Below are 57,231 nucleotides of genomic sequence, written 5' to 3' on the forward strand. Positions count from 1 at the left end.
AATGTAAGTCCCAACCATTAAAAATGTATATTTATCTACATGTGTATGTATATATATATCAATATTTTCACGAACATAATATAATTCAATTAAATTTTGATATGATTTGGAGAATTTCTTTAAAGTTAAAAATATGGCTTATACTCTTAGTCATATACTGTATAGTTTACTCACATAGATGTTGCTTTTTTTGTTGTCTTTTCTTTTTTTACCAGAGGCTATTTACAAACAAAAAGTGTTGTTAATGATTCATCAGATCACAAAGACCTGGAGGTCTTGGTAACCTGGCGTAAGATCTATCTTTGAGTCGAGGCACTCGGTCGATGAAGATGTTACAGAAAAGAAGCTTCTGGTTTCACCTGTCACCTCAACAACGGTGCCTCACCCTAGACGTGAAGAATGTAACAACTACATTGACCCGACAGATCAACTCAAAGACGAATCCTACGACACGCTGCCCAGATCCAGACATAGAATCGTGATTGGAGGAAGGGTGGAGTTGGGGGGGGGGGGGTTAGACGGTTGGAATCACGTTACAGCAAGAGGTGAACAATGTCGACACGGCTACTTCTTGTTGAACATGTCGACCAGAGAGCCGGGGAGGAACTTCATGACCGTGTCCACTATGCTCTCCTCTTCCTCCTCCTCGTCCCCACAGCCGGCAGGGACGGCTTTCTTGGCGCGCGTGAGGCTTCCCTCCGACGCCTGCTCCATTGCTGCCTGGGCCTCCGCCTCTTTCTCCTCCTTCTTCTTGATGCCATACTGCAACACAGAGACACCAGCTCAGACAGGACACACCAGTACTGCAACACAGAGACACTAGCTCAGACAGGACACACCAGTACTGCAACACAGAGACACTAGCTCAGACAGGACACACCAGTACTGCAACACAGAGACACTAGCTCAGACAGGACACACCACTGCAACACAACCTTTGGGGGAGGTTGTGTAAGGTGTGTGGAGTGTGTGTATGGTCTTTGCCACTGATTATTCTGTAAATATACAAGGGTGTGAAGGTTTAACTGCCCTGAAATGGATGCAATTTGGCCAGCCAAGATACTTGATGTAACAATAGCCTGGCACACAGCCTGCTGGCTCTCTTGGAAAAGCCAGGCGTTGGCCAAGTACAACACAAACCTTGTGGCCTCATTTCTTCATGAATAAAACTCTCAAGTTTCAAAAGCAAGATGACCGGCAGGAACAATTCAACGTCTCAGGGATCAAATAGATTCAAACAAAAACATGTAACGTGTGAAGTAAAATGAAGTACTGTACTCTACAGTGTGACATTAACCAGGTCGTTTCCCCATTTAGTGAGAAGGACTGAGCAGCCATTTTTGACCTGTCTGTTTAGTCTGGGGATGAGTCAGACTCTCCCTTTACTTCTTTGCTGCTCTCCTAAGTATAAATGACATGATTATGGACCAATAAATATCTTTAAGGACGGCAGTACTTGGCACTTTCAGCGAGTAAGGATATGCTACAGGATGTGATTTGAGTTTAATTTGTGTGTGTGTGTCTGTGTTCAGTGGTAGGAGTCAGACATGTTGCTGGTATCCACTACAGGGTTTCTTGCAGAAAATTAGTTAGTTAAGGTGGTAGGGTGGGGTTTGCCAGCGGGGGGGGGGGGGGTTCCTCCAATGCGTTCTGCAGAGAAGGGAGACTAGTGTTGGTCGCGGTTTGGAATGGAAGGGAGAAAACAGGCAGCCGCTTGATTTGAAAGATCAAAATAAGAAAACGTAGTTAAGGCGGCAGGCGTGTGTTGCTTAGGCGGCCGCCTTAACTGAGTGCTGCCGGAAACCCTACACTATAATGACGAGCGACAAACGCTACTGATACAAAATCGTCTTCCATTAAAACATCTAATAGCTGACTATCAGTATTAAACTTCACAGCCAAATCAACCTTGAGTTACTTTTTTATATTTTAGAAGATGGTCCTCTAAGGAAATATGAGAATCTCTTTGAGGCTTGAGCAACGAGGGGATCCATTTCTCGTTGTTTCTTTTGAGCATCACAGACTGCTATTCACGAAAACCCAACAGAGACTGTTTCAGTTCACCACAGTCAGGATCACAGCTCGCACAGTAACAGGTCAACAGGGAAGCAGTCAAGTTTTGTATAAATTCTGCAGCGAAAGAGCCTCACGGCAGCTTCCTCTCCACCGGAGAGACGATCCTTCTTCCTCTCCCAGCTCACATCATGATCTCTTTGCATAGTGGGTGATTTCCCTCAAACGAGGAAGTTGAGGTTGAGTTCCATCTCATTATGGGTCAATTTTGCGCTGCTTCACACACTAGTAACACCAGATCGTCAGTAGTACAGACCTATTGATGTACATCTAGCTTCGTTAACTCTTGTTGGAAAACATAAACATCAATAGTGGGGGAGGGGAATAGCTCATTGGTAGGGAATTTGTCTGGACATCAAGAGGTCAAAGTTGTATACCTGTATGGCACTTTGACTAAGGGCATCTGTAAATATAATTAGATTGTCAAATATGAATGTGATATTGGTAGCTTTCATATGAGGCAATCTGGTGGAGTTGCATAGCTGTTCAATACATGCAAAACCAGGTCGGTTTTTTGTGTGGAGGATGACCACTGATTTTATCCCACAAACGATATTGACGAGCTTGATTTGTTCAATCGGATGTGTTGGACCGGGGGCTCTAAAACCATGGATCCACCATCCAGAGGTCCTCCTGATGATGATACTAAAGTCCTTGTCTGAACAACCGCGGCCCTTCAGTGTTTTTATCTTCTCTCTCGCCCTCCTCCTCCTCTCTCCGGGTTGTGCCAACATAAGCTGGCGTCGGCTGAAGGGAAGACAGCTAAGCCCAGACAGTATCTGGCCTCTCCGCTGTCTCCTGTTTCTATCAGAAAGTGCTCCCCACAGCTTTGCTGTCATTCCTGTATTCTGCCCCCCAAAACAAGTATCCTCAAGGAGGCTTCAACCTCACGTCCCCAAAAACATGACTTTTTGCAGTGGGGGTAAACAAGTCAAACCATGAAAATTAAAACTCAACGCTTAAAGAAACTGCAAGTTTTCTCAAAAAAGGGTCCCTCATGGGCTAAAGAGTACATAGAGTCGACCATCCGGTAGGAAAACAGGATGTATCCAACTGCTGCACTGCCTTAAATATACCTTCAAACTAACATGAAAGTAAAAATACTCCCTAAAGTAGAATACTCACATGTGCTGCATAGTTGTTTAACTGGCACACAGGCAAACTCCGAGTTTGTGTCACGATGAGTCACGTCGGTGCCAAACGGCCAAGCGGATAGCGGGTATAAACAGCACATCAGATTCATCATCCACATGATGGTAAGTTTACCTTGTCCCTGATCCCCTGTCTGACATTTTCTCTCTCCGCTTCCATTTTTGCATATTTCGCCTTCCTCTCTTCCTCCTGTTGTCTCAACGCTTCCTGTCTCTCCTCCTCTTTCTTCTCCGCGTCTGGGTCTTTGTCCTCCTTCTCCTCTCCACCCAGCATTTTACCCATGTCTTTGGTGGCCCCTGTTGAGACAAGCGACAAAAACAAGAACATAAGTCAAGATTCAGACATTTGCAGACTCTTTTGTGGGGGAAATGATCGGACGGAATTCAATCAGCCTGGGATGATGGATACACATTCACAGAAGTGTTTCATTTGTGTTGTGCCTCTTCATCCGCGGCGCTACGCAAATAATAACACGTCTGAAGTCACAGAACACAAAGCAACAGAGTTAACCCGAGCCCGAGGATCACACGATGGCTGAGAAGCAGAGGTGAACGACACAGATACAGCCCTGTATCACAGAGCCTGCTGGAAAAGCATCATTAAATCCCCCTAATGGGTGGCTTGTATTAGCGTGCTAGGCCCCTTGCTAACTTGGACAGAAGCTTTCATGACGTGCTCAACAACGTTCTAACTGGCCAGTGGGATCAAGACGTGAGAACAAAGGGCTTTGTTGTGGTTTAGAGTTCTATAGCGCATGCAGGATTTGTAGATGGTTGATAATAAACTTATTAGATCGTTCGTGCTGCCGTTGATCTCTTAGCCTGGCTGAGCTTAACTTAACATGCCAGAGACGGAGCAGGCAGACTATAGCAGTAGGCACGTCTTAGTCAGCAGCACATCCATTGGACTGGGAAATATATGGACTGGCTTCTGGGGTGTTGGGAGTATTGGAACTGTGATGGAGGGGCATTATGGGTAAGGTGGGGGCTTGAGGGGGGGGGGTGTATGATGGGGCAGTATTCTGCAAAGCAATCTAATACTGTATCTAGGCATTTCCTCTGATGGAGATAAATATTCTCATTTGACATTCGAGACATTTCCATGCAGTGGACTGAAATAGATTTACGAGGCAGGAAGGAATAATGGAGGAGTTTGCAACCGTCGTGTCACACAGATGGTTGTTTAAGTCTGAAGGACTGGTGATCTTAACGGGGTATTATAATGCCAAGGTTCAGTTCTGACACCTGCTTTTTCACCCGCAGTTACTGAACTTTCTAACTTTTTCCCCCGTAATTATGATGAAAGGCTTTGCTCAGCTTGCAAAAACATTCCATGAGACCAGCTGCTACGGAGCATACTGAGAGAAAATCACATTAAGTACAGTTCCAATTTGAATATTACTCAGTTAATTGGGTTGCTCCGGTGGTTCAGTGGATAAGTGCATGTAGCACATGGGTTGAGGCCTTATTACAGTTGCCTGGGTTCAAATCCATCCTTGGCACTTTTCTGCCTGTCGTCCATTGGCTTTCCAGTATCTCCATACCCAAATTTTACAAGCAGAAACGCTTTTGATTAATTATTACACTTTTTTCCCAAATTATTCGATTGGTTTCTTTTGAATGTAGCACTACCCAATAAAGGAAAATTCCACGCAATGAAATTCAAACATTTAGAGTAGAGCTTCCAGACAGCTTTCACTACAAAACGGCAAGTACAAAACTTTGCTGGAGAGGATGTATGTTTAAGAAGGTGGCGTCTCCAGAGAGCGTTCACACTACACTGAGGTCTTCCACGAAGCATGTCCGCTGGTAAGACAGAGTAAGAGAAGCGACTTTTCCCTTCAAAAGTTATCCCTCCTTTTCCTTCACGCGCTGGAGTCACGCCAGTGGCCTCGTCCGGTCCAGCGAACCCACACCGCGACTCCGTAACACTCCTCTCTGCCCCAACTCGACGGAAATTGATTTTAATGAGGACTGTGCCTCCCCAACGGCTCACGGTTCACTCAGAACCCGCCCATTCTCTCTCTCTGTGCGACCGCAAGCCTTCCTCTCGCCATTAACGGCTTCCGTCTTTTGCCAATCTGAGCACGGTTCCAGCAAGTCAGACTGCGACACTCTCCAGAGGAGAAACCCAAAGACACGGCCATCTGCCTCCGACCAGGAGCTGATAGAAGCCTGCCATGACCTTGGGGCAGCTGGTTGATCCCCGACTTCCTGTTTTGGGGAGGAGTATGAATAGGGGGGGTTAGCTCATCGTGAACTGGGCTCGGTTAATTAATAAACACAGCTCGTGTGCTTTGTTATGTTGGCAGCTCACAGTGTTGGACTCTGAGGTTTCCTGTGTCTGCCTTGTCAGCACTGCTCAGTGTCAGTATATTGATGCGATATTCAGCATCGATGGGCTTTACCCTTTTGGCAGTGCATAGCCCATAAGGCTTTGGAGTGGATGAAAAAAGTGGACAAATCGATGGAATGTCCACTTTAACCTGTTCAGATTTAAATCTACATGTATGTGACCAGTGTGATTGCTGTCTTTAACTATAGATAAGATGATGACTTTACAGTAAATCTTGTGTCAAAATATGTCAATGTAACAAGGGAACCATTCATTCATGTCTGCATTTATTTTAAAAAAATTCTCACGAGAATAAAGTATTTTCCTGTCTAAATAATTCCACAAGCTGTCTTTACAGAGTAGTTGGCACTGTCAGTCTTTTCCCTGCAGCAAATCTTGAACCAGTGGACAGTTTCTATCCATGGTTGCTAAAGGCCCGGGGATAATTTTTGCAGAGACACACATTCATTTTATTTTTACAGAATAAGAGCAGACATTTTTCGGAACAGGAATTCCACTGCAAACCCACAGAGAAGTCTTGTCAAACACTATTATGTTGCAATTAATACAAATGAAATGTTAAGAAAACGCTGGAGGTCTGCACTGCATGCAAAAGAAAACAATTTAGACAGAAACTTGCTAGTTAGATGCTTGTTTTCAATAGGCTATTGCATTGATTACATCTAAACACCTGCCCTCCATATAGTATGGGTAAAATGATATGAAATTTATTTCTGAATCACTTTAAGTCTAGCGCACATTCTGTTGCTAATCTCCGCTCTCGAGGCTAATTAGCTCGTCTGATTGTGACAAAGTTGGTGCTTAGCAGGCAGCATGACACACCAACTCCCTGAAGTCTTGCGTTACTGATCGCTGCCAGCTGTGTCGTTTGAATGCTAAAGGAACCGCTCCAGTGGTTTTGCTGAGACCCCAGAGTCTTGGTGCTAGGACGTTGCTAACAGCGTGAACAGAACGAAATATTCAAAGTCAGTTCCGGCCCGAGGGTTAATTTTAGACGAGATGGGCGCAAGGGGATGAATATGAGGACAGAAAGAATCGTGAAGACTGGATCTCATACTGAGATGATGGTTGTCTCGAGTTATACAGATAAAAAATCTCACGCTAAACTTTCGATAAAATGTACAGGCCTGTGTTAAAGTTGTCTAAATGTGAATATAAAATCAGTACATTTTAAGTACATTTACCACTGTGTAGAAACAAATAAATAAAATGAATTTATGTTAAGCTGTAATTGAATACTCTTACATTTAAATAAGGTTGAAGTGTAGCCTAATCTTGTTCTGCTTGGGGTAGCTTGAAGTTTGCAGTGTTACGTAAAAACTTTCAGTGTCAGTGAGTGAAGGAGAGGAGGAACTGGCCTACTTCAGTTTGTTTTAGCGAGCAACTGCATTCTTTTTCTAGAGTAGGTGACAGTGTGTGGGTGTGTGGATGTGGTCTACTGTAGGTGAAAAAGAACAAAATGTACCATTACTGGCAGAATGCTGGTCCTGAATCTCTGTGGATGTCTGTTTGTGTGTGTGTGAGAGAGGGAGGAAGAGAGTGAGAGTGAGAAATAGCAAGGGAGGGGAAGAGAGGAGGAAGAAAGCAACAGAGATTGTGGTCAGAAAGAGAGAGAGATCGAGAGAGAGAGCGATAGAGAGAAGAGAGATCGAAAGAGATAGAGAGATCGAGAGAGAGCAATAGAGATTGAGAGAGCAATACAGAGAGAGAGCAATACAGAGAGAGACCGACAGAGAGAGTGACAGAGGGAGCGACAGAGGGAGCGACAGAGAGAGCGACAGAGGGAGCGACAGAGAGAGCGACAGAGAGAGCGACAGAGAGAGCGACAGAGAGAGAGAAGGCTTGCTGTCCCAAGCTGCAGGACAGTGGGACCGGCGGCTCAGCGGCAGGGAGAGTCACGTTGCCCCAGCCAGAGCGAGCAAGCAGCAGGCCCTGGACTGCCAGCCTCTTCTCCTGAATCTGTCTCAGGCTTGCACCTGTCCCAGGGCTAGATCCAGCCAGCACCACCAGGGCCCCCCTCCACGCCAAGCCCTCCCATCATCATTAACCTCCCCCCTCAGGCCAAGCAGGAGGGCCCAACATGCTTTCGAAAAAAGAGCTTTGAAAGATTGAGCCTTTGTTCATTGTGATGGGAAGACGATTCAGGCTAGATGGAGGAGAGGAGGAGGAGGGGGAGGAGGGGGGTTGTTTTGCTAGTAAGCAAATAAACGGGAAATGGAGTTGTGGAGGAGTACACAAATATGTATAGGAATGACAACTTGAAGTGAGAAATCTGCAGGCGTTATCTGACTTGGTGTCGTCGAAGAGACGGGTTGGAGATTATCAGACAGGTCGACCTGGCTAATATTGCTGGTCGTGGCACGTGTGTGATAATGGTCGTCATGGCACCCATTGGCATGGTTTCTTCCTATGTCCTCCCACACTGGGTTTTGGACCTGGGTCCGCCGTCTCTATGCATACCAACTACACCCTCTGCAAAGGCCGTGTGTAAACCACCTGTGTCACCAAAAAGCAAGCGCTTTGTAGGTGTGGGTGGTCTGTTTTTTTTTTTACTGAGGAGTGAGTTCAACCAATCCAACTCGGTTACACAAGCAGTTTAAGATGATGTCTCGAATGCGAGATCCTGTAATCGAGTCATATCGATCAACCGTCCCTGTAAATGCAACTGTGCTCTATAGGAAGGTGGACTGCTGACTTCAACATCAGCTCAGACTGTATGTGGTTGTGAGTTTAGCAGCTCTGTGGATGAAAAGAGCAGTGGGTGAAGTTGATTTACCATTTAGATTGGAAGAGCCAGATTCATTTCCTATCTTAAATTCCTTAAAGCAATTTCCCGTTCTCTGAGTCTTTCCGGTTCTTTCTCTTCCAGCTGCGATGATGCACTGGGTCTGCCTCCGCACCTTGCAGGGAGTAACTAATGGTCCTATCTGGAATTGTACATCTATCAAGACGGGGAGGGGAATAAATGAGGGAAGAGTGCTCTGATGGCTGAGGATTTTGACTTGCCAACAGGCTGGAAATAAGACCAGGATTTTATTTTAAAATCTTTTACAGACAGGAGACCAGGGCATAGGAGCATGGCCGCGTGATACAGTTAATCTCCTGGAGTAGAAAGAAAAGGGAGGCCGGAAGCACATCAATGTTACGCTTTATCGCTCATCAACCGCCGTTATCACCGATGCACAGACGCAAGGCCTTAGATGACCAGGGCGGAACTGTGGCTATCAACCTCAGTCGCACCAGAACCAACGACGCATCAAACGTTTCTTAGCCGTCAACGCAGGTCACTGACGGCCTATTGTCACCTCATCAATACAACCCAAACTCAGATTAACGTCGCCTCCAAAAAGTCACTGGTACAGTCATGTATTTCTGGCCACAGTCGTCGCACTGGAGGTAATGCTATCTTTCTTTAAGTAGTGTTTCATCTCTCATGTCCCCCCTCCACCTGCTTGAGAGGAGCGTCGCCTTCAGCTGAGCGAACCACGCCAGGGAGGGTTCACTTGGTGGCCTGACAGGGGTCATCGAGGGCCGTTGCCAACCTTCATTATCCATTACACTCGTGTCGCCGGGTAACCAGTCACCCTGGAGACGCAGGGGGTTACACAGCTACAAAACCAACCCCACAGCATAGAGGATGAAGGAGACACTAAAGAGAATGAGATCAAAACGATGGTCGCGCCGGGTCAAATCCAGGATACGTTCTAGAGAGCTTTGAGAGAAGGTCTTTAGTGTGGAGTGTGAACTCTAATATCTGTTTCTGGTATGATCTGACACACCTATTCAAACTACATTTACAATTACATTTAGTCATTTAGCAGACGCTCTTATCCAGAGCGACTTACGATAATACAATAAACACAACAATAAACTACAATATAGCTGGAAGTGGTTCAAAAAGTTTGCAAGTGAAATCAAGCTATTATATTTGCCTATCATGTAACACTCCATCTGCCCTTCTCAATCCCAAACCCAGTTGACAATTATAAAATGCAGCCAATTAGAACTGCTCATGCAAAACAATTCATGCATTAGCTTGTTAAAGCGGGCGTACAGCTATCTTACAAATTGTTCCGCACCTAATAATTTCTGTGTGTTGGGGTTGTGTAAATAAATAGTTGTTCCATCAACAGAAAAATGCAAAGGTTAATGAAAATGTTTTTCCACAAAAACACCGTCCACATCCATTAAGGAAGTAAAGACATAATGAAGAGCCTTTCTTTTCTTTCTTTTCAAATCAGTGTTACAACACCTCAGAAAGAGACACCTCCTGTAGTCAGTGGGCTACCTGTTCAAGTTACCACCTTCAAAAGCTGACAAGTTTAGGCTAGCAATTAACAGTTACATTCGTTATCTCATTTCATACATTTCCCTGAGGTGTGGCATTTGGATGGAATGTAGAAATCATTAAAGGTTCAAAGTCAGGACTACAGAAAACAATCTTACGCAACAATGTAGGCAAGAAATTATCACAAAGACTTATGTTATTTTGATGTTGAGTAGAAGAGAGCAGAGGTCAGATTAAGAACAGAGGATGTAATATGTTGTTGTTTCCCCTCCTTTTGTTTTAGTCAAAATAAGATGGTCGGTAGGCCTATCATTTAGAAAACTATCTTTAGTTTTGTAATGTTTTCTTAGCCTACCTCTATTCGGACTTGTGTGCCGAGTTCAACACCTGGACCTCTGCGTGCGTGCTGCAGTGGCTATTTGGCAAGTTCAGAAGAACGCGCTGACATGGAATTCTGCGTGCATCGGTTTGTGTTTTCGGTTAAACACTTTTACAAGCGTTGATTGGGATACTGCGTTTTTTTCTCTCGGGATTATCAATCTAAATTAATGCACTGACTAATAAGGTAAATTGTTCAAACTCAAATTTTAGATTTTACTGGGGCACAGTAGATTTATACTGGGGCACGTGCCCCGGTAAAAAGGGTCTAACGACGCCCCTGGCCATAGCTTTGGAATGGTTCAGGTGAGAAACATTGTGCCGACTCTCTTCCAGCAGCCTTCTTAGAAACACCCAAAAATACTTTCCTTCTTGACAACGACTTTCAGCAGTCAGAAATGAGAATTTGCATACAAAGCCGAAACGCGTTCAGATGTCGGCCTGTGGACTTTCAAAAGGGATTTTGGCAGCGCGGAGCAGTGGTCCGGAGTCATCCATTTTGGATTGGCATTTGTTGTAATTATATTTTCTGCATGAGTGAGAGGGCTGGTACTAGTCTCATTCCAGTTCAACAGAGAAGGGAGTTATTCCATCACTACTATAGACTTGCCGCTCTCTGCCTGATAGTTGGCTTTTTGACTCTCTTTTCAGTCTTTCCTTAAGGAGTAACTATAAATACCAAAACCTCATTGTTTTTGTTAAGTCTATGGTTAAAACTCATACACAGATGAATTCATCAATCACAATATTGATTTTGACAAATCTGCTTTGCAGTACCCCGATTTCTTTATCAGATGAAGCAGACATGAAAGATAAATAAAACATGTGATAAATTCAGCTGGCAATATATAGGTGTAAATTGCATTCTATTATATTTACGAAAATGTATTCAGCTATTCAAAAATATTTCGTCCTCTTTCCCGCAATAAGATCGCCAAGCTTGCCGTCCCTCTTGAATTCAACCTTCCTGCCTCAGGGGGAAGTATAGGAGCACACCCATCTCCTAGAGCAACAGGCATTATCATAAGTAGCCTATTGAAGAACACCATTCCAAGATCCTCTCAGGGTATGGATTTTTCAATACGATGCACGTTGAATATTAAGCCCCCAGACTCAAGCCCCTTCCTCTCCTCTCAGCGACGGCTCAGCCCCAAGCCCCGGTTTCACCTCCCGCCTCCGCCGAGTCGTCAGGCGCTGTGATTCCCTCCTGGCAGCTAACGGCCGTGCCTCCATTAGCTGTTGGAGAATCATTCCCAGTGAATCTGTGGGCCGGCCCCATGGCTCTGTGTCTGACTAATCACCGTCTCTTTGACAACGCTGCAAATCTCATCGATCGCACAGGGCAATCTGATCTCTCTAAGAAAAAAACAACACCATTATTTAAACATGAGTGGGTTTCTGTCTGTGTGTGTGTGTGTGTGTGTGTGTGTGTGTGGGGGGGGGGGGGGGTGGGGGACAGGCTAAGTGTGTGATATATGAAAATCCAATTTATGCCGATCCTTTTCACAGCATGTGGGAGCACTGAGAGTATCATCTCAGAACCTGAAAGGTTGCTGCATGTCTGTGAGCAAAGTCACCAGAGATCCACAAAATTCTCCACATAAAAATATGTGGATTAACATTATATATCAGTAATCTATCCATGAAGATGTATCGTACTTTCCAGAGTTTAGTTTTTAACCGTATCCGTGGCAGTGGGTCTTACTAACAGAATAGTAGTTTCTCTGTTTTACTCATGACTCATTTCTCCCGAGTCTGAAAGACAGGCTACTTTGCTACCATCCTTAATGTCTCTTTCAGAACCGTGACGCCACACTATAAAAGTGAGATATTGGTGAGATATTATGCAACATAACCTTTTATGTCCTCTGCTTAAAAAGAACATGGCCTAAATAATCCTCTGAAGCATACTACATAGGCCTACTGTTCTTTAAACATCAAAAGCAGGAAGATTAGTTTTAAATGTGAGAAAACATTCATGATTATGTTGCTGTGAAAATGTTAAACATATATTTTGAACAATTACTAACTTGAAGATTGACAGCATATTTTTCTCCCATTTCTACGTTAACCTCAACGATTCTTTACATATATCCCCAAAACGGCTAACAGCTACCATTTGACCTCCCCCCCTTCAGTACATGCCAGTAACGCCACACCAATAATCACTCTGGGTACTTTGAAGTGTTTCTCTGAGAGAGGGAAGCTCTGTATTAAGGTCATCGGGGAGCCGCATTCAGTTCGCCATAGCTGGGAGGACGTCCAGCTCTAAATGTCAAACACAAAATCCCCCAAGTCAGGCCTAGACGGAACTGCGAGTGGCCCCAGAGATGACAGAGACAGAACTCAGAGAAGACGGTGGCTTTAAAGATGCTGACTCGTGTGTGTGTGTGTGTGTGTGTGGCTGACCTTGTCCTGCAGACAAAGAGCTACTGACAGTATCCAGATCTGTGGGCTCTATTTATGTTCCACCTTATCGAAACACCTTCCTGAGTCCTCAAGCAATTAATGCGTATCATGGGAGGCAGTGAAGGCCGGGGCAGCTGGGATACTGGATGTATAAATAGACGCAGAACAAAGAGGTGTTATATCATGGATGGGTCTTTGACTGAGCATGAATTCAAAGAAAGACATGAAAGCAACAGTCAGCAACAAACAGGGAGAATGTTGACATCACAAGTACAGAACAAAAAGTGAAGCATTAAAGTCAGAGGCATCTGAAGAGTCAGGCATCCTCGCGACAAGAGTGCCCTGAAATTGACACTCGATGTGTGTGTTTTTCGAGAGAGAGAGAAAATTCCAAAGACTTTGATGTGAAAGTGGCAGGGCGGTCGCGGCCGTGACAGATTTTGAGCTTGTGGTGCAGCAGGCGTCTCTGTGGAGGCCTGGCTCTCTCCTGAAGTGAGCATCAGGTGTTCCCTCGCCATCCTCACTCCTTCTACTCGTCGTCACGCTCCGCGCCCCGGTCAACTCCTCTCGGAGTCCGTGCCAGCTACGCACACCGCCACTCAGACACTCCGTCCAGCTGGATGTCCGCGCCGCGCTCTGGGCCCGGCAGGCAGCGTCTGTCGCCGGGTGACTCACGACATCGAGAGAAACGCCGCTCGCCGCTCGCAGAGTACATCCAAAAACAATGCCCTCTCTCCGCTTGGCTCTTATGTATCATTACTTTAATGCGTCTGACAGGAGTCGCTCACTCAGAAAATTTACCTCTCATCCTTCCGGGTGGGGTGGGGGGGGGGGGGGTCGCTCTGACCCTGGGAGGTTTTGTGAGTCTGGTGTAACGCAGGCGAGTGAGAAGAGGGAAGGTGTCAGATGTGGAGTTATCTCCTATCAGATGAGTGTGACGGTCGTCTCAGCTGGTGCTAAACGGCAGAGATGAGAACCAGAAGGCCTTGCCTCACCCTGGCCTCACCCTGGCCTCACCCTGGCCTCACCCTGGCCTCACCCTGGCCTCCAGCTACAGGTCCCTGCTCTGGTGCATGTTGCGTACACAGGGACAGTTGCTGCACAGTTACATCTCTAATCCAAATGTGTTTTATATAGACCTTTTTACAAGCAATGTCACAGAGGGCTTCACAAATGCCCACAGACCCATTACCTGTAACCAACCTAAACTCTCAGAGAAGACAAGAAAAAACTCCTGAAAGATTTCAAAGATTGGGCTGAAGTTGGTACGCAGGTAATATTGTATAAGTAGCTGTTCTGTCTGTTCTTTTGTTTTTCTTTTAGGTTTTTTATTTTTTTGCAATGAAAAGTAGCACAGGTGGATGTTGTTGTCACAGTCACTGAGCACACAGGAATTAATCAACACTCCCAGGCAGGTAATCAGTGGTTTAAGATTAACATCACCATCAGCACTGCACTTAAAAGTAAAATAAAATGTTTACCCCAAATCCTGTGAAACAGTTTTTCTCACACTTGTTAGTTACAGTACTGTATGTCTGCAAAAAGCACAATCAAAGACCACTTTACTTTATGTTTAAACCCCAATTCTACCTCAGTGTGAAAAGGCACAATATTTTAAGTAATCAAAATGTCCTGCTATGTATTCCTCATTTTAGGATTCTTCCTTTCCTGTGTGTTTCACCGTTTTAATCAAACCTGACTCATTTTTCTCTGTGGCTGAAAAATATGTCTGGTTCTTAATAACGAACACAGTTTCTTGAGATGTAATTGTATCATTCATCATCTGTAGCATTCCGGAGACTCATTACCACCGAAATGGAAAGCAAATTTAAAAAAATATATATATATCACAAACGACTCTTTAGGTTCAGTGCTTGAGCCAGCACTGTTGTGAATCCTGAATTATTCCCTATGGAACATAACACATAAAAACATCTGACATACTTTATGTAACTTGTTGAATCAGCTCACATGGATGCTAAACCTGGTATAAGTTGAGAGCGAAGTGAGCAGCAATATGTCTCGAGGGAGCCATTTATCTGTGAAGCACAGACGTTCTTCATTTTTGCACCCATTTGGAGTCATTAGGTTGTTATGTCTGCATTAGCAGCAAATGGACAACTGGAATGAAGGCCTGGGAATCATCCTGACTGTGATCCATTGCTTTAGAGAATCCCTGTGAGCTCAAAATTACACGTCTTGAAAATGTAATCTGTAATCTGTGTAGCGTGCCAAGATTGATCCATTGCTTCTTGGTAGCTATTGGTCATGGTATTGGCAATCAATACTGCTTTCTAACTCTGTATGGTCATGTGCTTCTGTGCGGAACTCCTTCATGCATTTATGGATAACCATACTATAAATGTCTTTATTTGAGATGTAAATTTGCCTAATGTAAAATAAAACATTTTGTTCATTTGACATCTGTCGAACGGAAACCTAACCCACAATGTACAATGCAAACATCCTTTTCCCATGCCCAAACCGTTTCACGTCAATTTTAAATGCGCAGATTAAACATCACCCACACAACCCTTTGTTTTGTCATGTCTCCTCCGAGGTGTGGTATAGTGCAGTGCGTGTGAGCTCATCCCCAACATACATCGTATACGTCACCACATTCAACTAAAACACAAAAGGCTTTCATCCAGCTCATTTGGCTACAGGGGAGTGTCTCTTTGTCCTGGTTGCGGATCACGGAGATACAGCTGAGCCATTGTCGTACTGGACTAAAGCCCGGGGCCTGCGTTTCAGCCGAGCGGCTAGCTGCCCTGTCAGTGCTTCCCGACAGTCAGTCACTGTTTACTGGGCACCAAATAACAACGATACCGGCACGCAGTTGCTATCGATTGAGTGATCTGTTGTGGAGTGACAGTTGTCCAGGTCAGTTTTGTCTCAAAAGTTATCCGGTGGCTGGTCCCCCAAGAACAGATGACCTTTCACCTTTGGGAGTCAGGTGGCTAAGCGGGTAGAGCATTGGGCTAGTAATCTGAAGGTTGCCAGTTCGATTCCCAGCCGGTGCACATGACGTTGTGTCCTTGGGCAAGGCACTTCACCCTACTTGCCTCGGGGGGAATGTCCCTGTACTTACTGTAAGTCGCTCTGGATAAGAGCGCCTGCTAAATGACTAAATGTAAATGTAAACCAGGTGCTTGTCTCCCGTCACATCCGCTGAGAGTTGAGGTTCATATTGGAACCTGTTAGATCTTTACAAACTGCTGTCTGGAACCTTCTATGAGTTGTGATGGTTGTTAGTCAAGGCTACATGTCCCTTATTAGGTGGTCAGTTAGACCACTGTGGGCTACTTTCCTTGGCCGGGGTTTCCCAGATTTGTTAAGAAGCTCTTAGCGTTAAGAGCTTTTGAATGAATCTGGGAAACCCTTGTTAGTGTCATTAAAGTTATCTGAACATGAAAAAATGATATGAAAAGTCCAGACTCACGGGGTGTTTTTGCGTTAATTAGACACGATTTTCTTTGTTGCTCACATTCTGAAGGTGTTTCCAAAATAAAGGTTGTTGATATATTTTTTTATCAGTCCACAGAATTTATTCAAAACCATACACAAGCTATCACACCGAAACACACTGTAGAAACTGATCAAATTCTTAGATGGCCGTGGAAAGTGATTCATGGGGGAACAGAATCCCTCAACTGGTTGAGGACTGGAAAGAGAGGCTTAGCGAGAGGAGATCACGCCGTCTACAAAGTTCCTCCAACGAGAGTGCTGTTTTTGATCTGCGCTCGTGACGCAACCAAACAAATCCAAACAACTAAACAACCTCACTCCACCGTGTTCTCCACGCCTTGTTGTCATAGCGGCCACAGGTTTTTGTCTTTAGGTTAGTATAGGTCTAAGGTTAGTATAGATTATTGTGTATTAGACGTTTAGTATACTGTATCGTATATGATTTTGTATATTAAGGATTTTTGCTTATCATAGGTGTCATTTATGTTCTGAGTACTTATATGTTATGTTATGTCATGTTGCTTTGCGTTGTCTTGTCGTAAAAATGTCAGTGCCCAGTCTGACTTTGTGTTGTTCTGTGAATCAGACAATAAAAGACTTGAACTTGAAGTTTGCTCACCCTCTCGTGATTCAAGAGGATGACGCGTGTCTGTCTAAAGGTTAGCCCCGCAATTTTTAATCCATTTGATGTGGTGATCCGATTCACTATTGTTCAGAGAAGGACATCTCCGAACTAGACGAAAACTGTTGGGTTTGTTTGGCCGGCTGTTCGGGATTTGCGAGGGACATAGAGCTAAGTGGCCAATTTCAACCACTTTTCTTCCCAAGCCACTGGCGCAATTAAAAGTCCCCAAATTGTGGCAAGTGTGGCATTTGCCTCCTAATTCACATCTGCAAACTAATTAGAGCTCTATTGTGTCCGCTGGCTGTTCTACATTTACATGTTCAGTGTTTTTGAGAAGTATCTCCCTTTGTAATGGCAGCTCAGACTGTGTTTACCCATTACCAGAAATCAGCTAGCAGGGATTTAGTCAATCTATTTGTTTTTTAATTTATTTCTATTTTACATGAGCCATTTGCACATACGTTAATAATATTATGCTAATAACGTAAGCTTTTTTTCCGCTGCAAAACAATGCAACAAGGACTATATATCAAAAGACTTCAAAGGGACATTTCCCTTCACATTCAGTAGAGATTTGCCAAATTATTCCTGTGAAAACCAGTCGAATCCACCATACCCTGCATGCATTGAAAATAATTTTCAAAAGCAACTAAACCTTGACCCCCTACAGCTGCAGTCATGGCTTGAACTTGTTTTTCCTCCACCTCTGGCAAGGCTTTTAGGCAGAGAGCTTCAGGGAATTCATCAGGCTTTCAGAGGTCAGCACGTTGGGCCTCGACGGCCCACGGCTGTCTTTTCTCCCTCACCCATGTCCCTCCAGTGTGTGGGTTGACAAAGGCACAAGGCACAAACCCAGCTCCAACACAAAATGTGTCTCCGTTATGCAGGTTTAAAGGGCACAGAGTAGTATACTGTAGAGGCAAGGGAACTTGAGTTGAAAATTGGACGATGTTATCGCACACACACAAAAGCAATCAACTTGTCCATACCTACTGTAAATTGGAAAATAACTTTTTCCCCAAAAGATTCTGGGGACTATTTAGGCTTAGACAATATGACTTATCATTTTACTGGTAGACATTCTCTACACAATCTGGCTAGGTAAACACCAAAAACAATCCTATATAAGCCTGCACATGAACGCGTCTGTGATTCCCCGCAAGGCAGGCAGAACCGTCGATGAGTGAAACGATATTTTCTAAATAACATCCTCAGTAAATAACTGCCATTCTCCCTCACCCATACAGCTTATGAATTATGAGAGCAGATTTGTTGAAGGGGCATATTAGACTGGGTGTGGATGAGCCATGGAGAGCAGAAGGACTCATTTTCATATTTTCACATTCAGTAAAAGAACACAGTGGGGATTCTGAATTGTTTATCGCAGCATAATCATATTTGCCCGGAACATAAACAGGCTACAGATGCGGTGGCCAGAAGGGCTGCGATACCACACCATATAACCCACATACCACGACTGGAAGAAACAGGCCTTGTCTGGAATTTTGACTCCCAGCCCGACCCACTTATATCTTTACTCTGAGGGTAGATGAATCACAGGATGACTCAGGGATGGGGGGGGGGGGGGGGGTAGCGTTTAACCTGACAAAACAAAACTTCAGAGCTTTCCTGGACGATACTGCTCTCAACCTTCCGTCTCCTCACCAGCCAGACACGTCTCTCCTTTCTCACTTCTTCCAGCAGTCGCTGCAGCAGAGGACGATCGCAACGCAACAACAACAAAATAGTGTTCATTTTGCAGAAACTTTCAGACACGCCACAAGGGGTGTTTGAACCTGCAACCTCTCGAACCACAGTAAAACCCTTCCACTGCTATGCTAAATTCATCCCCCTATGATACTCGTTCCGTGACGATCCAGACCAGTTTCGACCCCGCCCGATCGGAGGATGCTCTAGGACAGATGGCGCGTGTGACAGTCCTCTTCATCACCAGCAGAGTCCAGGGCATCGCTGTGCCCCCACCAGCACCACCCAGCCAGGCCCACATGTCCCTCGTGTCCCGGTCTGCAAGTCGGTGGAGTGGAGCGGCCAAAGGCCCGCTCGGCAAAGAGACACCCAGCGAGAGGGCTTCGCCCGTGCCTGGCTACGACTGGGAAAAGGAATGATCCACCACGTGGAGTTAAAAAAGGGGGAGGAGGAGGTTTCATTATTAGGCATCGTCTTTTATTAGAAAGAGATGTCCCACCCACGTTTGAAAATAAACTTACCGTTCTGAAAAACATGCAGACTTGCACGTAATCGAATGACGCTTAGAGCTAATACTCTGCTGGATGGATTACTGAGCTAAACGAATAGCAGATGTTTTGACCCTCTTGTGACCCCCTCCAGGGTCCACTCCTACGGCAGTTTTTGATGGCCAGTTACGTGTAGATTAATCAGCCATCCCTGAATGGTGATTTGATGGTTTCTGTTGGGTGAAATATACATGAGCTGTTGCTGAAGCCCTGCCATGTCAACTGGCAGTACCACCAGGTCATGGTGTGAAGATGGTGATTAACACAGGCCCTCCTATAAGGAGAAACTAACGGAGGGTCTATCACTCTACGCCAGGGATCCAAAAGCGCTACACGTTTACCTTGCACTATATTTCACACAAATCCACCCTCTACACACTCAAACACACACACTCCCTCTGTCTCACTGTTACAGATAATCACACACAAGTAAGGCAAGGATGTGTGCACAGCCCACACACACACACAATCCAACCAGACACACGTACACATGATAAACAGCCCAGCTCACCAAACAGAGAGAGATCATTTAGTAGACCTGTAGTTGAGTTGTGAAGGACCTGATTGCCCTCTGTGTTTGTTCTAGGACACAGAGAGAGCAGGTGGAGGTGGGAGGGGAGGTGGGAGGGGAGGTGGGAGGCAGGGGGGAGGGAAGAACCACAGAGAGACAGCCCAGAGAAGCTGTCACCTTAAGGGAGCCGGTCTCATGAACTCCATATCGGTTGGTTTAAACCTGGCTGTGGTAGATAAGGCCTCCTCTGCCAAGATGACACATGAGGGAGGGTGGCCATCTTGGATGCCGGTCAAGGAGACCCAGCATGGTCCTGGACGATGAACCTTTCAACCCTGCCAGAAGGTGACGCACTCCTGTCCCTGGAAGGGCTAGGGTACGGCTGCCTGCCGCGTCGGAAACCCTGAGCGGAAGATTTGTGGTTATCCAAGAGTCAACGTCACGCGTCTATATTTGACATTCACCGTGGTTCCTTTGGAATCACGGCAGAATCTGAGGCGTTTGGAACCATTTTATAGTCCAATGCACAGTGTTCACCTAGTAATTAGTCTTTTTAATCGCACAGTTGACTAGTCTCACCCTGTACCCTAGCCCTCTGTGACATTGCTCGTTAAAAGGTCTACACAAATAACATTTGATTTGATGCACTGATATTATATATTGTGTTCATAGCAACACTACAACATACAGCACCACTCTTACCCAAACCCAACATGGCTGTCGGATCATATGTCTGTCCCAGACTGTAAACGTCAGAACACCTTCTCCTAAGTTAAACTGAACCATTAGATGCTAAATTGCCATGAGTAAGGAAATACGGATGACAAAGCAAGCTTGCATTACTGCAAACAACCAAGCCAACCAAGTGAGTCACTCGCCTGAGGCTCTGTCACTTATGCTTGGGAGTAATGTGTTTGGGGTGTGTCTGTGTGTGTGCGTCTATAATGTGTGTGTCTGTGTGTGTGCGTCTATAATGTGTGTGTCTGTGTGTGTGCGTCTATAATGTGTGTGTTTGAGTGTGTGTATGGCTGGACGGTATGTGTATGTTTGTGTGCATGTCCATGTGCATGAGAGTGCATATGGTGTGTGTGTGTAAGGTGTCTGTGTGCGTATGGTGTGACTGTGTGCATGCACGTATGGTGTGTGTGTATAATGTGTGTGTGCGAGCGTCTGTGGCAGGTGTTCTCTCTCTGCACCAGGGCTCTCAGGATGGCAGCGAGGGGTCTGGAGCTCTCTGGTAATCCCCCCTGGCCGACGCCAGGAAGCCCCGGCTCTGCTGCCTGGTGGGCTGGGCTGAGGACAAGCAGTTGGCCCTGGTGAGGACTCTGGGTCTGGCTGGGCGGGATCTGCCTGGGCCGTGACCTCTGACCCCCCCTGACACATCCTGCCTGTCCTGGGGAGGAGAGCCAGACGGTCAACGCTGCTGCAGGTGCACTGGAGGAGGGACGGCGGCGTTTGTTGTCTGTGTAAATATGCGTTTGTGTGTTTTGTGCGTATTTCTGAGTGTGTGTATGTCTGTGTGTGTGTGTTTCTATGTGTGTGTGTGTGTGTGTGTGCATGCCATTTTATTCGCCTGAGACGCCACAAACTGTGACAAGCAGCAGCTTGTCTAGGGAGCCTGTTCATTGGAGTGTGATGTCCTCTCGCCAAACACATCCTGGTCGACCGTCACCGTTAAAACAACAGTCCGAGGGTGCCCCGGTAGCTCACTTGGTGAGACCCTGTACCATTAGGGCTCATTCCTAACACAAGGTGCCCGGCTACGAATCTGAATGAGTTTCCTGTCGCTCCCCACTAGTCATGTCAATAATAAGAGCTGATAAAAGGAAGAGAAAACACAGTTAAAAACATCTACAGTCCATCTCAGTGTGAGTGATTAGCCATTTGTAGGCTGAAGCATGACTCAGTGAGCGGTAGCGCTTGCGTGCTGTAATACACGCCTGGCTCCCCGCAGCCTCAGGTCGACTGTTTGGATTCCAGGCTCCCCACGAAGCCAGAGAGGAGAAGAGAAGCCACTTGGAAACATAATTAGTCTGACGGAGCCAAAGATGTTTTTTTGTACTTGTGGTAAAAAAAACAACAACCTGAATACAAATAAGAATTAATTTGCTTGCACAGATGACTGGGCGAAAACCCTGTGATGTGGTTTTAGCGTGTGTTTGTCTGTGTGTGTGTGTGTGTGTGTGTGTGTGTGCGTGCATGCGAGTGCTGTTTATTTGTTTATTGTTGATGGTGATGGTGGTTATTATAATGCCATTATGATTGTGCTTTTTACATATTGATTTTAAGACTTCCTCACATCATTCATACGTTAAGCTTATAACCTTAAATTATGCCAGTGTTCCTAAATATTTATTTGATATCAAACTGATTTGAAGATCTAACATGATTTAAAACTAGGATTTCTTTGTGAGGAAGCAAGACTGTGGCACTGGTACAAAACAACACGCAGTGCAGAATGTAATGGACAAACTGGATTGTAACGACGATCCACAGTGAAAAGCTCTAAAAAGGGGAGTCAGTAAAAAGGGAGTCAGGTTGCTGAACGGTGAGGGAATCGGGCTGGTAATCTGAAGGTCGCCAGTTCGATTCTCGGCCAACCCAAAATGACGTGTCCTTGGGCAAGGCACTTCACCCTACTTGCCTCGGGGGGAATGTCCCTGTACTTACTGTAAATCGCTCTGGATAAGAGAAATGTAAATGTAAAACACCCACCATGTTTTACTCCAAGGCTTTCATGGTTTCACAGTTTCCATCACAGGGAACCAGATGAGCCAGGTAGTCTAGCCCCTTTTGGATCCTGTTAAATGTGCCCAAAAACGCCTAAACAGCATACCCAAAGTAAATTGACTGCTGTTCTTGAACCATTTGGAGTACATGCATGTAAATGGACTCTTTTGAAAGCTGACACTCTGAAGTTATGTTCCTTGTTGCCAGGACCCCTGTCAGTCCTACTGGTGTTGAGTCATAGAAGCTTGAACACAAGGAAAGTGAAATTTTCTATTTCCGCCTAGATTTTGTGTTGAAAACAGAGGCCTAAAGAGGCCTAGAGGTGGTAGGTATTAGCTGGAAGACAGCATTGGACCACAGGTTGAAGCCTTACCCAATTCAGATCAAAAGTCAAACATAATACCACAATATATTCATATTTGACACATGTTTTTATAAGAGTACATCCATGCGTTTTCTAAAAGGGCCTTTTGGAGAGTCCAGAAAACCCTTGTAACCAAGGTCAAATTCTTAGGATAAAAAGGTATAATTGTTATCTCTAATGAAAGGTGGTACTTAGAACTATCATAAATAACAGCTAAATCCCTCATTAGTATTACTGAAACACAAAAACTGAAGCATGTACACATTGGAGTGCTTTATCTGATTCCCAGGATTGGCGCACAAAGAACACTGACATATTGCGCAATCGACTTTTATTTTGAAGGCTCCACAAACCCTGGCATATGGGGTATCGCCATTTACAGCTAGCGCTAAGCTACAAGGATACCTAGCTCATTTCAGAGCAATTCAAGGCCAGTTAGAAAAAAATCGTGTAGAGGGGGCGGGGGGGGGGGGGGCTGGGGGGGGGCGGGACGCACAGACCTGGTTGGCTTTAGAGGGCTGTCACCGGGGCATGGAAGCTCCTATTGGTTCAACCAAGATGTCTATCAAGAGGTCAGAGTGTAGCGGCCATTTTAAGACTATTCCCGGGTTTCTAGTCCACTCTCATTAGTTTCTATCACGGATTATTTGAAACACTTCGTCAATTTTTTTTTTTGATTTGTGAGAATGAAGCAACAAGATCGTGGCTATGTGTGGATATAATTCATTGTTTGGACAACTACTCGACATGGTTTGATACTTTGGACCCTTGGGAATGTAAGCAGATGAGGTTTTGATGAGTTGTGTGCATACCTGGAACATTCCTAAGTAATCGTAGGTAAGTACATCTTTTTTCTCTGGCATTGTTGAATGAACGGTCACCGGACAAAGACGTTGATTGTACTTTCTGTTGCGAGTTGAGCTTGAATTGGTTTATTTCAATGGAAGCACAAGAATCGTAGCTTTCCAACGATGTATAACATGTGTACTAGTCGAAAAAAAATATGTTTTTTAATTGAGTGCGTTCTCACTGAGGGAGGGGGCGCAGTGTTTCTGGCTCGCCGGCGAGCCAAGGATTGAGAACAGGCTAAGAGTGTCCACCAGAGGATCTCAACAGTTAGTCACCAACCGCACAGGCCAATCACATCCAAGAACAGCCCCCAGACCCGGCTGGGGCCTCCTCAATTTATCATGATTACACCGTCACACACAGACTCATGCTGGATCTTTCAGGGACGGCTGCAAGGACAGACATCGAGGGATTGATGGACACCCACCGATATATCAATCATGTTCAGACGGCCCTCTCCTCCTCTCACCTCTGGGCCGGTCTAGAGCAGTCTGGTACAGCCGCTCCGCCTTAGCCCCGCCTTAGCCCCACCGTAGATCCGCCTTAGCCCCGCCTTAGCCCCACCGTAGATCCACCTTAGCTCCGCCTTAGCTCCGCCTCAACCCCGCCTCAGCCCCGCCTCATCCTTACTTCTACATCATCACCATCATCTGTTATCACGCACGGAAGACTGCATGCACTTTTCATTTTTGATCATTTAGCAGCAAAACTAAGGTGTTAAGGCAGCAATGTTGTTTTTCTACAGTGAAAATAAGATATTTTATTGCGTCCAAAGTGTAGAACAGGCTGTGGGGGGGGGGGTCGAACCTGCAACCTCTTGATCTGCCGTAAATCTCTCTGCTCCTGAGCTACGCCCATCCATCAGTTCCCGAGTCCTTTAACATCTCAGCATTACAGCAGGGAGACCCACGGGCCTCATATGTCAACACATCCATAATGGATGCTCTGGTCCACACCATGGAAGAGAAACTGCAACACCGCCGTCCTGGACTGGTGCTGGTGTACGACACGTCTCTCTCTCTCTCTCTCTCTCTCTCTCTCTCTCTCTCTCTCTCTCTCTCTCTCTCTCTCTCTCTCTCTCTCTCTCTCTCTCTCTCTCTCTCTCTCGCACTTCTGTTCTGGAGACAGTTTGTCCTTGTCTTTCTCGAGAGTCTGGATTGGTTACAAGAGATGATCTACTGGCATCTGTGAAACCCTCTGGGACATTGCTTGTATAAAAAAAGGGCTATGCAAATAAAATCTGATCTGATTTGGATTCGATTCTGTTCCACGGCAGAGAACAGGAGCTTGTTGATATCAATACTCTGAATCAATCATGTATACTCATGTATAACCCTTTTATTCTTTAAGTCTACATTCTACACATGTCCAGGGAGAGACTGAGTCTAGAGCTGCTGCTTACAGTGCAATATTACGGTTGTTTTGCATGTTGGATGGTCAACTGCCTTTCAGAATTAGCCCTTCTGTTCCTCAACACTTCCCACATTGCACATGAGCAGCATACATGTGTGGATTAAAGTTCTAACCAGAAGTCAAGTTATGATGTGAAAACCAGCAACCCAGTTAATTCCCAGCCATTGATTGAAACCACAGCAACACCTGTTGCTGGACCAAGCCCACTGGGCTACCTAGGCTGGTTCTGTGCCCTCTGCCCTTCATCCTGTCTGAGCAGCGAGAGGAAAGGAGAGGGAGGGGAGAGGGAGGATGGAGAAGAGAGAGGAGGGAGAGGAGAGGAGAGGAGAGGAGAGGAGAGGAGAGGAGAGGAGAGGAGAGGAGAGGAGAGGAGAGGAGAGGAGAGGAAAGGAAAGGAAAGGAAAGGAAAGGAGAGGAGAGGAGAGGAGAGGAAAGGGAGGAGAAGAGAGGATGGGGGGGAGAAGAGAGGAGGGAGAGGAGAGGGAGTAGAAGAGAGGAGGGAGAGGGAGGAGAAGAGAGGAGGGAGAGGAGAGGGAGGAGAAGAGAGGATGGAGAGGAGAGGAGAAAAGAAGAGAGGAGAGGAGAGGGAGGAGAGGGAGGAGAAGAGAGGATGGAGAGGGAGGAGAAGAGAGGACAGAGAGGAGAGGAGAGGGAGTAGAAGAGAGGAGGGAGAGGGAGGAGAAGAGAGGAGGGAGAGGAGAGGAGAGGAGAGGGAGGAGAAGAGAGGATGGAGAGCAGAGGAGAAGAGAGTAGAGGAGAGGGAGGAGAGGGAGGAGAATGGAGGATGGAAAGGAGAGGAGAAGAGAGGAAAGGAGAGGGAGGAGAGGGAGGAGAAGAGAGGAGGGAGAGTAGAGGCCATGCGTGCAGCTCACATGGAGGTGCTGCGTGTTCTGCTTGTTAGTGGCCTGGAAGCCCCCGAGGAGGCACGGGAAGACGGGAAGATGGAGGGAGAGGAGAGGGAGAGGAGAGGGGAGTGAGAGGGGAGGAGAGGGAGAGGACAGGAGAGGGAGTGAGAGGACAGCAGAGGGAGTGAGAGGGAGAGGAGAGGGAGGAGGTGGATGATAAGCACTACTGATGTAACCGATTGGGGAAGGGAATGGGTACGCTGTTGTGTCAATGTGCGTGTGTGTGTGTCTACGTAACCCCCTCACACACACACGCACACACACACACAATCTCCCTGTGCATTCTAGTCACTCAGTAGGTCTCTGGCTAACCCCCGTGATTACTCCAAGATTGGGGCTCTCGGTGTCTTCCTCCCCTCTGAGGTGACCTTGAGCCCTGGGATGATTTAACACAGGCCTAAGGTCCCCTTCATCATTCCAGCTCAGCCCTGACTTTATTACCTAATACTGGCAAATGTCTTTTTTTCTAAATCCCCACTCTCCCCTATCCTCCCCCACCCTCCGCCTCACCCCTGCCGGGAATATATCCCCGACGACTGGGTAGCGGTTGCGTCGCCACGTCCTCAGGTTCACAGTCATGGACTCGGGGTCTTTCCACCTCCGAGGAGGAGCGTTGGGCGGCGTTCCTCCTCGGAGCTCCAGGGCTCAGGGCGTTTACAGACACATCGACCCACATGATGTAAAACCCCGGTTTAAAGATCAATCTGTCTGTTTTTGTATCTGCTGCCTGGCTCCGGAGTGCACCAGTCTGGAAGGCTGGGAGTATCAGGATGGGAGAGGGGGGGGTGGGGGGGGGGGGGTGGAGGGATGTGTGGGATGTCATCTTTTTTTGTACGAGCAGTTTTGGTGATGTAATGCACGGTAAACAGGCCCCTTTGTAATAAGCAGAGCGCACAGTTCTATTGTCCTACGGTACGCCAGGACACTCATCGGACCACATTCAAACGCTGCAGGATTGGAGAGTGTTCTCCCCCACACGCTGTCCATGAGACTCTGTGCCGCACAAACTCAAAACACACACTCCTGTCTACCACACACACACACACACAACACACAGCCCTGTTAACCACACATTTACATTTACATTTCGTCATTTAGCAGACGCTCTTATCCAGAGCGACTTATAGTTAGTACAGGGACATTCCCCCCGAGGCAACAAGGGTGAAGTGCCTTGCCCAAAGACACAACGTCATTTGGCACGGCCGGGAATCGAACCAGCAACCTTCTGATTCTGACACACACAGCCCTGTCTACCACACAGTAGACCAAGGGGGTGGCTCTTAGAGGGAAGGGGGGCGGGGGGGCTGGTGCAGAGAAACTTCATCAACAACCCAGCGAAACCATTCCAGGGCGACACAACAAAACTTGTCTTCAGAAACAGCTGAAGGTGAGGACCTTGACACCTCTCAGTTTTTCCAAGCGTAAAATCCCTTCACGCGCAGCTCAGTGAATTCCAGTCATTTTCTTCGATCGATGGAGATATTTCTTGGACCGGGAAGTTGGGGGGGCACCGATCCACTACCAACCCCCACCCTCCCACCCCCACCTCCCCTGACATCACCTGGCTGGATAAGGCAAATCTCCCTCCTCCCTTCCTTCCTCTTTCTCTTCCTGAAGCATGACTGTCTCTCTCACCTCACACCACAGGCCTGACCAGGGGTCGCCCTGGTGACGGTTGACGGACAACACTCATGATGAAGGGTTGCGTAAGAGGATACCACGCTAGCTCATATTTTAATGGTGGAGCAGCTTCAGTCTGATAGTGCTTCTTGAGGATTGATCAAGAGTTCCTGTCACTGGAGCCCACCTAGACTGGAGACATCCATCTACACAAGCCACCTAAGCATTAAGTCACCGTAAACGGCAATGGTATCCATTATTATATCAAATTAATATGTTCCGTTCATCTAAAAATACTAGTGTTTGGCCTCGTTGCCACAATCGATTAAGAAATTAATTTCACTGTTGTGTGCATAAATTCTATTTTGCTGAGAAGTGCATTTCCTAATGACAGGACTCTTGTGTATGAGTAAGGCAATAACGTTTTCTTTTTTTTAGCTAATGGGGAAAATTGTTTGTCTAGAACAGAATATCCTTTAATAGTTCAACATATGTTACATATCAGCAACTGGTTCACGGTTAACAGCTTGTGTACAGAGATTCCCTGCAGACGCGAAAATGCGCAAAACTGTCTGACCATGCAACCACACGGAACTATAGTAGAGGCGTGGACACTGGAGTTCCAAGTCAAAACACAGAAAATGGATTTCATGTGAATTTCATGTGGATTTCAATTGTTTTTGTTTTTACAACAAGCAATCTATTAGTCAAACTGCTGGACCAGGGGCTTTCCAGACCAATTGACCAACCTCCTCACTCTACATCGCATGTTGCCAATGGACGGAAAGAAGGCACTTACCTCCCAACGCTTGCTTCATAACAAAATTCATGATGATGGCTTTTAGTTCCTGCTTTCTTTATCCTCACGATATTACATGCAGGTAGAACAGAAGAAATAGTCCTTTAAGGCCAGATCTATGGAAAAAAAATGTAGGAACTTGTTACTCATCCGAACTTTTAAACATAAACTACATATCACTACATATTAGAGACAAGGACAATCCCATACGGTGACGACTGCAAAGAGGTTGCCGACGGAAAAGGCTACCCATAACGGTACAAAGGAGCAAATGAAGGACACCAAGGTCAATAGATTCACGCAGCCTAAACGCAGGCTGAAAAGACACCGCGAGCATGCAGACATTACCTTTCAGGGTCGAAGCCAGTTTACCTAAAATAATCCATCGCACTCACTTTCAGAACATTGAGTTAACTTGAGTGTGATGTTTATAATACAGCGTGTTGCTCATGCCTGGCTGAAATACACTCACTATAACTTAAACCAGTCCCCAACTATTCATACTCGTGGAGGTCTTCAATTCCCCCCAGATGTAATGATTTAAGGGTGAATATAAATATTACCAACGAACACAAAAACTTTCAATTTTCTTACACGGGGAATTGGTACTGTTGTCTTATGAATGATCCCAAGTGTACCGATCGCACATAAGCTTAATAAGAAACCAGTGTCCTTTGATGACAGTGGTATTTACACAAATCTGTGTCTTTTTATGAATTGCACAAATGTGCTTTTAAATATCCATCATAGTATCATTTATCCGATTATACAATGCATTTATGATAGTGAAGCCGACGTGCAAATGATCTCGGTGATTCAAAACCACTTCCTTGTTCGATCAAAGGCTGATTTCAGCACCATAGCTTGTGGATAGCTCCCTTCTCATCCGTTAACCGGGTAAACCGTTCAGCAAGCATTTTCTTCATGCATTCATAATTACCTGTCCGGCGATTGGAATCTTTTTTTTTTCAAATACGATTATTTACAGATCTTCGAAAATGAAATTGTCATAAAATGGAAGATTGTGATAGGCTGTTAAATGCTCGCTCCTAGCACCTCCAGCTTCCAGGCAAGAAAAGGACGTCCTTGGTTCTTCGTGCACAGTGGCTGTATGAGTGTTTATGAGGGGAACTGCAGCGCCTGGTGATGAACGAACTCACTGAATCACATGGAGTGCTGGTCCTATCTGAAACGTCCCACGTTCAGACCGAAAGAGACCGATCAATTATTTACGTCGGTCAATTGTTATGCACCCGCCCCTTTCGTTGCAATGTACTAGGCTACGTTCAAGACTAGTTTGAGCGAGGTCATGTAGCAAATACTCATTAGATTATATTTAACCTTCTCAACCACGTCGATTTTTTAAATTAGCCTATGTTATGTCTCTCACCAGGTCTAAATGTTTTACTATGTGTAGGTTTGATCATGTGTTGTTTTAAAGAGGAAACAACTCGTTTATGGAGCCACCCTAAACAGGATCACCAAACCTCCCAATGTGTTTTCTTTTACATTTACATTTAAATATAGTTATTTAGCAGACGCTCTTTTATCAGTGTTGGGTATGTGCTGTCTAAAATGCGTAGGCTTGTTTTGGTGTAATGGTTTGTTGAGTGCCGAACACACACACACACACACACACACACACATACACTCCAAGCCTATCCGCGACCAATCAACGCGGTGCCACGACAATGAAGTAGCCTAATATCCAAAAATCTCAAGCTTGTTTCAAATATTTTTGCATTTATGCCAGAGCAGATGACGCACGCTTCAAATAGCCTACTAAACGTTGGTAATAGCATGGATTACAGACCGACGTGGGTGATGTTTCTCGCTGTAGTTCCAAACCTGGCATTTACAGTTTTTCTTTTTCTCCACCCACTGAGTGTGGGAAAAGCGTAGCAGAAAACCTGTATCTGCGGATGTACTCTCGCGCGCCCACGTGAAATCAGGCCCACACACACAGTGTGAAGGGCAAAACAAACGGGTTAATTGTTCATGCTTTGGAACTGAATCAGGATAACAATTCTTTTTTTTTCTTCCCTTAATTTTTGATCGGGTTGTTGGCAGTTTGAAGTCAACGTTTTCGCTCACAGAGATAAAATCCAACAAAATACTACGATCTGCCCCAGGTCAGGATGAGGTCTAAAGGAGGAATTCCAAGTGCACTACGATATTCAACTCTTAATATTTTACAGCTTTGTACAGCGGCTTTGTACTGCAGTCCATGAACTAGGCCTAATTAGAGACCTGTGTGATGCAGGCAGCATAAAAAAATTAAAAGCATTTGCATACGTAAATGTCATGACATTGCATCTGTTTTGAATTTTTATTTAGTTTTTAGTCATTTAGCAGACGCTCTTATCCAGAGCGACTTACAGGAAGTACAGGGACATTCCCCCCGAGGCAAGTAGGGTGAAGTGCCTTGCCCAAGGACACAACGTCATTTGGCATGGTGGGGAATCAATCCGGCAATGTTCTGATTACTAGTCCGACTCCCTCATCGCTCATCGTTTTGAAGGCCTTATGTATTCAGTCAGTAATAGACTGACGCCTTTCCTGAAATTAGGGCGCGTGTAAGGAATTTTTAATCCTCTCACGTTTTTTTTTATCGCTCTCACTCGCTTCATTTGAAGAATTACAATAACAGTGGATTGAACAGGCTTGCCAAAAACCAGGTAATTAGACTTACCCAGAACGTCCCTGCAGAGGCTTTTCCAAAGCCCTATGACTTGAAAAGAGAAGATAAAGAAAAAATTTACTCAAACAGCCATATTGCTTTTGTTTTACTGTGACTGAAATAAGTAAAACTGCACTGTTAAGTCCACAGAACATACAGCGAGCTCAACACTGACGCAATTTAACTCTATTTTATCATCAAAAAAGAAACCATGTTTACAACTGAATTTCGGTTGATTCAATCTCTGTTCCTTACTCAGCGCAGTTTAGGGGTTGTAGTTGATTCAATCTCAAAGCTGCTGATTGACATGAGGTCCATTCGGGTCATCTATGTATCACCTCTAAGACTCCCTTGAGATTGATCCAGAATTAATATTGATTCCCATTCATCAAGTGAAATTGATTCGACATTCTGACAAAGGGACCAACCCAAATCTTTTCCTCAAAGTGGTAGAAGGAATGGTGTTCAGCGGTTTACGATATAAATGCAAACTACTAATTTGGGTGAACCTTTGAGCAGTTGGCCTGAGATGAGATGGTTGACCATGTCAGCTATGGAGCTGTAGACGTGTTAGAGATTCGGGGGTCATGTGTCCAGAAGGGAGCCAATGGGCTGTCTTCATGTCCTGCTACAGTTGCTAGTCCTCTCTAGCTATGATAGTGAATGTTCTCTCTGGGTGTTGAACCAAGCTGACCTCCAGTATTACCCAAGGGAAGGGGCACAGGGGGTCGGAGGGGGGCAGGGGTACTGGCAGGGGGTGGAGGGTGGGGGGCGGGTGGGTATAAAAGTTTCTTTGGATAAACATTTTGTCAGTAGAAAAAATTGCATAATCTTTTCCATGATTGCACCTCTGTGCCTGAATTTTAATTTGGTTCCTAGAGTGATTCACCCAGACGTTAAAATCCACTCAAGATGCTGACATTTGTATATTATTTTTCGCAGAAATACTTGAATCCGGGAATTCACAATTTTTAAATGAATTTCACTGTAGCAATCAAACTCATTAAGGAATGCAGCAGCATTAAACAGTGCAAGAAGTGTCAATGAAGTTTAATATCAACTTGTCTAATATCTAACTTGGATAATTACTGAAGCATCGTCCCTGAAGTGCCTGTCCCTTTGGTGTAACAGCATTTTATTGAAGTTGCACTTATAGGCTTAAGGGGCTTTTTGATATGCGCTTATAATTATTGAATTTTCAGTATTAAATAATATACCTTGAAGTTGTTCATTGGAGATTTGGGTTATCAGTTTAATGAGAAAGTAAGCGTGAGGGTAATATGACACCCAAACGACTTCATTGAAATATCAGATACAGTGGATACCTCAACTGAAAAGTTCAACCACTCTTCATTAAAAGTCAAACGTGGATCTTACTGGAAACCATGATCAAGAGTTGGCTTAAATAGTTAGTTTTGTCAAATCCAGGTCTACTTGCTTGGTTAGGGTTAGCATCAGACTAAATTGCTGCCATTAACTGCCACATTATCAGTGTTTAGTGCTGGCATACTATAGCTACTGTAGACAGGTAGGTTGTACAAGTGTTCTGTTAGCAGTTAGGGGTCATTAAGCTCCTGGCTTCGCAGGAGAGTTGGGGAGGGCTGTGGCAGGGAGTCAAGGTGGGATGAGTAATGACGGGACACTATGATGGTCAATTATCCTGGAACTCCCATTGGCCAAAAGGGCTGAGTAGGGTACACACACACGCACTCACACAGACACACACATCCCCGCACACACACACATCCACACACAATCACATCCACGTACAGACACACCCCGCACGCAGGCTGCTCTCAGATACTGAGTCACAACATGACCTTTCCTATCATTGCTTCAATGATTAGTTCACTGCTGCTTCTTAATGGGACTCTGATGAAGCACACTGATGCTGCGCATGAACTCATTACGTTACACCGTCATCACTCTGGTTAGAGGATTCTCACTCAAAAGGGATATAAAAACGACACTTGAGTTCCCCCAAACTCCACAGTGTTACATTATTGTTTTGTGAACCGTTCAAAGTTGAGGCCATTAAATGAGCTGTTCCATGGTCCCATTGTTCAAGGACACACATGCAGTGAGTCGTTCCCAGACTCTGCTGCGACGGCCTCCCATGCATGTGACGGCAGTGCTGCCAACGACCCACCTGCCTCTCTCCCAGGGATCTGCCGTTCTCCTTCCCAGCTCTCCCCTCGCCCTCCCCAGGCTCCTCTCAAGTCATTTCTGGGTCACACAGCAATACGAAGATCCTCGTGCCACCGCCAGTACCCTTCCTCAGCGAGTCCTGGCAGGATGGGATGGGAGGATGTGTTTGTGTGTGGATGTGATGACGTATCTGTGTATGGATATGGACTGGGCCTGTGTGTGAGATGGCAGAGGGGACTACTTCTTGTCTTTTCTCCCATCTGGTTTTTGTGGCACTGGAGGTCTTTTTCCGGACAATGAACGGTAATTTGAAGTTGTGCTCTGGTGAGAGAAACAGGTTGTTAAGATGAATCACAGAAAAACAAGGACTGGATATGGGGTCAGTCAAAGATGCAGCTGTGATTGTGCAGCAGATTTTCATGTTTGTTGTTGAAAGAGCAAGGAAATGTCCGTAGAATTCAGAAAGAACTGTAGTAGTTTATGCATTGGACAACATTTGTGAAACAGTATTACTACGCACTGCGGAAGCCTTTTGTCAATATATGTAATAACATATATATATATAATATATATAATATGATTCATACAGAGTTTTGATCATTGACCTTGTAGTAAACAGGCTCAAGGCACTAACACATAACATACAAACTCCAGGTTCTTTAATATCTAACTAAATACCTTTAATTCTCCTTGTTAGATAACCAACAGATCATTTTATTGTTCTAGACAGAGAACAGAACTACAAAGAGATATCCTAACAATTATTTTTCCTCCATTGATGACATTTGTACTTATAAACTGACTAGCTGTCTGTTTCTCTCTGGAGAGAGAGAGAGAGAGAGAGACGGGGCCTGTGTTTGTAAGAGGTGTAAGCGTTGTGTGTAATTGACTCCTTGTCTTGGGAAGAGAAAGAGAGGTTGGTATTGTTCAATTTGCTTGGTGGGAGTGTCTGTAAAGGACCCTACTGTTTTGAACTTGGCGAGTCATCAGTCACTGTAGAGCACAGACTGATATTAACTCCTGAGTCTCTCCCCTCCCCCTTTCTCCTGCCCCCTCTCCCCTCCTCTTCCCTCCTCCTCCCTCTCCCCCCTTTCCCCCTCCTACCCCTCATCCTCCCTCCTTACCCCCCGCTCCTCTTCCCTCATCCCCCCTTCCTCTTCCCTCCTCCCCTCCCCTCCTCTCCCCTCCACTCCCCTCCCCACACACTCTCCTCTACTTTCCCCACCCTCCTCTCCTCTCTTTCCCACCCTCCCCCTCTCCCCTCCCCACCCTCCTCTCCCTCCTGTGCTCAGAATGTGGAAGAAGGGAGTCTGATTGTAGGATGTTTGGCACAGCTTTTCATCACCTGCATTCTAGTGATTGCTGAGACACTATAAAGGAACGAAAATATAAAAGGACATGTTATTGTTTGTGCATGAGGAGAGAAACTAGTGGACTTTTAAATGTAATTCCTTGGTCATTACAGTGTGATAAACCCTTTCCAGGGTTAAAATAATTGGATACTGTTATTATATTATCAGATTGGCTAGCCAAAGAACATTCAAAAGTCTCCTTCTGTTTCGGATTCTAAAGATGCTCCAACTCCAAAACTAAAAAGCTCTAATCAAATCTACTGATTTCCTGAGCTTGCCTCCTCAGTAAACCTCTCTCAAGATGCATATCTGCTCAAATCTGTTTGCAGCAGTCAAATTCAGTGAGGTCTAATAGTGTAGCTGTTATTTGTATTAAGCGAAAGGTGTATTATCACACTTCATTAGATTGTGAGATGAATGTTTTATAACTCGATATCTGGCCTGCGTGTGTCCATGGATACAAGGGGATGTATTACTTTCAGCTCTGTGTTTAGGATTGATTACAAACACACACGCACACACACCTCCCTGGAATTAAAATCAATGCATCATTCAGTTAACAGTAACAGGCTAAGACTTTGCACTCCGGGACACAATCTTGATTAAAGTGATCAATAAGAAACAAGGTTTTTCCGTGCTGTGGCCTCATGCAATTTTAATTTTAGAAAATATTAATATTTAATTATCCCACATTTGACCAAAATCTTAAACATCCAACCAACCACAGAGAGAATGGCAGCATTGGGGTGAAATAAAGCACATTTACACATGACCTAAACCAGATGAAAACCTGCCCTGGCACTCATGGAGGCCAACCCTGTTGAATGCCGATCTCACATTAGAATCATCATTAATATAAAACCTTTACTTTACAGTTCATAAAATACACGGCACGTTCATTTTCTAGCTGGTGAGAATAGCAGCTACGATAGCTATTGAGGCAGTAAGGCCATACATTTCACCACATTTTGTTTCTCTTTAACCTGGCTTCACTATCTCTCCTTCTGAGGACACTAACCCTCCCTGATAGGGGAGGTCATTCATCCTCGATGTAGGACCTAAGGTTCAAATCCTCTGTTGTAAATTAAATTGTAAACATTATTAAACAGGCTAGCTTACCCACAGCACTCAAGCACTAATTATCATCCCCTGATAGGTGTAAAATGTTAATTGTTGGACTGATCTCAATTTTCATCAAGGCTAAACAACAGGTGAAATCAGTAGCACATTTCACAATGAATGAAACACAGCAAGCAAGGCCGATCTGACCCAATAAACAAACTAAACATTTGTGGCTCTGGCAACAGGTGGAGGTGTTAAGATGAACAGCAAAACAAACAACATTTCTGAATTAGTACAGTCGTATTTAATCTGTAACAATAATATTTTAATGAATGGATTATGTTTGACTGGAACACTGATTAGTTTGGGGGTTTAGCCAGTTTACTGTACTGTGGCTAATTCGCAAAACATCCCACAGATCTTGTATTTCATCTCTTGATCCATTCCTCCCAGTGTCTGTAATCTCACCTGGGTCGCGTCTGCATGGGTAATGACTGATCACTGAGGGTTCAGGGTCCTCGTTAGTGCAGCCAAGGCCAGACGGCTCAGAGCTGAAACGTGTGGAGGATGACACGCCGTCAACAGCCGCTCCGCCGGGATCCGCGCCTCACTTCCCGTCCCCAACTTCGGCCTGGTCTCCTCTCAGAAGCCATGGCCGTGAGCGAGCACCAAATGTCAGCGAGACAAAGTGCGAGACGCGCCTTCTTGTCTTGGCTGGCTCCCGGCGCCGCGCTCTCCTCTCATTAGAAGACATAACATGATCTCGCCCTTCTCCCCAAATCAAATAAGCGCTGTGTGATGGGGACCCTCGCGACCCAGAGGCTCGTAATGAGTTTGGCAGGAGTGCTGGAGACGGCCTCTCAGGTGCCTTCCAGCCGTGGAGAAACAATACATTATCATTAGAAACGAATCTATCACAATACAACAAACGTATTGCTTTCAGTCAGTCTTTCTGGTGTTCAGTGTTTGTGGTTTGTGTTTAACTGGTAATTACTATCTTCAAATGTGGGTGGTGAAATGAAGTTTTGCCCTCATTTCTGATTAACTGCTTTTTCTGTCTGAGCTGTTGGAAAGGATGTATTTTCCAAATGAAGGAATTCACCACTTCCAAGGTTACTGAGGTGCCTATACTTCAATTTTACACACATTTGATAAAGATATAGCCTACATCATGCATTGCGTCTCAAAGAGAGATGCAATTCACAGGGCCTCATCAATACAAAATTTAGAGTGCGTGGCCAATTCTACTTGCTGTGAACCCAATTTCTTTTGAGATAGGCCATTGAGATATCACATAAATTACTCACAATTTTTTCTCGTCATCCATGCTAGATATGATAATATGAAGCCGATGCTGCCCCTCTGGTTGTATATTATCGACAACAATACAGACTTTCTTCCTTAAAAAATTGTACCCACTAGTGTTTTGCAAAGGCCAGTTTTAGCCACTAAAATGAGAACATTTCCTGTCAATATAGTTTATTCCTGAACTGTTCAGAATACATCACTATATCACGATCAACTAAAATCACCTTGGAAATTGCAATGACACACAGAAAAACACCTCATATTGTTGTCATGGTAAATCAAGCACAAAAAAACCCAACAATAATACAGGGAGTCTTTTTGAAATGGTAAGACTACATTTCTACCAATGAGTGTTTTCAGCAAAGCAATCTTCATGTGAAAGCAAGCTTCTTCATTCAGGAAGTCTTAGTGACGCTTGGGTGAATACATATCATACTACCTGAGACAAGGACATAAGACAGTCCATTAAAAAAAGGTCACATCTTGGGAAAACATGCGACCAGCAGGTAGAAGGCTAAAGCAGTTTTTTTTCCTTCGTGTGCATGTTACAGAACAAACACACATTTTGAATGCTGGAAAAAGGCATCGGTGCTGTGTACATATCATACTATATGTGACCTATATTTCAAGGTTGTTGTATATTTCTGCATGGTATGGAGCAGATCATCTGAACTGTGTTGCTCCATGTTAAATATGAGTATTGTTCCTGGTGTTTACATTCATGTGATGCGCGTTCCCAAATCTCCCGATGAGCAACGGCAAGTCAAGATTGCAGCATTACTGTGGTGGGTCTTTGAATGCTGAGAGAGAGAGAGAGAGAGAGAGAGAGAGAGAGAGAGAGGGAGAGGGAGAGGGAGGGAGAGAGAGAGGAGAGGGAGAGGGAGAGGGAGAGGGACAGGGACAGGGACAGGGACAGGGACAGGGACAGGGACAGGGACAGGGACAGGGACAGGGACAGGGACAGGGACAGGGACAGGGACAGGGAGAGGGAGAGGGAGAGGGAGAGGGAGGGGGAGGGGGAGGGGGAGGGGGAGGGAGAGGGAGAGGGAGAGGGAGAGGGAGAGGGAGAGGGAGAGGGAGAGGGAGAGGGAGAGGGAGAGGGAGAGGGAGAGGGAGAGGGAGAGGGAGAGGGAGAGGGAGCAGTTGTTGTTACAGGCGAGTCCGCTCTATTGGCACTTGTCTTAATTCACGACACTGACCCGAGCACTCACGAGACTCACTTGAATACAAAATACAGTTTCTGACTCAAGTGGTAGCCTGAAGGTGTAAGAAAAGAAAGAATTACAACCCAATCCCTGGTTAAGAAGTTCAGGGTTGATTCATCTCCAAAAACAAATATCTTTATTTGTTGTGTGAGTCCTTTCTTTTCACTTTGAAGTATCCTCTCTTATAATTAAAACATGAGGCAGTCGTTCCATGTACTTTCTGGGTCAGTTCTTCTGAAGAATAACCAAGTTCCCACCTCAGAATCCACTCTGAGGTCAATTCTGATTTACAGTTAACAAGCAATAGGACTTACCCAGGCCATAGGATATAACAAGATGCTTTGTAATTAGGTAATCATTCATCAGACGATTTCATCCAACAGTTACAAGGTTTGAACCTGTGGCCTCTTGATCTGCAGTCAGAGCTGTAGCGCTGTGCTACACCCAAACCAGTGGAGATGTTCAGAGCAAGGCTGGTGCATAGTTTGGGATTCCATGAAATGAAAAATGTACACTGACTCTCAAAAAGAAGGTCCTTTCAAAACAGCTTTTGGTTTTACAACTGTAGCCTACCTGTGTATCCTCAGAAAAATCCTATTGATTCTAGCCAGAGGCATTTCATCAATGAAAGATACCCAGGATAAATAACACAGATCTACAGAGATATTTAGTCATTTATCAAGACGCTCTTATCCAGAGTCACTTAGAGTAAGTACAGGGACATTCTCCCCGAGGCAAGAAGGGTGAAGTGCCTTTCCCAAGGACACAAGATTATTTTGAAGGCCAGGAATCGAACCGGTAACCTTCGGATTAATATCTCGACTACCTAACCGCTCAGCCACCTGACCCCAGAGACAAGTGAAAACTTTTTATTCCAAAACCGGGGCTAAAAGGCTAAAACAACAATAGCTTCAAAAAAGCCCTTACAGACAGTGATATCCAGACGATCTCAGTCATTCTCTTCGTGACAAGCATGATAAACATCTCCTTTCTCTCCGCCAAGCCCTTCCTAAAGTGCACATATTACGGTTGTGCTGATCGACTGCAAATGGTTTCGTAAATCATTTCGCACGCGACAGCGGAGGCACGTGCGCGGAGCGCTTTCTTTGTAGATTATCACGAGATTGCACAAGAGTGTTGGAAACATGAGAAGCAGATGGAACACCTACGTATCATTATACCAAATTCTGTATGTAAATCTCTGGAGCCCAAAACATATCTTGAGGAGAATAGATACAAACCAGTAGGTCTTCAGTGGCAACACGTAGGTATATGAGTCAGTTTGGTAAAATCCGTATTAATATCGAAGTACAGTATTTAGAATTGCGTATGATGTTTGCTCGCAGACTAGAGATAAGCATGTGATTTTCATGTTGTTATATTTGTTATGTTTTCAGCATGGCAATGAGCACCAGAACTATCCTTAAACGACATGCCAATGCAAATACACACAGCGTGGTATGGCTAAAATGTATATATTTAACATAATTTCTCATGCTTCTTTTGTACTAATATCTGTAGACATGCATAATGAATAGGCCATGATTGACACTCTCGTCCCTTCAGTTCTTGGTAAAGAAGCGGATTGAATACAGGTTATGAGCAATGGGACCTATTACTCATTGGCAGTTCAAAGAAATATACTTCTTCACCGTGTAAAGGTTTATTTCTCAGAGTATAAAGTCATAATTTGAAGGAAACGGCGCGATGCGGGCAAGATAAGGAATCCAATATGCATGAGGACAATTCCTGTGGGTTCATCTTGACACTATAAAATCCTTAGATTTTCCCATCTTATTTTATTAGTCGATCATAAAATTGTAGAGTATGTCGTATTAAAACTAATAATTCTGTGGGCTTGGTCTATTGGGCTCTCCCTTTGTGTCTGAAACAAGGTGTTAGTCTTTTGAGGCCTGCTCATCCTGTAACACAGTGGTCTTCAGTCCTGGTCCTCAGGGCCCACTGTCCTATGAGTTTAAATTGTTTCTTGATCCAGAACACCTGATTCAACCTACACCTGATTAAAATGAATGAGTCTTTTGAATCAGGTGTGTTGGAGCAGTGAAACATCTAGAACGTACAGGACAGTGGGCCCCGAGGACCAGGGTTGAAGACCACTGCTGTAACGGATTAATTTGGCAGACGCTTTCATCCAAGGCGATATACTGTACAGGCGGGATGTAAACCGGCAACCTCTTGTTCTGAAGTCATAGCTGTAACCGCAGAGCGATGTCCACCGCCTGGACTAGCTCACCGATAAAGACACCCGTCTTAACCACGTGAAGGTTCTAACATTTACATTAATTTACATTTAGTCATTTAGCAGACACTCTTATCCAGAGCAACTTACAGTAAGTATATGGACATTCTCCCCCAAGGAAAGTAGAGTGAAGTGCCTTGCCCAAGGACACAACGTAATTTGGCACGGCCGGGAATTGAACTGGCAACCTTTTGATTAACATCCCGACTCCCTAACCGCTCAGCCATCTGACCCCCATTTCCTCCTTTGTCTTCCCCACCAGGCAGATTCAGTTTTTAGTACTTTTATGTTATGTTATGCCAGGTTGCTCGTGTAGTCTTGTCCAAAGAATTTCAGTGCCCAGTCTGACCTTGGGTTGTTCTGTGCACCTGACCATAAAAAACTTGAAACTTGAAATCCAGGTAGCCAAACATACACAGCATCCTGCTCCACCCTAGGGGAGACCTGGGAGAACAGCAGCTGTGAAGTAAACACAATGCTTTCGTCTGGGCTTTGGGGCCTGCTTATTTTGTCATTAGTCTTCACGCTGGTCCTAGGTTCAGTGCTTATCAAAGGGTCAATTATCTAGCAGGGGGCAGACTTGTCTAGGATATGATCTGGTAATGTATGAAAGCTGGATAATTACACTGCCTTTTCGGGTTGGTTGTCATCGTCCTTTCTTCCGCAGTTATACGTGGGGGTGTAGGTGTATCCCACTGCACAGACTCATAGATGAACTGTCAGAAATTGATCAACCAGGAAGCTATTTGAGCAACACATTACATTAAGTACATAAACTACCACGTAGCAACACCCGGAGTAGCAATATGTTGAAAAAGACTGCTGTGGAGTTGTACAAGTGAAACTTTGTACAGTAAAGGCTGGGCTTTTCAGGGGTAATTGGATGTTAACATTGATCTTGTTTTGGTAACTCAACCTTGGACTGGCTCTTTATTACCCTGGGAACCAGACGAATCTGGTAGCTCATGTTTTTTCTAAAACTGGTCGTTCCCATCCTTGATTGTGATTGGCTATATCACGTTCTAGGCCGTTGTAAATTACAAACATTCCATATTACTGCGCATCAAATATTTCAAGTAAAAAACACTGCAAAGGTGTCCAGCAGGCTGTTGCGTGGCAACGATTTATTTAGGAACTGTACTTTGTAGTGGCGGAAGAATGACGGTTTATTGTTAAACTATTTTGTTTCTAATTGTTTTTATTTATGAAACCATATCAGATATTTGTAGTAACAGTTTTAGAAAAGCAATAAGCCCCGCAAGTCCGTGGTTTGCGCTGATTTTAGAACAGGTCCATGGTTAGCGCCGATTTTAGAACAGGTAAGCCTTACTTGTTCTAAAATCAGCGCAAACCACGTACTAGCGGGGCTTATTGCTTAAATTTGCTCTGGCAGATGGGTCTGGCCATCCTCCCATTCAAGAAGATTTCCAACAGGCCTGGAATGAACCTGGCCAATCACAACCGTTGTGAATCGATTTTTAATCGATTTGTGATCCCAATAATCGATTTGAATCGAAATGTGAGGTACCAAAAGATTTCAACCCCTATTTTTACTATTCATGGTATGGGAACAGCAATGACATGAAAGCAAATGTTTTAGCACATACTGTATATAATGCCATGTATTTCACTATTGTTCTGCTGTGCTAATTCCCCAGAAAATAACAAGAATGCTCAAACCTTTAATATCTGACAGGTTTAAGCACTTCTTTGATTCATAATCCAATGTAATGTATTTCATAATGGTATTTTTGTTCTGTTGAGCAACTTAAGCATCAATCAACAAGTATCTAGTGACAAAGGGCTTGTCAAAGCTGTATAAAGACAGAAAGCTATACTAGCTATACTTTACAATCTGGCATGCTCTAATGTGTTCACTTGCTAGACTGCAGTTCTTCTGAAACTCAGTGCCAACCGATCCCCATGAATATCTACAAAAAGTTATGCCAAAACACTCCACATATAGCAACTGGATAGTGAAACCACTACATCTTCACTTCAGTAAGTTCTGCTTCTGACCAGACAAGATGGCTGCTGTGATTCTCACTTCCCCAACTCCTCTGTGATGTAACGATTAACACAGATTGCTACGAAGCTGCTCTCCATGTATTCACTGCATTTTGTAAATGTTAGTCCTCTCTCCTCACAGATGCCCATGGGTGGTGGCCAAAGCCTCATCACTCTCTGAGATATTACCCTACTTCATAGTCACTTGTGCCGACTGGCGCACACGCCATCCACTGCTGTTCTCCTCCTCTCCTACTCTGCAACAGCAGGGATGTTCCTGAAATACAATACACTGTCTTATGTTCAGTCAGCGGTCTCCAGAGCAAGACTGACGGCCTCTCTAGCGAGCAACATGAACCCGCCCCTCTCTTGGAGAACAGCGGGATCTGCTGCGGAGGATTGTCAGACAGACAGCAATTCCTGGTGTAGTTTTTGACGAGGAGGCTGGCTGCAGGGGTGGGTCATTGGCGAGGGCTCTGAAAGGAGGAGGAACATGGAGGGAAATGACAGATGGAGAAAATTGATAAAAATGATAGGAGAGACTTAGGGGAGCCAATCCAGAATGCTTGGACAGCAATGTAGAATGCTTGGATAGTTCTTTGGAGAAGGAATGGCATGGAGTATCACTAGAAATGATTATTGCTTCACTATCGCTGTAAGTCTGTGTATTTAAATCTATACAAGTTTCAAATGTTTTGTGTCATAATTTTCTATTTCTCATGTTACCACACAATACCAAATGTGGCCCGGAATGCATGTTATTTTTATGGTTGGCATTGAAGCTAGTGTAGTTTGACAAAGACAAATCGCACTGTCAAATGTGTTTTGATTTATCCTAACCAAGGAAGCTCCTGTGATTGAGGTGACGTGGGGGGAGTACAGCTACATGCCAAACGAGGAGAAATCTCAGGAAAGTGCTGCTCTGATTCTCTTATTGCTGCAGTTTAAATCCCCCAACTGTTGCCATACTTGGTGAGATTAAACGGAATCTGTGTGAGACGTCTGCTCTCACTGCCGTCTTTGCAGTTCTCTATTGTGTCGTGTTGTATGTATGTGTCCCTGTATGTGTGTGTGTGATTGCACATGTGTGTGTTTGTATGTATGTGTGTGTGTGTGTGTGTGTGTGTGTGTGTGTTCGGCATTGCTGCAGACAACAAGTGGAGATGGGAGCTTTCAGGATGGATGTGTGGGAGGTTGCGGCTCCCGGAGGTGGTGTTGTGTGGAGGTGACCTGAGCCTCCAGGGTCTCCTGCCTCCAGGGTTTCTCTGCGTGGGGGCTCCCTCTCTCCTGCCTGGTGGAACACAGGGAATAATAACCTGTCTGATAAATAAAAACCAAGAGGAAAGTGGCACAGTGCATGACCGGTCCTTTGTGAGGGTGAGATGCTGTATACGCTTTTATGTCATGGTTTAACAGAGCCATTGTGAAGACTTAACATGCGTCTTGTTTGGAACAGAGCGAGTTGGTCACCTGTTTACTGCACTGCTCAAAACCAAATGCTAACGGACAATTACATTAACATGGAAAAAATAACTACATTACTGTCAACACTAACGTAATCAAAACTCTGTAGTGGATGGTTTTTGTTTTCCAGGATGAGCCGTTTGGTTGGAGAGATGTCGATGCGTTTCTGATCTGGAGAGGAAGTTTTCTGTGCCACAGTGTGAGTCCACGTGCTCCAGACTGCCTGGACGCAGTATCGATCTGAGTTGGCTTGGATAATGAAAATCGCTCTCAGCTCAGTCAAACATGCATGTGATCCTGAAAACAGCATCAGCTGCTCTTCCTGACCTGCTGGGTGAAACTGGAGGTTTACGGCCTGGCCACAGCTTCTCTCTCTTGTTAAGTAAATCAATAATGAAACGGATTGATTTGCTTGATTTTCACATTTACTCATCATTTCTGGACAGAAGCCAGAAACTACACAGAACCAAACAAGATGTAGGGTGACATGAGACAAACAAGAACGGAAACCACACTACGATAACCCCAGGAGCAAATCTAGGTACCAATTTATGAGGGGGCTAAGCCCCTAGATAAAACTTTATATTTTTCCTGTGACCCAGCAAAACTAGGGGGGTCTGGGGGCATGTTCCCCCAGAATTTTAGTTGTGAAAATATCCTTTTAAATTGTGTACTCTAGTGGGTTTTAAGAAGAGAAAGGAACACATTTTGATTTAAAATATGAAGAAAAAAAAATATTTATATATTTTGGGGAATTGGGATTGTGAAATAGTAATTGGGATTTTTTTTTAAATATATACATATATTAATATATATTTTTTTAATATAATTCAAAAAAATTGGGGGGGCTAATGAAACTTTTGGGGGGGCTCCAGCCCGAGACAAAACCAAAAACAACAAGGGGGCACGGCTGTGGCCATGACAATTATAATTTCCTATGGATAATCTTTCCCTGTTAATCTGAAGACATGTATCAGATGTGGTAGTCTAGGCCTTTAATATTTCTAGGCATGTTCTATATTTAAAACAAAACTGAACCTAAACTGATTGTCTCACCGTTCCAGGTGGAAACAACATTATCTCCCTAACATATCAGAGGGATGAAGGAGAGCATGTGGTGCTTGTGCTAAACGTGTATCGGTGTGAAATACAGCACAGTTGCAGAGTAAACCTCTGAACGCACGTGTCTGGAATCACTCGCCGTGCGTGCAACCATAACTCTCGAGCGATTGTCATGTGTAGCAAAGTGTGTACGTTATGGCTTTGATGTACCCGCTCCAGAAAACACTCGTCGAGTGTGCGAAGCCCTTGAAACCGAAATAACATAACCTTTTTTTTTATCTTCCTTCACCACGGCACCGTTCTGAGGTACGACACATCCGTTGAGATGGACCAGAACAGATAGCTGATTTAAAGATAAGAGATTTTTCCTGCTATGAGAAGAGCTGATAAAATGAGTTCCCGTAGCCTATCTGATGCTTAGGAAGCAGGGCCGTGCTCAGATAAGAATGATCACAAACAAGCACACAGGCCCTGCGAGTGGTGAATAAACCATTATTTAGCCCATTTTACAGTGTCACTCAGTTATACACTTTGTCTTGAACCGATGGTGAAAAAGCTTTAGTAACGTTCCGTCTTCACTGATGAAAACCAAAACCAAGAATGGTGTGCAAAATGGATTTCAGTTTTTGTATCAACAGTATTCAGTGGCAAGAAGTTAGGACAAATATTGTAATTTTTTATCCTGAAAGAACAAGAGGTTTTAACCTTAGGGTATAACTGTGTTCGACCATGTAGATATTTACATATTATTGCTTTTCTACAATGTAACAGTAAAACATATCTCAATCAAATAAATACAGTTGTATTTGTACAACCCTATGTACAAGTAATGACACAGAGGGCTTCACAAATGCCCACATATCAGCACCTAATAAGCAACCTAAATCCTCAGAGAAGCCAATGAAAATCTCCCAAGGAGAGATAAGCCAAATCACACAACATTTATGAAGTCTTCAGAGGCGTTACGTTATCACAGGTCGGAGTTAATCAGTGAACATCCAGATCGTCCATAATGCATTCAAACACTTTTCAGTGTGAAGACTCGTCCTCCAATCCTTTCATCCGTATTCAGTCTGTGCCCGGAGGAATTCCTCCAACCAGGCATCAGAAGGAGGGCTCCTCTCATCTCTCCACTCATGTCTCAAGATGGCCCCTCTCAGCTCGACCCTCCAGGATCTGCGGCACCACGAGATCTCCCCGACGCCTCCCCCGCGTATAGCCCTTATTTGTATAGCCCTTTTTACACACAAGCATGTCACAGAGGGCTTCACATACGCCCATAGAACTGCTCCTCAACCAACCTAAACCCTCAAGGAAGACAAGGAAAAACTCCCAACGTGAGAAAAAAATGGAAGAAACCTTGGGAGGAGCAATTCAGAGAGGGATCCCCTCCTCCGGAGACGGTTGGTAAGAGAGAGGAGCAGAACACAAGCTAAACATAGTCATACAATGTCAATGGGTTTTGAAACACCAAAATCCATTGTTCGGCTTTATAGACGTTGGATGGGACGGGGAAACTCGCTGTTGGCCGTCATGGAGACTGGGTTCCGGTAGACGACCTGGTCCAGCGTTGGTAGACTGACAACCAGGCAGGTCCTGACAGCTCAAACCCCCCACACCACAGGGAATGTGTGGGGGGGACAGAGAGAGGAGAACAGGGATTAGAGAATGACGGGGCCGGCTGCAGAGAAACGATCCCAAAACATCAACCTTCGACATGTCTGCGTGGCAGGGGAGGTCGAGGGTGTCGCTTTGGTTTAGTTTTTGTACGCGTCCACACAGCAGGAAAGTGAATACCTGGTGTGAGACCGGCTGGAGGAGACACTGTCTCAAAGAGAGAGGGGGAGGCTGTGGAAGGACATAGTTCCTGCTGTTATTGTGTGGGGCTGGAGGACAGGGACAAGGGCTGTTTGTGTGTGGCTAAGGAGCAGAGACAAGGATGCCTCTCCACACATCGGCAGCCGGTAGGTAAGAGGCTTGTTGGCCTTCTCTCTCACTCCACTCACAGGTACAGCCTTCTCTCTCACTCCACTCACAGGTGTCGGCGTCGGAGAAGGCAGTCTGGGTTTGAGATGGTGCTGCTGATTACTGAACTGCCTTGAACAAGTTACACAGAAAGCTCCAGAGGCTGTTGTCTAGCTTGTTATAGCAAAGAATTCAGAATTACAGTCAGATTCTAGTTTTACTTAAGTACTTACTTCCACATATAATACATCTGATGTATTATATGTGGAAGTGCTTGTACAAGTGCAGAACAAGTTTGCATGAATTTATCTTTGAATATGTTTGCAATATTCTTTTTACAACATTATCAAGATTTTACATGCCGTTAATCTTAAAGGTTGGCAAAGAGATATTACAGACGTTTTGACCACCATAATACTTTGCTTCTATGAACTGTTTCATGCCACTACCTTGTGTGATAAAAAGAGAATGAAAGGTTCTGTTGTTCAAAGGAATTGTTTCTAAGAAAACAGAATGGGTGTCCCATTTAAGAGGTCAAGGACGCTGTCAGGTGGTGTTAGGGGAGTGTGGAGTTCAAACCCGCTCTCTCAATTACGCAGTGCATCATGGGTACCATAACAAAGTGTCTGACAGCTGCATTTTAGAGGTATAAACAATCGCTTTTCAACAGATCGAGATTTAGGTGGAGCCGTGAGGTGAAGAGAGAGGAGGGGAGCGAGGCTTTTGTCTTCCAAGCGACCCTCAGAGCACCTTCCAGCTGTGCAACGACTTGGACAATAATTATCTATGGTTTTTCACAAAACAATTCGAAGATCTGCAAAGATCCCATTCCTTTTTAAAGAGATCAAAATTCAACCCTGTGTGATTGTGCTAGCCCACATGGCTCAGTTAATTAAGTTCATCATCTCAAAGGTCAGCTGATGTGAAGAGGTGTTTCTCATATGCTAGTCTTTTTCCACCTCCACAGGAAACCTTGTTTAACCAAAACCACCTGTGGTTGGGTGCCAGAAAGAGCATTTCATGCTAATTTGCCAAAGTGATCTTGCTGTATAGTTAGCTGAAGTAACTTCAGAGGCCTTGTGTTTTTAGCCAGTCATATACCGCGTACCAACCACACACTGTAAATTGACAGTAATCCTGCTATTAGGCCTTGGAAAGCCATTTGGATAATAAGACCATTGTAAACATGGAACGTTTCCTGCCATTAGTGAGCAAGGCTGGCAGTGAACAGACGCTCCCTCTCCACGCACTGTGCCTGATATGGTAATTTGTTTCAAACAGAATACTCACTCACTCAAGTTTCTGTTGTTGACATCCGTTTCTGAATCTGCTACTCTTCGGCCTTGCGGAGGCCTGAAAGCAGCTCTGATCGTTGGAGAGGAGCGTTCTGTTCTGCTGCTGTGTTGCTGTTTCCACCTACCTAGCCTCCAGAACACTAGCCTCTACTAGCCTCTACCAGCCTCTACTAGCCACCAGCCTCTACTACCCACCAGCCTCTACTAGCCACCAGCCTCTACCAGCCTCCACCAGCCTCTACCAGCCTCTACTAGCCACCAGCCTCTACTAGCCACCAGCCTCTACTAGCCACCAGCCTCTACCAGCCTCTACTAGCCACCAGCCTCTACTAGCCACCAGCCTCTACCAGCCTCTACCAGCCTCTACTAGCCACCAGCCTCTACTAGCCACCAGCCTCTACTAGCCACCAGCCTCTACCAGCCTCTACTAGCCTCTACCAGCCTCTACTAGCCACCAGCCTCTACCAGCCTCTACCAGCCTCCAACAGCCTCTACCAGCCTATACCAGCCTCCACCAGCCTCTACCAGCCTATACCAGCCTCTACCAGCCTCTACCAGCTCCACCAGCCTCTACCAGCCTCCAGCCACCATCCACAACCCAAGCCTTCAGTAGCCTCTATAACCCCACCCTCCAACATCCTCTAACCCCAGTATTTCTTATACAGAATATTGATGTTCCTCACTGGCACGGCTTATCGTAAATAAAATACAAAAAAAGTAAACATCAACACGGTTATGCTTATCCGGTTTAGTTCACACCCAAAGATGGAAATCCAGCATTTAATTGATGATAAATCCGTTAATGTGCATATAGGACCTGGAACTTGAACTTGTCGTGTTATGTAACGGTTGGGGACTTATAATTTAAAGAAGCCAATCAGGAACCAGACATAGTTGTTCTATATTATACAGTGTATTATGTAAAGGTCTTTCGTAAGGGAAATCAAAGCCCATCTTTCCGTCTTTCTAAACGCATAATCTTCCCTAGAGCACACTCTTTCATCTCGCTCTTAAAAAGGATGTGGGGTCTTGTGTGTGAAAATCATCATTTACTCGCAAGGTTTGATTGAGCTTAAAAAAAGGCATCTTTTTGCTAAGAATAACGCTATGTGTGTGTCACTTGTGTGACAGTATTGGCTGCACAGCCAAGATCCATCAAATGGATCAAGCTGCTTCTAAAAACTAGTGACTCTTCTAAAAAGGGACATTCTCCATGTTTTTATGCAGGTATTTATTTTTTAAAAATACGGCGCAACGCATTAAAATCCTAACTATTTATAACCTTACAGAACAATTAGAAGACCTTTAAGGAAACAGCAGGAGACTGTGTCAGAAGAAATGCAAGTTGTCAAATTGTGATTTGAACAAACATTAGTTTTGAAGACTTGTGTCGCTTATGGTAGTAATTTCCATTCAGTCATCTTAATTTAATTCTCTTCACTTGGACATATTGCTGAGTTAATTTCACTCCAGGATGGTTTCTCCTCTGGTTGAGTGGACACGGTTCCCAGCTCATCTGTACGTGCTGGAGTTTCTCTGCTCAGGACTCCTGTGGATTCTGAAAGGTTAGTCACTCCAGGACTACCTCCCACACACACACACACACACACACACGTGGATGCAGGCTTGAACACACATGCACACTCTCCCCCCCCCCCACACACACACATATACACACACATGCACACTCTCCCCCCCCCCCCACACACACATATACACACACATGCACACTCTCCCCCCCCCCCACACACACACATATACACACACATGCACACTCTCTCCCCCCCACACATATACACACACATGCACACTCTCCCCCCCCCCCACACACACACATATACACACACATGCACACTCTCTCCCCCCCACACACACATATACACACACATGCACACTCTCTCCCCCCCACACACACACATATACACACACATGCACACTCTCTCCCCTCCCACACACACATATACACACACATGCACACTCTCTCCCCCCCCCCACCCCCCACACACACACATATACACACACATGCACATAACATCTCCTAAGGACAACACCATTATAATGTGAACAAAATAGTCACATGGGAAAGAAATGCAAAAAGAATATAACGAGAATAACACAATATTCTTAAGATCCCATGTAAGACTTTTGTATATCCCACTCACATACAATTCATAGGATAATATTACAGCAATTCCCTATGGGCTGATGGGTAAACAGGTTTATTTGGGATATACTGTGAAAACAAGCTTTTTAGTAGGTTTCACTGATGACAATGTCAGTGACATTTTAAACATGTGGGAATGTTCTATTTAGAGTGTCTATCAACATCCCTTTGGTAATAATGAAGTCTAAACCACTGTTGACTCACGATACAGGAGTGAACGATTAAACCCTAGATAAAAAATTTAAGGATTTGAAATGTTAACGTTTTTTATCCCAGTGTTTCAGGAGTGCCACACATGATGAGTTTGGATCCCAGTTTTTTTTGACAAGCTATCAGTCGACCATATTGTTCAGCATATGGCAGGTTCAGAACTCAGATCGACAACATGCCCTTACGCTAACAAGACAGTCCATTGCAAATGTACCAAATTGAAAACGATCCAGAAAATTCTCTTTTTCAAACGTTAGACTGACTCTACTCATGTTTGGGCTGCTCTGTCTCCAGGGGTACTATTATAGGGGTATATCCTCTCTCCTGACTGGGTGTTTTTAGTGTGACTGTTGTCTCAGTCTGTCTCCCTCCCCCACTTCTCCCTCCCTACCTCTCTCTCTCTCTCTCTCTCTCTCTCTCTCTCTCTCTCTCTCTCTCTCTCTTTCTCTCTCCCCCCTCCCTCTCTCTCTCTCCCCCTCTTTCCCTACCTCTCTCTCTCCCCCTCCCTACCTCTCTCTCTCTCCCCCTCCTCCCTCTCTCTTCTCTCTCTCTCTCTCTCTCTCTCTCCCCCTCCCTCCCTCCTAAAAGCTGGGTGTCTTCTCACGCTCTGATTCCCTGGCCGTCTCGTGCTGATGGAAGCCCGAGCACCCCCTGGGAACCCTACATCTGTGCGCCCATCTAACTGAAACCCAGTCACAGCAGACTCCCTCAGTAACAAAGGATCTGTTATGTTTTTGAGCCGTTTAATCAAAAACATAGTAATTCAGCTCCCCATGTCTCTCTCTCCGGTAGATCCTGAGTGAGATGTTGCAGGATGTTGGGAAGTAAAGATAATCAAAAAGATGAATGTACTCCCCACATGTTCGAGTGCTGCTATATTTACTAGACACCACTAAATGAGGCGTTGTAGACCAATATGTTTACAGGAGACATTTCCTTAAAACCCCCTAGATCCTGCAGCTACAGATTCCATTTGACCTTCCAGGAGAGGCCAGCTGAAGAGAAGACAATTGAATGGGGATCAGGCCTAGAAGAAGCTTAAACCGTAGCACCATCAGAAAGACAGATTCTTTAAACCAATACCTTGCCCGCTTTTGATTCAAAGAGAGCAAAGTTGGCAGAAAGTAGCCAGAGTTTAACAAGCTTCCTTAACTTGTCACGGGCTTTCATGTCCCATCCTTCAACTCCAGCACATTTGCTCGTTGGTCGTTAATGAGCCTTTAGCGCAATACCTCATTGTCTTTCTTCTTCTCTGGTCACGAGTCGGTGATGATACATAACACGCCTGCTCAGGAAGACAGAGTACACAACGCCTCTGTGCCTCGTTTGCTTTTGTCTCGGCCGACATGAGGCTCTCTGTGTTGTTATGATTAGATTTTCACCGTGTCCTTCTCTGTGTGTATCTTTGTGTGTGTGTTTATGTGTGTGTGTGTTGAGGGAGATATCAAGGGAGTGTGTGCATGTGTGTGTGTATTTGTGAGTGTGGTAAGATCAATGCCAGAGAGAGAGAGAGAGAGAGAGAGAGAGAGAGAGAGAGAGAGAGAGAGAGAGGGCTGGCCACTTCTCCACTCACTCTAAACACTGATGTTGACTCTTCCTATTTGCATGCATGCTGAGCTAGTCTCCAGCAGGGGTAATCCGCACACCGCAGTCCCAGCTGAACAGACAGATATTGACCAGGGAAGGTCTCCTGTAGCTTGCTCCAGCGTCTGTGCCGCTTGCACAAGAAAGAATGAGAGGAGAGCTGTTTCATGACACCCAGCAGCCCAGCCTGACTTTATCACACGGCACAGGCCTGTTGAAACCAGAGCGTTCTGTTTGGGTTAACTAATGGGTGCTGTGTTCATTGGATGGTCATTGAATGACCTTGTGGCCATGACCTTTTATAGTTTTACTCTTTGAATCAGATTTTTCATTAGTAGTGTTGGGGCTGTCTGGAAAGACCTTTCAAAGAATAATCAAAGGTTTGGAAGTGGAGAAGTGGATATTGCATGTCTTTATTGTTTAAGGATTCAAATTGTGACAAGTATCTTCAACTTGCCCGTGCATCAAAAGGATGGAAAATAATGTTAGACCTTGATACATGTGATAATGTGAACGTACTGACAGTAAGAACTTCAAAAGATAAACTACAAAAATGACCTCATTTGTGTATTTTGATGCCATCAAAATGCCCACAAATTATATTTTGAAATGATTGAATTGTTTCTGAATGTATTAAATAGTAATTCAGCATTCGGTAAGTATGTGATGATGTAACTTTGGGACTCAGAGCAGTAGATCTTCAGGTGAGAGCTGCTTGTCATCTGACATTAGTTGACCCACGCTGACAAAACGATGCCGCGCATCTATAGATCTCCTCGCGATGTCAACGCCGATTGCTTTCTTCGCATCTTTTGAAGTTTCCTAATGAAAGTGGAAAGCCGTGACAGTCAGAGGAAATGACTGACACGTTTTCGACAAACGCTGAGAGAACCAATTTCCTCAGCTGACAGCAGTGACGGTCTGGAAAACAAAGGTAATTCCAGAAGCTAGTGTACCATTAAGGTAGAATAGTGTGTGTAGGAAGTGTTAGAAAATAGGAAAGGAAGACATGGTAGTGTATATATATATAGACGTTGTAGTAAATTATTCAGGCCTCTGCTTCAGTGTTGACATTTTCACTAATGGCTGCTGAGACTGGTCTGGTCTTGTTAAGGTAGCTCTGCTTCTCTCTGACTGAAGCTGGTGGCACATCCAGCTGAGTGGGCTGATGACTGGATCACACACACACACACAAGCACAAGCACACACACGCATTCACAAACACACATACACACAAACACATACACACACATTCACACACACACACAGACACGTACACGCATTCAGACACACACACACACATTATATAAATAGTTTCTAAATCACTGGTCCTGTTCTGTGGTCCCAGGTGAGTGATGCTAGCTACATTTGGCTCCATTATGTGTGATTGCAGAAATTGGCTTGTGAGAACTCTTGTCATCTGCTCTCTTTTTCCTTTATCTTTTTCCTAAAAAGACACTTTTTTTTTTGAAGGACCCTGCTTTGGATGTGAGTGCTGATATGTTTGTGACTTGCCCTGCTGTGTACGACTCTGTGTACAGCATGGTCGTCTCCAGAAAGGTCTATGACACATCTCATATGCATGGCAATGGCTTGACATTTGTGTCATTGTGTAGTTCATACACAGTGACGCCGCACATGCCACTTACTGTACAATGTGTTGGGGCTGTGAGAGCCGTTTGACAGGAGATTCAAACTTAGTCTGTGGAGTGAGTGGTTGTTTTCATAGCGACTGAAGATGAGACAGAATTAATCTTGACAACTGATACATCAGTTTGCGTAGCAAGTAGCCTAGCATCAACATGAGCGCTAGGCACTCGTGCATTATATACACAACAGCAAATCTCCAAAATGCTTGATGTTCAGTAGAATTCTATTGAATTCTTGGAATGTTGAGGGATTCTTGGAATGTTGAGGGATTCTTGGAATGCTGTGGAGGTTTATGCAGATGGAACTAAATTAGAAGCAAAAAGAGATTGGAACTACAACTTGATCGACAGACACGAAGGGCATTCCTGAAGGTTTCTAAGGGAAGCCAGGGCCTATGCTAATCTTTTGCGGCCTATCTAAACCGCTACTAAGTACTCAAAACCTGTAATAATAATTCCTAACCAATATGAGCTTCTATACTTATTGACAATACACAGTATATTTGTCTACATGGTGCACAAAGGTGACAGAGCAAAACAGTATATTTTCGCCCCCCCTTCAATAGTGAATGTACACAAAAGCTTAGAAACTGTAGGTTATTGTGAAATCCTGGTAGAAAATATTCAAAGACACAGTAGATGTGTTACTAAGCACTTTGAGTTTGACCCCAACAGCTCAAACTGAAAGCAGTTCAGGCACATTCAAACAACAATTAGTTACATTTATGAAACATTTGCTGGAACTATCCCAGTTGACGCTAGAAATATGCCGTTTGATGTTCATTATGTTGTGGTAACACCTAGTTTATTCACATTCCCCTATTCACATTTAGCATACGCTTTGCGTCCATTGTGATAAACAGCACAGGGGAATTTGAACTGGTGACCTCTTGTCATTTTCAAACAAATGCTCTAATTACTGAGCTATACCCTTCTCCAACTTGATAATTATAAACTGACAATTTAGTGGTTCCACTTTCATGACTGAAAGGTATGTGGAGTGCAAAACTGACTTTGATTACATTAGTAGAACTGTTGGAGGCCAAATCTCTAAGGTTTTGAGCATTTTCATTTATTGTTTCAAACCTAAAATCCCCATAACCTTGTGAAGTCAAGGATGACTGCTTTACATTGTCTGCAGCAGAGATAAATAAAAGATGTTCCTGTCAGTCATGAACGAGTGACTTCTTGTCTGTTTTATTTGAAAAGCCTTTGAAAGAAATTCTTCCTGAACTCCACAACCCCCAATATTATTTCCAAGTTTTCCAGAATGTGTTGATCAAACTAACTAAAAAAAAAACGTGTGATCACAGCGACGGTGTGTATCCGTTACATGTTGTCCTACTGCGCAGGTTTAACTGCAGGTGAGATCTGAATCATGTTTTTATTTTTGTACGTTTTTTCCAGACCTACCACAGAGCAGCAGGCGTTAAGAATCCCGGGGCAGGGTGTGATTACGATATCAACGAGCTGTATTCGACAGCCATTATTTTATTGTCGTGCGGTATATGATAAATGGCAGGGTGGTAAAGTTAACAGAAGCTGAGGATAGGACAGCTTGCCACAGGGAACTCAGACGAAGGTGTATGCGCTAACCAGCAGTGGGCAGGCGTGTTTACCCTCTCTGTGTTCCTGAGCCGGTGGGAGAGACAAGTCTTTATGCTCAGTCACACACAAGCTAAGAGCCCCCATTCTCTCAGTGGAGCAGTAACGATCATAGATGGATCTGGAGTGCGGCCTACCTCAGCCCTAATGACTGCCTCTGAATTGTATTTTTTTTTCCTCTTTCATGCTTCAATATTTCCCATTACGTGTGGTTGATATCCCTTTTGGCGGAAGTCATGGGAATCTTTTTGTAGAACATCACTGACGCCCTGTGATATTGTCTGCATATCTGTCTCATAAACCGATATTATGTAGTGTACTGTATCCTGGGTGGTAGTACAATACATTTGCAATAACATTTGTGAGCATCTCTTTCATGCTGTGTTACCCATACAATGTGAGGTCAAATATTGATGATAAACTCATTCGCTGCAGCACTGCATATTTTTGTTATAATGCATATATCTGAAACAGCAGAACAAAGAACTCATTGCAGCTCTCAAACTGTTGCTGATGTTCATCACGGCACCACTTGAAGAGTTCTGACTCCTTACCACTAACATACGGCACAATGTACTTTACTGTCCCCTCCCCTTTAGGAAATATTTTTCTTAGGATCAGTCTTGCTGCATTTAATAACGAGAACCTACATTTAACATTCGGAGAATCTCGACATGTGACACAGTCCACCACAAACTAGTCATCATCCATGTACAGTGCAGTTTGTAAAGACTGTAAACTAACACTTTGCACAAAAATGGTCTTCATTCTTTAACATGCTTTAGTGCACTATGAAGGGGAAACAGATGGAGAGACAATGTAGTTAAAATGAGGGTCACGTTATTCCCAGATTATTAATACCAGAAGAAGGATTCCACAGCAGCGCAGACAAAACCTGACAGCTTGGATGTAGGCAATTCTTTCCCCTATTGTGGCGTTTGAGAGGGACACAACCCTACCACTAAACACAATCATTAATCTCCCAATCCCCTCAATGTATTCTCATGGACGAGGCGGCAAATTAAATATATCAAAACATCATATTCATGAGGGGAACCATTGATTAAAACTGCATGTGTTGCTGTCTCGGCTGAACTCTGCAGAGACCCGGCTTAGAAAGGCTTGTTATTACTCTGAGAGCAAGGAGGACGTGGAGGACCGCAGTAGCAAGCGCGAGATAAGATGGTCTTTAATATCGCTAGGAACGTGCACTGGAAATCCCCCGTGTCACTTTAATTCTGTTTGTCATCTTTCTGGGGTCTTGTCAAAGACAGGCCGACTGCTTGACAAGGAGAATAGAGGATATGAAAAATAAAATAACATCTTGAATTATCAAATCTTTTGGATCAAATTTGTTTTGCCCAGTAGCTGCTATAGAAGATTTATTTTTGTTTTATGGAACATATTGAGGAGTAGTCTATTTATTTATTGAATAATTGGGTCTGGTAAAAAATAAGGTGCTCAAGTTACAAACAAGGATTCAGCATCATCTTGCTAAACAAATACTCTAAATGACATGGTGTTTTACTTCAATATTGTTAGGATGTACAAGGATTTACCTCGCTTAAGCTTTTGGTTCAGTTACTATGTATTAACTTAATAATGTTACAGTCTGTTAGTGGTGTACAGGCCCTGATACAAAGACACAAGCAGAATGTGATTACACTTTCCAACCCTGAGGTGCATCGCTAAATCAGAATAAATATGGATGCCAGTCACAAGGGCTCCGCCCCAGCCTTCTCAACCTGCTCACCTGTGTCAGGGAGTCAGGGAGGTGGGGGGAGGCAGGGAGGTGGGGGAGTCAGGGAGGTGGGGGAGTCAGGGAGGTGGGGGCCCAAGACCTGTGACTCGCATCCTTCTTCACCCAAGCCTGACAACATGTCTCATCTACACTAATGAATTATAAATATGGGCTCACATCTCCAGAAGTAAAAAAAATAATCGTCTGACCCCAAAAGGTCAAAAGTCCTCTATGCTAATAGGTTTTCGAAAACCTCTGACCATAATCTTCCGGAAG

General features: G+C 44.6%; 1 protein-coding gene across 1 annotated transcript; it reads right to left on the minus strand.

Moving 5' to 3' along the window:
• Positions 1–564: 564 nt before the first annotated feature.
• Positions 565–29,277, minus strand: cplx1 (complexin 1). The gene is made up of 4 exons (XM_084698898.1): positions 29,135–29,277; positions 28,195–28,310; positions 3,340–3,521; positions 565–762 (listed from the first exon to the last, which is right to left on the minus strand). The coding sequence occupies exons 2-4, from the start codon at positions 28,223–28,225 to the stop codon at positions 565–567; spliced, it is 411 nt and encodes a 136-aa protein (XP_084555024.1). The 5' UTR covers positions 28,226–28,310; positions 29,135–29,277.
• Positions 29,278–57,231: the final 27,954 nt, after the last annotated feature.

The sequence above is a fragment of the Hypomesus nipponensis genome, chromosome 1, assembly GCF_054491055.1.
Source record: "Hypomesus nipponensis isolate SF chromosome 1, ASM5449105v1, whole genome shotgun sequence".
Classification (NCBI taxonomy): Eukaryota; Metazoa; Chordata; class Actinopteri; order Osmeriformes; family Osmeridae; genus Hypomesus; species Hypomesus nipponensis.

Excerpts from the sequence above, each read along its gene's own strand:
- cplx1 (XM_084698898.1), bottom strand. The coding sequence starts at position 28,225 with ATGAATTTTGTTATGAAGCAAGCGTTGGGAG. Across the intron at positions 3,522-28,194 it reads TATGAAGCAAGCGTTGGGAG|GGGCCACCAAAGACATGGGT; the intron begins GTAAGTGCCTTC and ends TTGTCTCAACAG. Across the intron at positions 763-3,339 it reads GACAGGGGATCAGGGACAAG|TATGGCATCAAGAAGAAGGA; the intron begins GTAAACTTACCA and ends TCTGTGTTGCAG.